At 51.2% G+C, this 69,213-nt stretch overlaps 6 protein-coding genes across 9 annotated transcripts; 3 read left to right on the top strand and 3 right to left on the bottom strand.

Annotated features, from left to right (window-relative positions):
* Positions 1-3,099: 3,099 nt before the first annotated feature.
* Positions 3,100-6,391, top strand: LOC131209103 (nuclear hormone receptor FTZ-F1 beta). The gene is made up of 9 exons (XM_058202090.1): positions 3,100-3,722; positions 3,819-3,876; positions 3,943-4,671; positions 4,743-4,954; positions 5,022-5,356; positions 5,421-5,657; positions 5,741-5,890; positions 5,966-6,223; positions 6,302-6,391. Exons 1-9 carry the CDS (start codon positions 3,113-3,115, stop codon positions 6,389-6,391), a joined length of 2,679 nt encoding a protein of 892 aa, XP_058058073.1. The 5' UTR covers positions 3,100-3,112.
* Positions 6,392-10,388: 3,997 nt separating this feature from the next.
* On the top strand, positions 10,389-12,125 carry LOC131208129 (zinc finger protein 59-like). The gene has a single exon (XM_058200778.1). The coding sequence runs from the start codon at positions 10,389-10,391 to the stop codon at positions 12,123-12,125; it is 1,737 nt and encodes a 578-aa protein (XP_058056761.1).
* A 914-nt stretch (positions 12,126-13,039) lies between these two features.
* On the top strand, positions 13,040-27,298 carry LOC131212502 (uncharacterized). 4 transcript variants are annotated; one of them, XM_058206395.1, is made up of 4 exons: positions 13,040-13,444; positions 24,578-25,432; positions 25,510-25,810; positions 25,887-27,298. In XM_058206395.1, exons 2-4 carry the CDS (start codon positions 24,624-24,626, stop codon positions 26,001-26,003), a joined length of 1,227 nt encoding a protein of 408 aa, XP_058062378.1. In that variant the 5' UTR covers positions 13,040-13,444; positions 24,578-24,623; the 3' UTR covers positions 26,004-27,298. The 4 variants fall into 4 exon arrangements, with proteins under 4 accessions (XP_058062378.1, XP_058062379.1, XP_058062377.1 ...); XM_058206396.1 differs by lacking the exon at positions 13,040-13,444 and adding an exon at positions 14,454-14,918; XM_058206394.1 differs by lacking the exon at positions 13,040-13,444 and adding an exon at positions 14,455-14,927.
* On the bottom strand, positions 26,752-28,932 carry LOC131212503 (trans-1,2-dihydrobenzene-1,2-diol dehydrogenase-like). The gene is made up of 3 exons (XM_058206398.1): positions 28,561-28,932; positions 27,844-28,382; positions 26,752-27,774 (listed from the first exon to the last, which is right to left on the bottom strand). Exons 1-3 carry the CDS (start codon positions 28,763-28,765, stop codon positions 27,505-27,507), a joined length of 1,014 nt encoding a protein of 337 aa, XP_058062381.1. The 5' UTR covers positions 28,766-28,932; the 3' UTR covers positions 26,752-27,504.
* Positions 28,933-29,625: 693 nt separating this feature from the next.
* On the bottom strand, positions 29,626-33,951 carry LOC131208128 (uncharacterized). Its single transcript, XM_058200777.1, has 3 exons — positions 33,884-33,951; positions 32,698-33,798; positions 29,626-32,604 (listed from the first exon to the last, which is right to left on the bottom strand). The coding sequence occupies exons 1-3, from the start codon at positions 33,949-33,951 to the stop codon at positions 30,432-30,434; spliced, it is 3,342 nt and encodes a 1,113-aa protein (XP_058056760.1). The 3' UTR covers positions 29,626-30,431.
* Positions 33,952-44,132: 10,181 nt separating this feature from the next.
* On the bottom strand, positions 44,133-45,669 carry LOC131210140 (class E basic helix-loop-helix protein 23). The gene is made up of 4 exons (XM_058203344.1): positions 45,385-45,669; positions 44,893-45,120; positions 44,565-44,828; positions 44,133-44,494 (listed from the first exon to the last, which is right to left on the bottom strand). The coding sequence occupies exons 2-4, from the start codon at positions 45,108-45,110 to the stop codon at positions 44,287-44,289; spliced, it is 690 nt and encodes a 229-aa protein (XP_058059327.1). The 5' UTR covers positions 45,111-45,120; positions 45,385-45,669; the 3' UTR covers positions 44,133-44,286.
* Between the last annotated feature and the right edge of the window lie 23,544 nt (positions 45,670-69,213).

The following is a 69,213-nucleotide window of genomic DNA, read 5'->3' as shown; positions in this document are numbered from 1 at the left end:
GTGGAAATAAATACAGAAAAAAAGGACGTAAAAAAATGGCTGCAAAACGCGGAAGACATTCTGTGAGAGAGTTGACTGGCTTTGCGCTACATCGCGCATCGCATCGGCGGCCTACTCTTCAGTTTTTTTTATCATCACACACCCCACACACAAACACGCACACATGAGGGACTCAACTCGAACGAGATTATTGGGGGCTGCGGAACACGACGCGATCGTAAGGAAGTAGCAAATTTTATAATCGTTGGTCAACACGGTCGTCGGAGGTGGCCTTGCTCTTGCTATGGTTACTCGATGCACGACGAAAAAAGAGTTTTATTTTTTCGTTTTTTTTTCGAAAGGAAATGAGATTTTCAATTGAAATGAAATGTTTTTATCAGCCCATTTGATAACGGGCGATGATAATCCGTTGAATGTGGGAATATTAGAAAAGGAGATTTAACACATCGTTCAATACGTCCCGGGACTAACTATGAAAACAACATTTTATCGCCAAAAATCCTTTATTATTCTTCAACATAATCTCCTTCAAGGGCAATACAATCATTCCAGCATTCTCTAACTTTTCAATGCCATGTTCAATGCTCAGTAGCAGCGATCACCTCCTTATTCGAGCCAAATCTTTTTCCCTGGAGCATCTTTTTGAGATCCGCAAAAAGGCCAGTAGTCTCCGGGGGCCAGATCCGGCGAGTACGTTGGATGAGAAGGCAGTTGGAAGCCCAATTCATTGAATTTGGTCGTCGTTTTGATTTGTGATCGATGGCATTATTAGCGCCATCTCTACGCTAGTCTCGGGACTTATTGAACGATGTGTTAAAATTGTTGAAAACTCAAACTAATCCACCAGCTGCAGTGACACGACGCGACAATCCGAAGCATGTTCCTCACCGTGGTTAAGGCTCTCGAAATGTGTCGCCCATTTGCACCAGAAAGTCAAACAGAAAGATGAACGGACGAAAAAACGTTGTGCTTGCCCCGCTGGTGTTGCTACTGCGACTTCCGGATGGATCTCCCGGGGTGCCATCGTGAGAACAAAAGAAGGGCCCAAGGCTGTAGCAGACACAAAGTTGTGAATTTTTTATCACCCCAAGCAGCCTGCCGTGGGGAAGTGGCCACCAGCACACCACCGCTTGTCGTGGGCTTTCTTGCTTCAATTTGCATTTCTTTTTGCTTTGAAAGTATGCCCTCGGAACCATCCGGGCGCTCAAAACCAAAATGAGCCATCCGGTGGCCCTCATCGTCTTTTATTACCCTACATCAATGCGTGTAACGTCACGGTTTTAATAAAAATCCTCATTTAAAGGATTTTCGCAAACTCTCCGTTGGTCTCTCACTGGCCCAAGAGGCGCGGTGATGATTCGACGGCTCGTGTGACAGTTAAAAAGGACCGACAAAAAACCGCTTCAGTCTCTTAACCTTCACCACAGAGTACCGTTCAAGGGAGAGAGCGAGACAGAGAGAGGTCGAGAAATTAACCGTTTCGAAGGAAGCGCCCCAGGCCCCCCACGTTCGCTCGTATGTACGGGCTCCACGATTGCACAGACACAGAGAGAGACTCCCTTTCAACCTTTTTTTCCCCATTGCGGTTGAGAGAGTTGGGAAAACGGGTGGCATCATAAAAAGAAAATCGAGAAAAGGCGACGCGCGGCGGCACTCACCGTTAAGCGGCGCTGACCGTGTGAAATGTGTATATTTCGCGTGATGCTCCAATGGGAGGGGTATCTAGGGGTGGGGGGGTATCAAGGGTTGGGGAGGGGCACCTTGTGCTCCCCACAGCTGCCGGTGGGAAGGGAACGCAACACGTACACATACACGCTGGGCTGGTGTTGGTGTTGGTGTAACGGGTGGCCGCCGTATGTTGGGGCTTTAACGACGACGACGACGCGATGTCTCCCTCCCGGCGATGATGGGGTCTTCGTCACCCAACCCCTTTCCACTGTGTGTCGCGCGCGCCTTTGTTTTCGGGGAGGGTTTTTTTTTAAAAAGCTGAATTTTATTTGAAAGGCAGCGCTGTAAGACACCATGCGCCTCCTTCGATCCTCTGGCTCCTGGGCGTTCACAAAAGGGACTCTTCTCCTGCCGGTTTTGCCAATTTCACAGTCAGCACATACGCGCGTGACGACTCATTATTCTTTGTTTTTTTCTTTAGTGGATCTATCGCGCGAACTTTTGGTCGCGTTCCTGCACACGTGCATGTGTATGTGCTGGCCTCTTTTTCGGTGTGTGCGAGAAGATTCACGCAAGCACGGGAGATAACACCACCACCACCAGCGCGCAGTGTAGCGCCGATGACGCACACGCAAGGTCGTTGCGTACGAATCCAACATATCTGAAGGTCGCGCCGTCGTCGTCGTGTCGTGTCGTGCTCGCTCGCGATACGGCGGCGCTCTGGTGTGCGTGCATCACTCATCTTGCTTCCTATGCCTGTGTTGGAGCATATACTCCCTCTCTCTCTCTCTCGCTGGCGGTACCCCTTTTGATACTTTGCTCCACGAAGTCGATTCAGCGTGATTCAGCAGCGAGCGAATCGTTGGGGGCCATCGTTGTGTGCGTGCCTTGACGGGGAAGGGATCGAGAGGAAGCGCCATTAATCATTCGCGGCAACGGTGGCGACTTGTTTGTTTGGGGCCGCGAGCCCCGAGTTGTGGGGCGCGCGTGGCGGGGTCTGTTGCTTCGCAAATTGCGGTGGCGAAATGTAAATAAATAAAGGACTGTACCGACCGAGTAGGCGGCGGCAATGGTGGTGTGAGTTAGGCGCCCGCTACTGCGATGGTGTTGTAGTGCGTTGTTAGGTGAGCAACAAAGCGCGGGCGACCGAATCCGCTTCTTCCGGTTGTCGAATGTTTCCGGCCAAACGACCCCAAATGTGTCGCGCAATAGCAGGTTCCTGATTGCGAGTGGACCTTTACTCTCCCCATCATCTTTCGTTACTAATCTTCTCTCTGTCTCGTGCGTGTTTCTTTGCAGCTATGGTCAATTTTCTTGTGGTGCCGCGCCCAGTGTAGTAGCAGCCGCAAAAGTAGTGATCCTAGTGCCGGAAGTGACAGGGGGACCGATCTCTAGGACAAAGAGGACGGGGGAGAGAGAGTGAAAGAAAACACGGAGACAATCAATGAAAATAATGACGTCAACGGAAGTCACCGGATCGCCGACGAGTCGCGGCGGTAACGTGTCCGTCACGGCGATCAACTGCAGCGACGATGGCGGAGGAGGACCGGGTGGAACCGGGGGCGGTGGAGGCGGAACACCGGCGTCTCTAGACGCCAAGCTGGCCGCTGTTTCCTCTGCATCGGGCACCGCGACGCTCCTCAGCCACAACAACAACAACCACATCGCAAGCAACAACAACAGTGTGGTTGCGTGTAGCAACAACAACAACAACAGCGTAGTCGGTGGCCAGGGAACAGGGATTTTTGGGTCCGTGGGGAGCGCCAGCATCCGGATCACTGTGCCGAAGATGGAGGAATCGGATGAGTCCGATACGGAGCTGTCGAACATTGAGAAGTCGGTGACCGCGAACGGGGCGACCACCGGAGGAGGGGTGGTGGTCAGCATGCGGGAGCACGAGCGTAGCGCCAGCAAGAGCCTTCCGCGCCCAATGTCCTGGGAGGGGGAGCTCTCCGAACCGGAAGCGATGATGGTGGACAACGAGAGTAGCAGTAGTAGCAGTAGTGGCGGCAGTAGCACCAGCAGTAGCCACAGTACCGACAAGATTGCCGTAGGTTTGATGGCCCCGATCGAACCGGTCGCGTTGAAGCAGGAACGATCGGAAGACGAGCAGCAACAGCAACACCAGCAGCAGCAGGAGTCCCAAGGAGTGCAAACTCCTGGACCGGGCATTACGGAACCCCTGGCACTGACGGCCAGCGCTACACAGCATGGGAGTGTGGTGGCGGCGGCGGCGGCGGCGGCGGCGGCGGCGGCCCCCGGCTTGCGGTCCAGTGTGGCCAGTAACTCACCGCTTCCCAGTCGACTGTTGATCAAACCCGAAGCCGGACTCCCCTTGATCACGCCCGGTTTGGCGTACAACGCGTCCAACATTCCACCCACTAGTGGCGGCGGTGGCCTACCGTCCGCCAAGAAGCTCCCGGATGTGATCAACCTCAAGTACGAACTGCCATCGACGACACCGGGCGGTTCGGAGCAAACCGGGAGTGCAGCGACAACGATCCACTCGCCGCTGCTCGTTCGCTCCAAAACCACGCTCCTTCCGGCCAACCCGAGTCCCGATTCGGCCATCCACTCGGTGTACACGCATAGCTCACCGAGCCAGTCTCCGCTCACGTCCCGCCACGCACCCTACACGCCGTCGCTCAGCCGAAACAACAGTGACGCATCGCACAGCAGCTGCTACTCGTACTCGTCCGAGTTCAGTCCGACCCATTCGCCGATCCAGGGACGTCACAGCATATTCGGCGGCGGCGCTGGTGCCGGTGCTGGGAGCGGTGTTAATGGGACCGCGAGCGCATCCTTCAACGGGTCGCCCCTGCACCACTCAGTATTATTCAAACCGATGCTGGACGCGGGCGATCAGCAGCAGCACCATCAGCAGGCTGCCCTCAAGCAGCTGGCTGCGGCGGCGGCGGCCGCTGCCGCCCAGCAGGACGATGCGCTCTACGATGGAGAGCATCTGCCATCGCCCGGTATCTCCCGGCAGCAGCTAATCAACAGGTTGGTTCAGCGGCAGCAGGCGCATCCGTCCTTCCGCGGACAGTAACTAATCTCTTGTGTCCTTCTTGCAGTCCCTGCCCGATTTGTGGCGATAAAATTTCCGGCTTCCACTACGGCATCTTCTCGTGCGAGTCGTGCAAGGGGTTCTTCAAGCGGACGGTGCAGAACCGCAAGAACTACGTGTGCCTTAGGGGGGCGGCCTGTCCTGTGACGATAGCGACGCGGAAAAAGTGTCCCGCCTGCCGGTTCGAGAAGTGCCTTCAAAAGGGAATGAAGCTGGAAGGTAAGCCGATCGGGATAGCCGCGGGACTCTAACTCTATCGCTCACCTTCCCGCGTTCGTGTTTGTAGCCATTCGAGAAGATCGAACACGTGGTGGCCGATCAACGTACCAGTGTTCTTACACCCTGCCGGGCCCGCTGGTGAGCGCCGTTGGAGGGATGCAGCCAGGCAGTGACTCTCCGGTGGCCGGTCCGTTTCAGTACGGTGGAAGCGCGGTACGATCACCGTACGTTGGTGGCCCAGGCTCCGGTGGTCAGCAGATGAAAATGGAACCGGGTGACGGTGGTGGACCGATGATGGGTGGCGGTGGGCTGAATGGGACGATGATCGGTGGATCGAACGGTGACGGTGGTGGTTCCGGTGTCGGTAACCACCTACAACCAGGCATTCCAGTGCTGCTGCAGGTAACGCCACTTTGCTTTCAGCGAGCTGAAGCGCTTTTACTGAGCAACTTCCGGTCTGTTGCAGGAAATCATGGACGTTGAGCCACTGTGGCAGTACAACGCGGCCGAGCTGGCCCGGCTCAATCAGCCACCGCCGGCGGTAAGCAGTGCGGCCATCGCCAGCAACCCTCTACTCTCCAGTGCCGGCATCTCGTCCGAAAGCAGCCCGGATCTGATCGCCAACCTGTGCAACATCGCCGACCACCGGCTGTACAAGATCGTCAAGTGGTGCAAGAGTTTGCCACTGTTCAAGAACATTTCGGTACGGAATCGCGATCCCCCCCCCGGCCGCTGTGTGGCACCGAACCTAATTTTTCTGCCCTATGTTCTGCACGTTTTTGACAGATCGATGACCAGATCTGCCTGCTGATCAACTCGTGGTGCGAGTTGTTACTATTTTCCTGCTGCTACCGTTCGATCGCGACTCCGGGCGAGATCAAGATCTCGCTCGGGAAGTCGATCACGCTCGAACAGGTGAAGAACAGTGGATTGCAGGTGAATCATTCGGCCACCGCCCCCAACGGGTTCATTGTTGCACGCGTGCCCTAATCTCGCTCTGCCCCTTCTCAGACCTGCATCGAACGGATGCTTCACCTGACGGATCATCTGCGGCGGCTGCGAGTCGATCGGTACGAGTACGTCGCCATGAAGGTGATCGTTCTGCTGTCGTCCGACACCTCCGAGCTGAAGGAATCGGAAAAGGTACGCGCAAGCCAGGAGAAGGCCCTGCAAGCACTACAGGCCTACACGCTCGCCTACTACCCGAAAAGTCCGGCCAAGTTTGGCGAGTTGCTGCTCCGGATTCCAGAACTTCAGCGCACCTGTCAGGTAAGCGAAACACACTCGCGGCGGGCGCTCGTTATCCGTTGACTTAACCCCTCGTTTCCCCCCCTTTGCCCGGTACAGGTTGGCAAGGAGATGCTGACGATCAAATCGAAGGACGGCGAGGAACCATCATTTAACCTTCTCATGGAGCTGCTCCGCGGCGAACATTGAGACCGCCAGGGTGGAGGCAGGGGAGAACAAGAACATCACGGCGAAAGTGCACCGTGGCGAACGGGGAGGGCGCTGGAACGTCCCCTGTTAGCTGTGGAGCTTTGCGCACCGTTTACCCTGCACTGATCGGGGATTAGTCAGGCAATTGGAAGGTGTCTGCGGCCGGACGGAGACTCATTAGCTAGCGTTCGACGACTGGTAAACCGGAAGGGCGCGCTCTTTCCTCAGAGCTTCCTCTGGAAGCGAGATTCACACCGCGCGACGGCGTGGCTGTCGACTTCCTTGTTTTTAGTAGTACTTCGTTTTTAAAACTCCAATCTCCCCGAGGGGAGATTTTGCGCGCAGAGTGGCAACCGTAAAACAATGGGAACCGGGAGCGAACAAGACAACACTCTCTATACAAGGAGAACGGTTTATTTTATTCAATACGCTTAGTGTATGTGCATTTTAATCGGTAAGCAGTTAAAAACCTATTCTTAATTCCTTCAGAAGGGAACATGAACGAGCACGCTTCGCGTTTTTTTTGACTCAGTTTAATACACATTCTGCCACATTGCTGCTTCACAACCATGCCTGCCGTACTAACAACAAAATGTTGGGAATATGAAGTGCGTTTGAAGTGTGCCTACCTTCCGGATACCGGATAGAACGGGGCGGCTCCAGGTAGTTAATGACTACGGCGGAGTGTCTCGCTGTTAGACAAACAGTTGTTTTTGATTTCTTGTTTTGTTTAATTTTTGTTTAATTGCTACTACTACTACTACGGAATACCCGCTTCTACTGCGCGCTGTTACGTTTGCGAAGGTTGCGATGGTGGTTACGATGTCCAATATCTTCATTCGGAAGCTAGGGAAACTGTATCGCCATCGCTGGACTTTTAAACCCTAGACATATTGTGAACTGTTTGCTTCTTGTTTCCCTCCGGTGGCCCATTTCCGGACCGCAATCCTGAAAGGATTGCCGGTAGAAAGTGGAAAAATTAAACACACTAAATAATTATAAACACCGACGGTTTCCATACACACCCAGACACACAGCGAGTAGACGTGTAATAGAATAGCAAAATGTAGAAAGCGTAAAATGAAAAGCGATTAAACAGCAACACACACCCGAACCGAACCCAGCTCGGGATTGACAGTATCGGCGGGGATAAGAAAATAAGAAAAACATTCTAAATCTTTCTCACCGAAACGCAAAAGCCTTCGCCTCGCCTTGTGTGACCTTGTGACGCTGACCAACGTTGACCACCACCACCACGTGCCCCGGCAGACTGCCTCGCCGGAAACGAAATCCACGGCAGAGGAAGGCAGCCAGGAACAAGATACGCCCAAAAACCGTAGCTGAAAGTGTGTGCCTTTTTTGTGCGTAACAAAAGCCGGAAGCCTGGTCCGTGGGTTTTACACAACCACAGAGGATCGCGCAATCGTCGCAGCGATTTGCGTCGTCCTTTGATACGGTGATCGTTCGTTCGTTCGTTTGAGAAGCGAGGATTGGCAGAAACATGCAACGAGGCGCACGAAGCAAGCGAAAAAGTTAAACAAGCGTAAAATGACTGAAATTTTTAGCAAATGGAGCAATTAATCTTATATTATTAATTAAACATCTAGCGAGTAAGCTGTAAGAACAGAGAAAAGAGGGCTGAACCACGACGGGGGCGGCCCAGTAATGGGTGTGGACCTTTAGCTCGAATGCGGTTTCTTTTTTGTTTTTCCCCCCTTCACAGTGCGCTGTACATATAAACTTCTGAACGGGGGAAAAAGAAACTCCCGAAAAGAGAACGAAGTGATCGATCGAATAGGATAGATAAACGATTTCGAGCTGCGCCCTGCCCCGGTGTGGCAGTCGGGCCGGGTTCCCCGGCTTTGCACCGCAATTGTTTCCTTAAGTGAATTAACATTAAATCGTGCGTACTGTTAGATGCAACATTATTAGAGCGTGTCTTTAAGTTATCTCTTGTATAAGCCTTTGCTACGCGAGCTGTTACTGAAACTCTCCCGCCGCCGGACAGTGATTTTAGTTTTCAACGTTGTGTGTCCGCACACTTTCCAAGGCAGCATCATCGGAACGGCAACAGAGAAACCTTCGTCGGTAAAAACAAACACGAATCCGCCGCAGAGGAGGGTTTGTTCTATTCAGCACTATCGCTCCCATATTTCCAATCCAGTTGCTTCCTACCGTGCAATAGATTCGGTGGAGAAGGTTCCGCGTTTTTATTCCCTCAAAGCGTTTCCGCCACCTCTCCTCGAGAGCCTTTCCTTTTCGTCCTTATAAAGGACCGCAACGCTCGGCCACACAGCGCGCCCGCGGGAGCGAGGGGTTTAGTGCGGTGGCCGGAACGAGCTTTTGTTTTTAAATTACGTGTTATGTGAAGATCGATCGTGTCGAGCTACACAGCTATCAGCAGACTCCGTTTGGTGTTGTGTGATGCTGGCCAGGAGTAGGCAAAAGGGGCGAGCAGACGAATTACCTTATTATGTCCGAGAATGTTCCGCTCGGATTGTTGCCTCGACAAAATTTAAAACAAAACCGAAATGTGATCGAATTATAGAAAGGAACAGTAAATTTAACACACTGCAGCGGCAGAATGTTAGTGGCCTCGAAACAGAAAGCAAGAGTTTGTCCCCGGTTTATTCTTTGCCCGGCCCCGTCTTTTCGAGAAGTTTTCTCCTCAATTCCCCTGGCTGCTGCTTCTCGGTCGAACTCGGGGCAGTAGGAAGGTGAAGAGTTGAGTTTATGTTAAACATTGTTTTTTTAAATTTCGTTTCCGTAAAAAGTGGAAGAAGGAACACAATAGAAACCCCATTCGTCGCAGGAACGATACGGTTCCGTTCGACCCAACGGGCGGTGCGAACGAACCGGCAAAATTATATAGCAAAATATACAGCTACTTATATACTTATATATTGATAGGTGACAATTTATCTGTAAAATCGCAGAATATGCACATGCCGAGATGAAGAGAGAGAGAGACCGATAGTATGCGGAATACGAAAAAACAATTCTTTTCCGTTATCTTTCGGAACGGTGTAGTTAAACGTGTAGAATTTGTGTTTTGTGGCGGCGGTAAACAGTGCGGAAAAGTGCAGTATTTTGTGAAAAAGTTACTCATGCAGATCGCCCCGTAACGAAGGCCATAAAAATGTGTACGTCCCCGCGTGCGTGGCATTATTTGTCCGCTTGATCGACAGCTTGCTCGATCGATGGTTTCGATTGGATGCCAAACAGCAGCGGCAGGTTTCAATCAAATCCCAACAACACATCACTCTTGAGCATTACCGACGTGGATTGCATTCTTTGTTTTCTGTAATACAGTTTTTCAAAGGTCTCTGCGAAGAACGGAAACGCGAATTAGGAAGCGATACAAAGTGGAGTGCGGACGAAGGACGCGATAGCAGATGGATATGGATATTGTACTTAAACGAGTAGTTCTCTTTGTATGATGTTTTAATTGTTCTACTTTTTTATATTATGCTGCCTTAAAAGCATGTCTCTCTCGGTCTCGAAAACAGAAGAATGGTACCGATCGAATAGAAGCTATTTGTTTTTTCTCTATAGGCCAGCCACACAACAGCCGTTGTGTGGCGCGATTGGCCATATTTTGCAAGAGCAAGGTTGGCCACCGTTTAATGAAAAGCCGTACCTTTTGTACCCGAGCAGCGTATGTTGAAGAAGCATAAAAAAGGGCTGATTATATGGAACAAACAATGAGGAAGACAATTTTTGGAATAAAAATATACTTTGTATTGTAAAACTTGGTTTTTGTCAAAGTTTATCTATTTTTCCTTCTCAGCAACGAGATTCGCGATCAGCGCGTAACGAACGTTTCGAACGCCTCAGCGCCCTCTACAGGACGCTGGACGAATCTGGGTCGTTTCCAAAGGGTGCTTTGTTGTGACAGTTCTCTCGCGCAGAACCAAAATAAACCATCGGTTTGTTTACCAATAATTCAACTCGGAGAGGGACTAAAAAGATTCGCCAAATGGTAAGTTAATGGAGTATGCAAAATTGGAATTGTTTTGTTGAGTGTATACACTTTTGGCAGGCGGAAGAGATCGGGCCGTGCCATCGTTCACCGTTGACCTCAGATCCGTTCAGACGAGCGGTGCTGGCCAACTTCGCGCAGTACTGCGACAAGTACTATTTGCTCATCTCGAAAATCGTGTCCATCCTGGATTCGTTCGTACCCAAAGAGATTGCCGGTGCCGGAGGGTGCAATCTTGCCGTGACCCACGATGCGGAATCTCGCAGTGTACACATCATTTACGGCGATGTCATCGAATTCGAAGTGGAATCCGTTCCAGAGTGCGACGAAGACGAGCACTGTGACGAAGTGGCCCAAATGGACGATGTGATGGAAGAAATGTTGGTAGAAACGATAGCGGAAGATTCACCACCCCTCGGTTGTTCTGATGAGGTTCTGATCCAGATCAAGGCGGAAGAGGTATTGAGCACAGCGCGGAACGCAGACGTGGAAATTAAGCCACTCGGCGAAGCCGCCGATCCGAAGTACCAATGTCAGTTTGTCAACTGCCCGAAAACGTTTCGGCTTGCCAAAGAATACGCGGCACACCAAGATAGCACCCATCCGTGGCAGATTGATGGCGAAGTCAAGGTTCGCTGCAAATTCCTTTCCTGCGATGCCCGATTCAGCAGCATTCCGCAACTTCAGGCACACCACGTGGGGCATCGTTTGAGGAAAAGGGAACCGAAAAAACGTAGCTCCCGCAAAGGCCCGGAAATTAGCATCCGGGGCCGGTGTTGCGAGCACTGCCACGTCGTCCTGAAACCGCACGTCAACGTGTACAGTCAACACTGTCTGGAGGAGCACGATTGCACACCATACACGTGCCCGCTGTGTAACGAACCATTCCACCTGCAGTCTCACCTCGGTGACCACCTGAAATCGGTCCACTCGTCTGAAGAGCTGGATCACTTGCTGACGCACAATCTGTGGCGTGAGTTCACGATCGTTGAGCAACGGTTGGCCGAATGCCGATTCTGTTATCGCGTTTTCACCGTTCACTCACTATCCGCTCACGTCCATCACCATCGAAGGGAACTGCAGCAATGCTGTCCACGGTGTGGCGGAGCTCACTTTGCATCGTTCTGCAACCTTCCGAAGCCGCAACGCGCGAAAAGTTGGGAGAAGCTCCGCTGCAGCGAGTGCGGTTGTTGGTTTTCGAAGAAAAACTTTAAAGAGCACATGGCCACGCACACGCACGAGCGGAACTTTCCGTGCACGGTTTGTAAGAAAACGTTCAAAGTACGGCGAACCGCGACCCGGCACATCCAGAGTCATGTGAATGCCGCAAACAGGAAACGATTGTGCTACGATTGTGATACGGTGCTCGAGAATGAAGTGCAAATTGTTGACCATTACCAGGCCGAGCATCCGACACTGCAACCGTACCGGTGTCCGATCTGTTGCGAAGGGTTTTTCAAGAAGTCGCTTCTGGTTGATCACTGCCACGCTCATACGGATGGCGAGCGGCGCGCGGTTTCGGTGAAGGAACCTATGGCCGCCTATACGATCGGTAAGGCACAGGTGTTTGAGTGCACCTTGTGCCGGCGAAGCTTCTCAACGAAACGGTGCACGATTGCCCACTTGATCGTACACACCGATCGGCCACACGTTTGCCGGGTGTGCAATATTTCCTTCCGGCTGCAAACGAACCTTGACGATCACATGAAGGATATGCACCTACGAAAATGTGAAACCGCCACAAGCGAGTAGAAGGATCATCATTTTTCCCTCCAGGTTCTCTGTTGATTAGGTTACTCCTTAATTACGATTCAGTGATGACCGAATCGTAGGAGCCCCGCTGATAGAGTAGTCGGTAACGCTCTTCGCTGTCAGCGCAGCTGACCAGGGTTCGAATCTCGGGATCGGTGGTCACTCAACCGGCCATGGTTTCGATTCCCGATACCGGCGCTGACAGAGGGGGTTGGCGCGGGACCAACAAACCCCGCCCGTAAAAACGAACTGTTACAGATAGCACCAGGGATAATTGACATTAACAATTGTCTCTGGTGCAGGCCAAGACCGCACAGCGGTTGTAGTGCCAAAGAAGAAGAAGAAGAAAAGAAGATGACCGAATCGTAATAAATACGGTTACATGTGTCGTAATACCAAGCGAGCATTTTGACGCTTTTTAATTCTGACACAATAATATAATTACATCTTGTCCATTTATTAATCCTGTATTACTAAATTCGGAAAGTAAAACCAACCACCAAAAAGAAAGCCTCGACTGGACCGGTGCAAAATCAATACTTTTGCATTGGCATAACGTGTACCGGTGGCCCGCTCGCCGGTAGGCGCAACATTGTTAGCAAAACAAAACGCCATCCATCGACGTCACGTACCGTGGTCCAGTCTTTCGAGGGCGGAGTGGGATTCCCGGGAGCGGCAACGTGCACGGGCAAAGAAAAAGGCAAACAATCACGACGCGACCGCGTGTTCACCGCCACCGCTAAGGACTTTCAAAGGATATCCGAAGCAGGTTCGGCGCAAACGCAACACTACCACCCCCAAACCCCGAATAGCGAACACAATTTGACTTGACAACAACTTGGTGTGTCGGGAAATTCCCTACGGTTGTTTCAGTGTAGTATCGGTCGAGATAACGTGAGGACCTCATCGCCAGGGGAACAGGAAAAGCGCGAGAGAGAGAGACGGACGACGAAGCCACATTCGACACAGCGCCTGTTGGTGTCTTTACGCGGCCTGTGACCTCTTCGTGTCCCTCTGTGTCCGGGAAACCTGTCCAGGTTCGAGAGTTACCTATTTCCGGCGCAACCCTTCCGGGATCCGTGGTATAAGAGGCAGCATTTAAGCGAAGCTCTCGATCGGTGCAAAGTGTAACGTGTTGCCGGACAGAACCACACGGTCCCGCTGTCCAGTGGAGTGTTGTAGCGTGAAGTTGGGTCCTTCGGAAAAATCCTACCTACCTTCGCCCGGTGACCTTCAAACGTTCCCGACTCGCTTCCCGCCGGCGTTCCACCGTTCCAGCCGGGAGTCAAAATTGCCGGACAACTCGGCAGCCACACGGCGTAAGTATCTAGAGTAGCGTGTAGGCACGACCGGGAAGGGACAGGGAAGTTTGACTTTCTCGGTGACCTTGGCGAAGCCGGAACCAACACCGTGCCATTCGGTTGCATGTGTTGCTGTTTAGTGGAAAGTCCTGGATTGGCGTGTAGGCATCAAAAAGGTGGACAAAATTGAACGCCGGTGCCAAGTGGAAACGAATATAATATTCTGCGAACACTACCCGGCGGACAGTTGAATTCCTGGAGGAATGACAGGACAGGGACCGGTTACGCAACTGCGGACTGTGGAGTGATGCAATTTGTGTACAATATTGATGAAACATGATGCAGCTCGGTCAATCCCAATGACCTAGGAGGATTCCCGGCAATTTCTTTGGGAGGTCGCTACGATCATGTCGTCTCGTTGGAGTATAATTTTGGTCTGCCTTAAATTTTCCCATTATTTTCTTGAGTCTACTTATTTGCCATCCAATTTCTTTGGGGAACTAGTTAGTAACGAGTTCGAATCAACGCCGAGGCGCGGGCCAATATTATGTCATCAAACTCTGACATTGGCCATCGACCCAACAAGGGGCCGAGTATCGAAAAGGAACGTGCGTGAGGCGCACAAAAAGTCCTCCCGCCCGTTGCAATGTCAGGGCCGCGCTTGCCGCATACGCAAACCACCGCCGATTCGCGCTCGGCTTACGAGGCTCCGATGCTGATGGTAACCGAGGCCGGTTGGTGTGGCTGGGCGGATCGTTCACTATTCTCTCAGACCCCCCCCAAACATACACATAGACAAATGGACAGATAAATGGCCGCTACACACTGGAGCACGTGTGCGAGATTGGGTGGCGTGGCGAATCCGCGTCATCGAACCGAAACGTGCGGTCACTTCTTTTTCGGGCTCTCCTTCTTTTTCTTGCTCCTTCATCGCGGGCCACGGCGATCGAACCAGTGACGATCTGCAAGCCGCGAACTACGCGGCCACTAAGTAGTCAGCAGTCGACGTGCGAAGCGTGTGCGAGTCGTTTGTAGTTTTGGGGAAAGCAGAATCGATCTATAAGCTTGTCACTCGGTCCCAATTCCGGATTCACAGCCTGTCAAGTGATCAGAGTGAGGTGGGAGCACAGCGATCGCGCCGCGGTCTATTCTCGGAGTCCGCTACCGCTGCCAACGGGGATCCGTTGTGCGGTGCATCGGGCCAGGCAGCAGCAGTGCAGCAGTCGTCAAGCGTTGCCCGTCCACGAAACAGTTCGACCGGCCGTACAGGGTGCGGGATGCGTTACGTCCGGGTTCTTGGTTTGACGTTCTGTGTTTGAGCCGATCCGAAAACGTGAAGTGTTACAGGCGCAAGAGCCATTTTCCTTTGCAAAAGCTTCCATCACGCGATCGCCACCCCAAGCGAGAGCCAACGGCCGCAGGGTCCTGCGTCATCCAGTCTACTTTGCACGTTGCGTAAGATCTAAAGGAAGGCGCGGAAACAAAGACCGAGGTTCGTGAGGTAAGCAACGGCCAGGGATTGCAGCATTCCTTTACCGATGTCGATTCAGAATGAGCTTGCTGGTAGGATAAATTATTCTTCCGGGCAAATGTCAACCCCGGGGTCGACTCGGTGCGACGAAGAGGGCCCGTTGAAGGTGAAATAGAAGTGAAATGTGTGACAATAGTCCAACGGACGAGTTTTCTGACCCCAATTCCTTGGGGGGCTCACGGGTGGATGCCGAAAGGTTGGAGTGGAAAATGGGTCACGCGTACGACGACTGTTTCGGTGGGACGACGCTCGCTTATCTTTGGCTTCGGGGCAGCTACTGGATAGGTGATAAGGGTTCTCCGTTCTTACGACTTCCTTGAGGCCACTCCCCAGAAACCTGTTTCAGTTGGTTTCGAATGGTACTGAAAAGTCAAGGAACACGTTGCACATTTGCGCAACGTTCGTGGCTGCACCTCGGCGAAAAAGCAATCTAATTCACCCATTCAGTTCTGGCCACGGTTCTGCATCGAACCAACTTTGAAGAGTCACTCACGGGCGGGCGGATGACTGCCCGTTCTATTTACGGATCCATTTCGATCACGACCGAATCAGCTGTTTCAATACAGCTACGATGGTGCCACGATTCTCGTCGCCTCGGTTGTGGTGGTGGTGGTTCCTTTCATAATGGGGGGCCAGCATATCTGGTTGCCTTGCACCCTGTTCGGAAAACATGCGCTCCCGGAGTGATCGCTTGCGACCGCAGACGCGGTGTCTCGTAAGTTCCCCTCAGTGTCACCCCGAAACGTGATTCTGGTCCTCGTTTGCAATATTTACACTGTGCACCTTTCCACGATGAGTGGAGGAACTTGGGTGGCGCAATCAGCGAATGGCGAAACTCCAAGGATCGCCTGATAATCAGTGAATTGCAAGGGTTGCGTATTGGTCGCCCGCAGCAAGAGGGGGTTTACAACCTTGGACCATAAATGGGATCCCGCTAGACAAGCACCCACCAGACCGGTGATAAGCCTCCCGGGCGGAAAGGCCTTCGGAAGCCTTAACCAGCCGATAAGAAGGCGGTGGTTGCTGTGACGTGCTGTGCCGGTCAAATGAGGCATCTCGTGGGATGAAGATTCAATCGGAATCGGTCACGCTTTATAGGGGCCCCCCTCGGATGGATTAGCATCACGCGCCACGGTGAGACACGAAGGCGGCATTGGCCACTGCCTGGCCAACGAGAATGACATCACGGGCGATAACGGGTGGGGAGGGCTATAAATAAAACCATATGCCATCTCATCGGCCCCCACTTGTGGTGGTGAACTAGTTTTTGGGGGCCAACGCCAAGCACTTTTCTACGTTTCAATTAATGCGTCGTGTAGCGTAGAGTAGTGCGGAATTTTTAAACCAACCCCTATAATTGTTCTCACTACAGTTACTGTAAACAGTACTTCAAGAACGGATGTGAAGGGCCAGAATGCATCTCTATTCGTGCCCGAAACATGTTTATGGATTCAGTAAACAGAACCAAAGCAAAAAAAGGGGGAATGTTGATAAAAACCGCAGACACAGCCGGCGGCTCAGTTACTTCCGTCGCCATTACTCACCGGTAAACAACGGTGACCAACCCGGCTTCGGGGCCATGCGCTCGTCCCATGCTGCGACACCGTTGTGTCACCTTCGCGTGGTGGTCGTGCGTTGGCCGCGGATCACGCAACGATCACGCGTCCGCTCACCTCGAGGGCGAGACGGCTTTTTCCGGCTATTTCCGTCCGCCATCGAACGAACCGGTCGTCGCTTTCGGTGTGTTGAATGATGCATTTACCGATGACCGGGTGCACTTGCCGGAAGCAGCACCACCACCGACGGACCGACCGTTACATGTGGCGTTCTGTCTGGGAGTCTTTGGATCTAACAAAGAGTCCGTGTCCGTGAGTTGATTGCGTCGCTTGCTGGTACGGTTCTGGAGCAATGGCTGTATGGTCTGTAGTCCTTTTGTCCTCACAGTCGTCAGAATGCCGGACAACTCTATCCCCAAGATTACTGCTGGGTTTTGTGAGATTCAAGGACCCGCCAGGATGCTTCAGAAGCGTGTCGGAAAATGCCCATCAGTCACGCTAATGGTAACGAACCCACCGAAGGGTCCACCGTTCGTCAACAAACCTTGGACTTGTTTACCACCTTGTTGCAGCACGATTAACCGATGCAACCGCCGGTCTCGAGAGAGGGTTTTCAATTTTTCAGGGATTTCCCAGAGAAGGAATGAAATGTTTTTAAGGTCAGCCTATTTTGAGGTCACAGCGATGGCGCCGTTCTTCGAGTTTTGTTTTTGGCCGATCACGTTGACGCATCAGAAAAGATGCGTTGGGCCGATGATAAAAATGAATACCACTGTGGCCAACGTGTGTTGGTCACCCATGAGAGAGAGAGGGAAAGAAACAGGGACCATTGTTTCGGGCGGTTTGTTTACGTTCGCACTTACCACGATAAGCCTCTGTTGTTGATAAGCCTCTGTTTGTGGTCGCCGAACAACACAATGAGCGGCCTGTGTGGCCACCATTAGAAGGCCACAGTGCCACGAGGAAATTCCTATCAGTAAGCAAATAATTTCAACAAAAAAAAGAGGATTGATCGATAAAGTGATGCAGCAAAGTGCGCAATTCATATCGGGGCAATGTGTCCATCAAGCGGCGTGATCACTCAACAAACCACTTTCGTCGAAGGAGATTCTCAAAATATGGACCTTCAATGGTGCGTAACTCGAATGAATCCGGTAATTAGTTCCTATTTATAGGAGTTTGTTTACTTTACCTTTCCCGTTCAAAAGATGCTGCTTTCGAGTGGCATGATCACCGGCGGGGTGTTTATCAAAATTGGAACCAAACCCGAGGAGGTGCCTGAGATATGACCCAATTACACCACACCACAACCTATCGTGGGCCATAAGTGGAAGCGTAATTACGTCGTAAATCTCAGCGACGAGTACTGGCGACAAGCAATCCATTCGTTCAACTTCAAAGAGCTGAGCTCTTCACCAAACTCTCATCGGTTACTAATTAATCGCGAGGATCGGATCGAAAACTCATTGCCCGGTTCGGAGCCAGAGCACCGCAAATTTGATATTAATAAACGACGGAGCCCAGGTCCACCCGCGGCGGTGACGTTGGTCACAGATTGGCTCTAATTGGATAGCATTCCCGCGGGACACGCTCGCCAAAGGCAGACACTTTGGTTCGTTCAGGACGAGCATCGAATCTCGGCAAAAGACTGAGTGGACGGGACAGGGGCGACAGACGTCAACAAACGTGATTCTCCCGGCGGGTTTGTTGGAACAATCTCGGAACAAAGGTGGAAAAATTTCCTAGCGAAGTCGTGCAAATGGGCACCACACGAATGACCTTAGTGCCCTTTACGCAAGGACACACTTCATGATTAGAACAGAGTTTTTTTTTCACCCAACCCACTGCAGGGAAAGTGTCAATTTTCTTAAATTCATTAGAATCTCCACATCTTCAATTAGCCAGGCACCAGCCAGGAATTCCGTTTCGCTTGGGATCAGCTGTCGGAGTTTGAAGAAAGTGCTCGAAGTGGCCACACGAGAAGGAACAAACAACAACGATATAAGGCGGCCGGCAAATCCGAGGCCGCAAGACTTTGACCTCCGCTGGCCCGTCGTAACGGTGGCGGCGCACTATGGGAAAAAGGCGGTCATAAATCAATTTCGAAAATTTAGGTTTCAGTCATATTAGCCTAAAATAGATAAGTTATCTATGGCAAATCCGATTTTTTAGCCTTCCATGTTGTGTAGATTCCGAGAATTCATCTGTCAAAGTCGAAAGAGTGATAAAAATGGGTCTCTAGAACCAACTTTTATCAGCTACTTTAACGCGATCGTTAGCACAGTTTTGGAAAAGTAATATACCTATATTCGAAAGGTAATGAGTCCTTCTTTCATATAAAATAATTAAATGTTTACGTTTTGCATTGCTAGTTCACTTTTTTTGGGAATTAGTATAAAAAAGTAGGAAAAAATACAGTTTTTCAACTTATTCAACTTATTAAACAAAAGCGTTGAAAAAAGTCCATAGGTTCTTCGTAAAAATAAATATGTCCACCTTTCCCATACAAATTCCCCACTGTGCGGCGGCGACGGGGAACCGCGAGGAGGAAGAAAAGGAACCAAACAGTGCGACACATACACGTACAAGGTGGTACAGATTTTTTTTGTCTCCTTCGGAATGGTGTCGCTCCACTCCCCCCGCTCTGCCACGCCAAACAACTCCTCCGGGGCGCGGGAACACTCGCCGATCACTCGGTCACCGCGTGATCAGCGTGTTTGAACGGGTTGGGGAGCCGTTCCGTCTGTGTTGGTGTCAAAACAAAGAGTGCGCGGCTGTGTATCGGCTATCGGACGCACACCGGCACAACAGCAGGCTATGCTTTTATGCTCCAATCATGCTGCGTGCGAATGCGCACAACGGACCTAAAGAAGGGGAGAGAGAGAGAGCACGCCGGAGAGAAAGAGAGAGCGAGTTATGAAAGGGGTGTGCAGAGCGCAAGCGTGCCCAACACCAGCAAGCGCTCGGTGTTTGTGAGGTGAAAAATAAAAACTTCATTACTCCGCACGAAAACACCCCAAGTATCGGTGGGAAACACCGATGAAAACACCCCATTCGTTCGACATCAAGCAACGCGCACGGATCGGTCGCGCCAAAGGTTGGCCTCTGCAGGGCTACTCTGTTAAGAAAAAGCATCCGCACACACAGCTCGATTCCTCGGATTGCCGGAGGAAAAGGTTCTGCTAAGGCGTGTCTCGCGTTGTCACTGAAAATCGCGAAAAACGCATCGGTGCTGTGCGCCCTGTGAAGTGAGAAGCCCCCGGAATCAGCCTTTCTTTCAGCGTTTTCCGCGAGTGACAGACAGGACTGGAAGGCGGTGTCTATACAAAAAAGTGCTCCATCGTCGATTACGTGTATGTGTGCGTCCTGTAGGCAAACAAAACATACAACGCAACAAATTAAACAAACGCAGCTGGCGTTGAGCTCTGGTGGTTGCGTAGGAAAAGTTCGATAAGCCCAGCCACTCCGAAGTGAAACCGAAAGTGGTGCGCGCGACGGTCAACAGTGGCGCAGTTAGTGGCGAGTGCGTTCGAAAGAAAGGTCGGAAAATTCGCCCTCGTCCTGCTCGGCAAGTTGGCGCCCACCGTGAACAACAGTGACTATTTTTTTTTCTTATATTGAAAGTGTGCCAAACAAACATTAATCAGTAGTGAGGCGGAACCTGAGAGCATAGATCCCAACAACAAAAACAGAAGATGGCTGTCCAAGTGGATAATTTGTTGCTATCGGATATAGGGTAAATATGCTGTGCTGTGCCGAATTTTACGAGTTCTTCGAGAAACGAACGGAGTGATCTGTTTTTGGTGCCTCTGTCGGGTGACATAACACGCCGTCGACCGGTAATGAGGTGATCCCTGGGTCGATCGCACCCAAGCCGAAAGGACATCGAAAAGGGCTTATAAATACGGTGCACAACCGTGTGCTGATGGTCCGATCGAGATGTGAACTGCGTTGGTTAGGTTTATGTTTATTTTTTGCCTTTCCATTCCTGATTCGGTTCACCGAAGTCAAAAAATTTGTTTCATATTTCCCAAATGTTTGAAACATTTTCTCCGTGAAGAAAACAGTCTCCAGGTTTTAGTCCGGTCCGTAGTTGGTCGAGGCTCGCTGCGAGGCTCCCATCTCACGCTCACGTTACTTCCGCACGCAAATTACGGAAGAACGGAACAGCGTTGCGCTTTCTTTGTGCGATTGAACTCGCTAGCATTGAGACGGATCCGAAGGGCCAAACAAACACTCACTGTCACCAGTGGCCATCGGGTGAAGCGTGCGTCCGTGCGTGCAAACAAAGCCAACACAAAAGAGGGTCGCCTGCGCCTGATCAATGCGGCCGGAACGACAAACGGTTTTCCAAGACGAGGCACAACAAGGCAACGGCCCGGCGATTTCGGCCGCGTGCCTGGAAGTTCTTAAAACGCAAATAGCGCACCGTTATTCAAAACAACTCCCCGCGGACGGCAGTGTCCTTGAAGAAGGAGTGAGGAACTGTTCGAGTTCTGCATTTGAATACCGTGACGTTGACGGCTCCGTGAGGGGTCAAATAAATTACGTGTTCATCGTATTTAATTCGCCGTCGGCTTAATCAACCCTTAATCGACAGTGGAAGCCATGTTGGCCATGTATTATGCCAGCGCCACGCCAATTGGGACCCCACGGGCCACCGATTGTACACTTTCAGCAACTTCGCAATTTTGGCCAAAATAAAATATAAACCTCACGTTAATCCGTCATGTTGTTCGGGCCACCTAGCGACCGTTATCTCGGACACTCTCTCTCTCCGGCCTCTCTCTTGGATACACAACTCGAAGCCACTTGAAGTAATCACAGAACGGGGGGCCTCCCTGGCGCGCTCTCCTTGGCGAAGGTCACGAAACGAACCGATGGCGCCCGGCGCCGATGTGAGGACCTGAGAGTTAGAAGTTTCCACGCCCCCCGGCAACGTGGCAACGACCTGGTGTGTGCGTGCGAGCTTTTTTTGGCGGACGTTTATTTTTGCCACCCCGCCGAAAAGATGTGGTGGCCGTAAAAACCGAACCGAACTCATAAATTGTTCACGCGGACCGTGCGTGCAACATGGTGGGTCCGAAAATCAGGACTAAACGGCGCAATTTGTTGCTTTACTTCTAATATTGTCGGTAAATCGCGCAAACACAAAAGTTCTAAATCGGAAGACAAACAATTTGTTTGATCGAAATGGAACTGCAAACAATAGGCTTAACGCCTTTATTACGTGTGGTAACCATTTTGGGCCTTTGCCAATGATCAGATATGCTGTAGCTTCTGAGCCTGAAACGTGCTAAGAAATGTGTTGATTTGCGTTGAAAGTAAAATATTGAACCGGCGCCTCTCCTAGGAGAAAGCCTACCTCTTGCAAAACAGATGAGGATCACCCCCGACGGCGATCGTTGTATCTCTCGGACCGCAGGTCACCCATACACCCGGTCTCCGATTCGGGCCAATTTGGTGAGTAAATACACAGAACGATGCACACACAAAGGGGGGTAGAGTGTTTGAAGCCGATTTCTAAAATTAACCATCACGGTTACTCTCTGTGCGTTACTGTGAGGAAATATTGACCCCGATCGATGGTGACGTGTTGTTTGGATGTTGCAAAAGGACAGCAGCACGTGATCTAACGCTGGAGGAAATCGATGGTCGAACCGCTGCAGGATCGGTTCCTGATTGCAACAAAGAATCACCCCGCAGAGAGAATCCCGTCTGCGTCAAACTCGTCATTCCCCACTGATAGCGTTGTTGGTTCTATAAATGTCGACCCAGGCGATTAACGTAATCAGTACGCGGTGTCCGTTGGTTTAATCACCGTCCGTCCCCCCATGGGGCATGGGGAAGTCATCGAGGCTGTTGATGACGTCCAAAGCGGGGCTGCATAGCTGCATCACTTATTTGATTTTTATTACACCTTTTTCTGCTCCGTTAGCCATTCGCGATTTTACTTCCCTGTCCTCGGCATCAGATGAGCTCACGAAACCAACCCCCGGACGTCCCTGTTACTGGTTAAAATATTTGCATTTGTGTAGCGCCATTAAACTTGCCTGGCTGAGACACGTGGCGCCAGCAGTATAATGAGACGAGCTCTCGGTTTTGTTGTCTGACACAAATGAAACATTCATCGACACATCGAGGGATCTTTCCGGTGCAACTGCATTGCGATGTTGACTGCAAATTGGTTCCGCAATCACCGGCAACCGATAATTGATTCGTCCTTCGACTGATAAAACACAAATATGTAATCTCCCCGGCAATTTCCTCGCAGCTTGACGCGGCGCAGAGATTAGCGCTGGCGAAGCTTCCCATCAGTAGTTGCGGAGGAAGCTCGTGCGTTCAATCACAGCGCCTTATCTAATCGAAGCGTTACGCCAGGCTCTGACGTTATTGTCAGCCTCCTCCTGTAAAGGGCAATGGCCTTTATGGTCGGTTCGTTAGCCGGCGTACGTCCGCCGAAGCAAAGCTTGGCTGCACTGATTGCATTTGACAAGCTCATCCGGCGACACCCGATAGGGGGCCGAGCTGTGGAGTGAAATGAATAATGATACTGGTGATGGAAGAGTTATAAAAGCTCTAGGGGCCCTGTCAGGAAGATTGCGCATTTGAGCGATCCAATATTTCAAACATATATCATATCGTTTCTACCAAAGGAGACGCATAGTGGCCGACAGAGGTATAAAGGACAAAGAAGCACAAAAGTTGTGACAAAGCAGATGAATAACAATAAATGGTGTTTTCATTTTTACCTCGTTTTTCGTGTTTGCTAACTTTTTAAGCCACTCAAGAAACTAAAATCGGATCTGAAGCGTTAGAGGAAATAATCATTTATCATTTCTGTGTTGCAATAAAATGTTTTGAAACCAAATTATGAACCAGGAGAGCATAACTACTGGAGGAATAGTACGGATGCCACTCCATAGCGGGCGCTGCAATCGTTTAGGACGTGTGCAATATTTCGTATGAATTTTTCATTAAGGTGAAATATTTCAGCCTTTGTAACATTAAAAAAAATCGCTTTGTTTGCTGGCGAAACATATGATCGCCTATTGTTCTCTTTGCATCACAACGGTAGGGCGTTAAGCGCATGGTTTTTGGTGCTTCAAACTTATCTTCAAATGCTTGGGTACGGAACTCTGCATTATTTCCTGGTTGTTTTAATGAATTTATCAAAACATTAGGGGAATAGAATTGGAACGGCATTTTGAGTATTTGAAATATTTTGTTATTTAACATACAAAGGTTTTCATATTAGATTTAAAGCACGAGTCGCTTCAATAAAAAAGGAGACATGGAGGCGCCTGGTGACTGATGGCCACGGAGGACCCGGTTTCATGGTATTAAAAGACAACTCCACAATCTGGCACCACTTAAGAGCCTGTGTACACTTTGACACCGATAAAGGACGACGGGTTTGGTCAACATTGTACCGAGCCATCGGATCCAAAGACCGCAGCAAACCGAAAGCGTCCCAAGTCCGATGGCGGTTGGGTAACCAGCATTGTGGTCGCTGGTTACATTTTCGCGGGGACTGAACCTGTACCTATGTAAATCTTGTTACCAATACGACGACGGAAGATCGGTTTACAAGCGCGGTGCTGCGGCATGCTTCACACCACCGGCACTAGTTTGTAGTCCGCCTTCGTGCTAGCCGTTTCGGCTAATAATAAACCCGCTCGCTGTGAGAAACGAGCTCTGCAGACACGGTGCAGGTGAATGAGAAGTTTCTCACGATTCTCTTTCACATTGGGGCTGGAAAAAACCCGATCGTGTGGCACCGTCATCAAACTTGCATTCAGCTTCCATTTCCCACCGATGACAAAATTCGTTCTTGTTTGAACACGCCCCGAATCTGAATCCATTTCCAACGCGAACCAATCAGGCGGGCATTCTTTCGCGAATCACCCTTCGGCAAGGTTGCTGAAGGTCAGGACGGAAACCCCGATCGTTTTGTTACTTAATCGCGCACCGCGGAAACGAAGCGGGCTTGCGGATTGACGTGAACGACGTGTTTTGCTCACACAATGTTTGGTGTTCTTTTTCGTCCCCATCGGCCCGCAGTCGTTCGATATCGTTGGACACCGCTACACGTCTCCGGAACGCCGCCATGAGCAAACTGATCCGCCAGGTGTCGATCGAGACGCCGGCGCCAAAGCTGAAGGACTGCGTGCTGAACCTGGTGGTGCCGGTCCCGGACACACCGCCGAAGGGGGCCCGCATCCTGGTGGTGTACGCCGGCGCCTGCTACCGCAAGAACCAGTCCACATCGATCTCGTCGATCAGCAGCCAGCTGTCGGACACGGGCGACATCACCACGTCGCTTCACCTGCTTGCCAAGCAGATGCAGAGTGGCAGCTTCACGAGCATCAGCGAAGAGGGACCGGACAGTGCCCCGGTCCAGCACCACCAGCAGTCGGTGGCCATCCAGCACAACCCACAGGCCCACCAGGGCGTCCGCGATGGGGCTCTGTTCCCCGGCTTCGAGGTGGCTGGTGTCATTGAGTCGCTCGGCACGGAGCTTCCGGCCGACTGCGGATTCAAGGTGGGCCAGCGTGTTATCCTCTACCCGTACGAGGGCGTACCGCACGGATACTCCGAGCTGATGATGGTCCCGGATCTGCGCTACTTGATCCCGATTCCGGACGCGCTGTCGCTGAGCGTGGCGGCCACACTCCCGACCGGTGCACTGCTGGCCCAGAGTGCCATTATCGCCGCACACAAGATCGTGGATGATCTGCTCAAGAGTCGACCGGGCGAAAAGGTGAAGATCCTGATCGTGGGCACGGGCGGGCTGGCCCTGTGGGCGGTCCGTATCGCGGCACAGCACTTCTACACGCCGGCCACCAAGGACAAGATACAGATCACCGTCGCCAGTCTGCGGGACGAGGGGTTCCTTGTGGCGAAGAAGTGTGAACGGTAAGCAGCGCGAATGAGAGAAGATGAGATCATCGCGCCTTGGGGACTAACCGCTGTCGCTCTTCCCCAAATCACAGGGTAAACATTGTCCAGTGGAACGAGGATCTGTACGAGAAGCAGCTGATCGAGCGTACACACGACGCGTGCGACGGACTGGTGGACATTGTGATCGACTTCGGCACGACATCGCGCAGTCTGCACCGATCGATGCAGTGCCTCACGACGGGCGGCCACATCTTCATCAGCGACGAGGTGGCGGAGAAGCTGCTGCCCAAGTTTGGCAAGCGCGCCGAGGAACGGGGCCAGACGATCGAGGCCGTCCCGACTGGCACGATCGAACAGTTGCATCAGCTCGTCAAGCTAGTTTCTTCCAACGAGGTACGTACCCTTACACAGGGGGCCGCAGGACCGGAAATCTGACCGGACGTTTTTTTTCTTCTCCACTTTCGCGCAGATTGAACCACCGCCACACTCAGTATTTCCCTCGGACCAGGCTGCCGAAGTCGTGCGCAAGCTGGCCAGCTCGGAGATTCCTGGACGTGCCATCCTCAAATTCCATGATATTGAGTAAGCCATCTTCCTTTCTGTCCCCGCAACAACCTTCTTCAACCGGAAGTCGGAAGCTCTCCCTCTGTATGTGCGTGCGTGTGTTTTGCTGCGAGTCAAGCCGCTGTGTGTCCCCGGCGGTCGCCTCTCTGCAATCGCTTCATTTGGCCCCCGTTGGCTTAACGTTTGCCCCTCTTCGTTTCGGGTAGCGCAGAGAGTTGTCGAAAGCTTATGAGGGAAAACTGAGAACGAAACAAAAGCAGTCAATCGCAGTAGGTCAATGAACGTATAAATAAGAGTCGTAAAAATGGGGCGAAACAGAAGCAAGCAATCATACGTAACAGTGTGTCGAAGGATGCATAAAGTGAAATCGGTTATGTCACAACAGAAAAACGGCTACTGAAACGCTAAAGGAATACGAGAAAGGCCTGCAACGAATGAAAAAATCATATACCCCTTCATTAGCAAGTGAACTGCGAGTTGAAGCAGAGCGAAGTGGGTAAATACATCACACAAGCAAGATAACACAAACCAAAAGGATCCGAGCAACCCGAGTGCTGTGGGCAGCAGGTCTCTCATCACGCCGAATTGGACACACGCGCTGCTCGCAAACAAAAAATATGAAACTATTCGCTAATCTAATCCCCCTTTTTAGTGTATAAAATCGCGCTCCCTCTGCGGTTAAGTGTCTTAGTTGTTTATTATGTGATTTCGCACCGATTTTCCCCTTTTTATCCCCCTTTTTTTCCAGTGGCAATAGTTCGAATAGTGACAGGAAAAAGGAAACAGGTTAAAAACACAAGCGTGTGCGTAGGAAAGTTAGTTGAACGGTTAATGAAATATTTGCGAGAAACTAATCCAAAACGGGGGAGGGATATCAAACACAAAATACAAATAGAAGCAACCATCTCAATTCTACTCAAATTCTACGATCCCCCCGATTATCGATGAACGATGCAAGTCAAAAGTGACGAAGTAGCAAGGTAAAAGTTTGTTGTTTTCCCTGAACAGAGTAAGATAGTGTACGGCGCGGCGATAGAGTGTAGCGAAAGCGAGGAAGACGAGGCCCGCCAGGATGGTTCGGTCCGGGTTTTCTTTCACCGTCACCTGGCCCTTGGTTGAAAGAATTTAGTTGATAATTTTCTAGCTTGTAAAGAACGCGCGGCCCGACGGTGGCACCCGCGGCGCTGAACCCGGCCCGGGGAGTGCAAAGTGTATTATTACTAACGATATGAAGTAAAAAATCAAAACAGCGCGGAAGAGCAGAAGAAAACAAACTAAATCAGAATAAAGAACTGTATAGGAGTTACAAGACAACGTGTAGAACGTGCCCGTGTGTTTGTTGGTGGGGGTCGGATTTTAGCAGCTTCGGATTACACGGCGGGGTTTGAAAAAGAAAGAAAATGTATAAAGCACCCGCCTGCCTTTGGTCCGCGCTTCTGCGTGCTCTTTTCCATCGTTTCTTATATTTAACCGAAGAGAAAATCCAAACAAACTAACAACCGTTCCGTAGCCGCAAAAGCTTTTCAATCCTTGAAGATGTAGTCTTCCGGCATTTCGGCTCCGATCTGCTTCCGGATCGCATCCTGCACCCCGGCCAGGGCTAGACTGTCCTGGTGCGACATGGTGGGTGACTCGAATTCACCCGCCAGGATGCGTTTGCGCGTTTCCTCCGCTTCGTAGCGCAGACCGACGCTGTTCGGTAGGATGCACTCCACCTTCGACGGTGGCAGTGGATACGATCGGATCGTACCGTCGATATCGGTCAGCTCGATCGGGCACCAGAAATCGTGGAGCTACGGAACACGGAATTCGGGTCAGTAAAAGCACCGGTTGCGGCAGGGTAAAAAACCCTCGGTACTTACCGTAATCGTTCCCTTCGTGCCCGTCACAACGGCCTTGTTCGAGAGCCTGTCGATCGCGCTCGTCCTTAACCGGGCGGTACCACCGTTCGGGAAGTGCAGTGTGGCCGTGATGCCCACATCGACGCCTTCGTCGTTCAGCTGGCCGGCCGCCTCGACGCGTAGCGGTTCCGCCTGGAAAGCCCACATTGCCACCTGTATCGCGTTCACACCAAGATCGAGAACCGCCCCACCGCCGAGACTTTTCATGCGGACACGCTCGACGGGCGTCACGGGAAATCCGAACTGCACCTCCACGTGCTCCACGCGGCCCAGATCACCGCGGACGGTGCGTTCGCGCAGATGGGCGTAGCTCGGGAAAAACCGTGACCAGATCGCCTCCATGCAGAACCGCTGCTGGGTGCGGGCAAAGTCTACTAGGGCCCGCACTTGACCGCGATTCACGCACAAAGGTTTCTCACAAAGGACGTGCTTGCCGGCTTCCAACATCATCCGGCTGACCTCGTAATGGGCACTGCTCAGCGTTCCGATATACACCGCATCTACGCGGGAAGAGAGAAAGGCATTAATCCATCAATTCGCTGGTCCGTGATCTAGTCGGGCAACAAACGAGGGCCAACAGATTTTCATCGCTTTTTGAATGTCCAAACGAACGAGCGTTCTTGCGTGGCTCGAAGGAACGGAGCTACTTTCTCCGCGAAAATCTCCACTTTCACTCACCGACCTCCGCATCCTTCGCGATCGCTTCGTAATCACCGTAGAAGCGCGGTATACCGTGCAGTTCGGCAAACTTGCGAGCGTTCTCCAATCCACGGGCACCGACGGCCACAATCCGATGGTCCGCTTCCGGCAGTGTCGAGATGGCGCAAGCAAAATCGTGTGATGTCGTGCCCGCGCTTACGATCGCCCATCGAAGGGGTGCCATATTGCTACGGTGAGTATTAGCTGTGGCGCTAGATAGATGATCGGAGTCCGTTTTCCGGCTTTGCCACTTTCACTCTCGCCTATCAGGAGGTTTCGCCCGACGACGGGCAACGTCTTCGCAGTTCGCGTTCACTCGCCTAGTGTCTTACAGTTTGGTTTCGCGCTCGAATGCGGTCGGAAAACTATCGCGCAATTACCAGGGCGGCCTCTTGCTGCGGATTCGTGAAAGGATTGGGAAGGGTGCCCTCTACTTTGTTCGCTCTTTTCCTCTCGCCCGCGGGGCCTTTGTTGTGTCCGTTCCACAGCGGAAACGGTGTGCCACGAACATTATCACGCGCGTGTGATTCTTGTGCTTTTTTATAGCACCACCCGATCCACAGACAGTCTCGGGTCGCATTCGGGTGCACCAACAGAAAAGGCCTGCATGCGCCGTGTGGTAAATGATCCGCAGAATCTGCTGGCGCTTCGTCGTTATCGATGACGCTGCCAGTGATTGCAATCACTTGAAACAACGACGACAGACCCGCAAACGCCCTTCCGAGCGGTTAAATGCGAAGATATCTTATCGTAGGGCAAGCGTGGGCCCCTTTTTGTTCCGACCAAACCATACGCACGAAACGAAGAAACACTCGTCAATTTGTATTACACGATTCAGTTACTGATAAGACACGTTGAAGATTTGATAACGGTTTTTTTTCTTGGAAACTTATTAGACAATACCGTGATCGAACATCGAGCAGTGTCAAGCAGGAATGATGAAGGAAAAGTTTAGGTGGAAATCTGCTTGGGTCGTGATATGGAACAGCGCGAACCAATCAAACCACACAACCACCGCATTGCTACTGAAAGATTTGCTTGCTAATTTTGCTTTTATTGATAATTTATATAGATGTTTTATGTTACTGACACTAGCTAGCGTGTGCTGCCCTGGCCCTCCTGGCCTCCGTGTTTCGTACGCAACAAACTCGCACAAGCAGGGTTTAGGTACATCTTGTCGCTACGGATTTCCCGCTTGTGCAGTTGGGGTGGTGTGCTGGTACGATGGATGTGGCACGACATTCGCAGGAGGATTGCTGCCCTTCACTTCAGGATAGATTTTGTGTGCTTCAATTGTGTGTTGCTCCTGCATCCACAGTTCCAGCAACCACAATCACGGCGTTGGTATGTACAATTGAGGCAACCTTAGTAGTAGGTTTCCTGTCGACTTGTTCTTTATAGGTCGTTTGCGACCTAATACAGCCCCGGTGCACACGTTCATTGAACGCGCGGTCCACCGTTGCTTCGTCCCTGTTTCTCCTGTTTGGTCTTCTGTACTAGGTCCCGCGGTCGGATGGCGCACTGACATACCAAACGGAAAACGGCTTACAGTGTGCGTACTCTGCTGTACAACGAATGTTGCCACAATATGTAACGTGCCAAATAAAAGTAAATTGTAAAACGTTTGGTCGAGTCGAGGCCAAGCGTTTACAGTAAAAACCTACACGAAACCTACTGAACAAATGACCTGTTTTTTTCAAAAGTCTTGTGGATCACACACAGACATCAATCAAAATCGTAACGTAAACGGCAAAAAGGGCAAGCGACAGAGATCGGCGTCGCCTATTAAAATCCCAAACTGTCGAGGGCACACTCGGGGTGTGACAGGGACATAACAGAAACAGGGCACATCAGTGCGTTACAGCCGTCTCCACGATACTGTTCTTAATAATCTCGCTTAGATTTTCGCTCGGCTCATCGGCTACTGCCACACAATCACCGCCATCGTTTTCTCGCGGTGACGTTCGGGAACAACCCGTCACCGGTTCGGCTGCCATGTCCGCTTGTTCAATGGTAAGTAGATTCGGCTGGTGCTTACTGGAAAGTGGGGCCGGCGGTTTCGTTTCTATAACGTCGGGTGACGAAACACATTTCCCACTGCTTAAGCTTTCCGTGGCGGTACCATTACTGTGCGTTCCGCTGTCTACTTCCGAGTTTAGGCCACTTCCGTTAAGGTACACAGTGTCTCCGTTGCCGTCCTGTCGAGCGCCACTCTGGCACAGGACAACATCATCATCATCGGCATCAGAATCGAGGAGATGGGAAGAAGTATCACTGGGAAGGTGATGATGGTCCCGTCGTTTGGATGATTGCTCACCCGCCAATTGACGCAGCGTTCGGTCCGGTTCTGTCGGTGCAACGGTGCGAAAAGGTTCCGGGGAGTGACAGAAGTCACGCAACTCACTGTCCTCCTCTGCCACAATCGAGGTCGCCGCCGCACATCGCGCTAGGTTGATCGAGTGCCGCCGGCTGCACTCTAGCATATCGTTGATTGCTTCTAGACGCTCCGTATTGCCGGCACTCGGTGTCGTTAGGTCGAAGAATATCGTATCGGCGGGTAGTGAGGAGCCCACATTCGACGCTTCGGCTGGTGTGGAGTCTTTGGGTTGTACATCGGGGGTGGACGGTTCCGGTTGGCTGACGACCAGTCCACTATCATCCTGGACCAGACTATCATCCAACGTGGTGGTGGACGTGTCCGCACTGTCAATAACGATCGTTTCTAGGGGAACATCAGCCAGACTGGTGCAATCCTCCGATGGTTCGCACATCGGGAACGGTATACCAGTCGAGGGGATCGCATCGGTGCCGGGCGAACTCGAATCAACTGCCATTGGCGGAGGGACCGGACCAGCAGAGCTGTCACCGTAGGCTGTATGCCGATCATGGCTGGTCGTCATCATGTTCATGTTCTGCACAGCATGATGATGATGAACGGACTCACTAACGCTCGCCGGATGATGTTGTTGCGGCACGATCATCATCGATGGTGACGTGTGATGGTGCGTGTGATGGGTGTGATACGGTGCCATACTGTTCTGCCCGGATCCTGCGTAGTGACCGTAAAAGTGCTCCGGACGGGTGCTTGTTCCCGGCACTCCCAACGCTGTTCCGCCGTAGAAATCTCGGAACGCAAAATACTCGCCACCAGCTCCACCGTGGGCTCCATGATATGGCCCCGTGTGTAGGTGTGGCGACAGGTGATGCTGATGGTATGTGGTGAGTGGGTGCTGTAGCGGAAGTGGGTGATGCTGACCGGAAGCAGCAGCCATATGGTAGGGCCCGTGAGATGCTACAGCATGGTGATGTAGCTGCTGTTGCTGATGATGGTAGTGATCGTTCATCATTGACCCTTCACCCATTGCCGGAGTTAATCGAACTGGGCCACTGGACCAACTGTTGACAGCAGTGGCCGCGGCCACTGACCTGCCTGCAACTCCACCATCGTTTGCACAGCCACCGTTTGTCACCATTGGTCCACCGACGGATCCAACGGCACTACTACCAGCACCATCAGCCACCATCGTTCGGCGCACCTCGTTCGCCTTGTCCTCGAGGCTCAGCCTCATGATCGTGTGGATGAAGTGGGTGCGTACACGGCCCGGGTTAAACTCTACCCGCCCGGCCGTATTGTTGCATCCCTCGTGCGTACAACCGCACGGGAAGCTGGGACGATCCACTTGACACTTGATGCCGGCCAAGCTGCAGGCGCAGATGTTCGGGTCGCAGAAGCCGCGACACGTGCAACCGCAAACTTCGCGCGACGTTCGTATCTCGCGGCATTCGTCCTTCTCGTCCGGATCGATTCTCCGTACGCCGGCCGCTTTTAGGAGGGACCGCCGTTGCCGAGCCGTAACTGGTTGCAGGAATCCGTACGATTCGCTATCGGCCTCCGAGCCACTCTCGCTCGGTTCCTCCTCGCTACTAGTGTCCTCGCTCGACGAGCTGCGTGGATTCAGTTCCTGCAGCTGCTGCCGGTGTACCTTACGCTGCTCTGCCAAGTGCTCCGCCAGGGACAGTCGTCTGTAAGAGCACAAACAGAAAACAGTATAAAAACGGAATCGAAAGGAACTAATGAGAAGAAGCTTCTATTGCCATATTGGATCCTCCCCTTACCTCGAGTGAACATGCTGAGATTCCATGCCCAACGTGCAACCACCCTGTGATGGGACACAACCGAATCCTTGGATTCGTGGAAAGTAGTACACCGTTACGCCATCGAACGTGATGCCCTTCTTCACCCGCTTGTGGCTGCTCACTCCTTCATCCTTGTCCGGCAGCGAAGCCGACGCACCTTCGGCATCCGCATTCGATGGCTGAGAGCGCCGTTTAAGGCTACTCTTCATCGGTGGAAGTATTTCAACATCCAGAGCCACGGTTGTGGAGGTCGGTTCCAATCCCAGGCCCGAGTCGGACCCATCGCTAGCTTCCTCTTCTTCCTCCACACTGACCGCTGGCAATATCTGTTCACCCACGGTGGTCATCGGTTCCCCGTCTGACACTCTGCAGGCAGCTTCGGGCTCATCTAACTCCACCACACTGACGTCATCCATGATAGCATCCTGATCGTGCACGGCTTCGACGTGATGGCCATTCATCGATACCGAACTTGCGACGCTCTGCGAGCCCGATGGTTCCTCTCCGCCCTGCTTGTTGGCCTTCTCAACCGAAGCCTCCACATCCGAAACATCCACCGTAAAGGCATCATTGTCGGAGGCTGTTGATGAGTCTAACACCAACACCGTGTCGCTATCCGAGAGAACTTCTTGCTCCGGTTCGCCTCTTGGGACCGGTATCACACTGCCGGTAACGCGGTGGTCGCTCTTTTCTTTGCTTCCTTGCTCTTTCTCATCGTCGATTGCACCGTTGGTCGGCGTAATTCCACTGGCAGCGGGCAAGACAGAGGACAATATCTCATTTTCTTCCTCGTTGGCGTCTTCGTCAGTGTCCGAGTCGTTGATCCCGATTCTCGTCTTCAGTGTGGATAAATCGACCAATATTATCTTGCCGGTGGACGTATCACCCTCTAGCTGGTCGCTATCATTCAGCTCCTGCGTCTCGTGCTGTACCGCAGCCACCGGACAGTCGTCCAGGGCCAGCGGGTCGTACAGCGGGTCCGCGTTGTCGGACAGCAGGTCATCGTTCGCAATCACAATCGTTTCCTCCAACCGAGGCTGCTCGGGTCGACCCATTTCCGTTGTTGCTGGTGTTGTTAACCTAGGCCCAGGGAGAACGTGAAAGAAACGTGGTTGATGTTAACATCCGGATTCTCGCTGCATGACGATTTGCGGCGCACGCTTACCCGAAAATGTTCGTACTATTGGCATTTCTTTGCAAATAGGTCAAAAAGTTCTTTATCGGCTTCAGCATACTTCGGTGCGCCTTGTGTCGGTCGCTCGGTTTAGCGAATTACCGATGCTGATAACGAACGTGATTAAGTTTGCACCGTGCTGGCCGGCAGTGCTACGGGGCTGCAACGATCTGTAGTAACAATATCCTGCTTTGCATCGACGAGCGTAACATGTGGGAAAGCAAAATATCGGCGAGCGTTCCTTCGCGTACGCAGGCATGTTTAAGCCATACTATGCACGGTCGCACTGGGTATCACCATATAATTGGTGCTTGGAGGGTTCAATCCGTTTGTTGAGTTACGGTTTTCTAGCTTTTACACAATCGATATCACTGAACGGGTGCGTCCGATGTTCACGAACTTCCTTGTGTACATGAAAAGCTCACTGCACACAGTTGGTGACACGATCGGCAGTACCTGTAAATGAGCAAAAGAGACGCAAATGTTAGACGTTAATTTCCGAATAAACAATACTTTCTTTCTAAATCGCCGCTGAGCTTTGCGGTGCCGAGAGCATGGAAAGGAGAAACAAACAACTGAAAAGGGTGATCTTCAAATCGAAGCCCAAGGGTCCTAGCGATTCGATGCCGAAAATCGGATACGAACGATCAAAGCCCAGGTGTTGCGGTAACCGAAGCAGCATAAATATTATTTGGGTACTGTTTTGTTGTTTGCCAACTTTCGCCGCAGCAATCAATAGAGACCGCCGGCCAGAGTTTGGCATGTTTCGTGACCAGTCGTCCCCACATAGCGGTGTGTTATCATCTTTTGCAACCGTAAACAGGCTACACACCACACAGCACCATGCATCGGAGGATAGTGCCCACATATTCCCATCGGATTAGTGGTGTGCCGCCTTGGGTTGGCAATGAAACACTTAACGGAATCCCCGTGTACCAGAGGAGGCCGATTGGGTAACCGCCATTTGGCAAGGGTGGAGAGACTTAAGAAAAGCATCCTGGCGATTAGGTAGCCGGCCTCTCCCCAACTTAGCTGCCGACCACTGGCGGAACTACGGCCGGTGGCCACACAATCCCACACCAATCTCGCTTATCAATCGTGCCCGTGGAAAGTAATCTTCTTGCCAATTGCCGGCGCCCAGTCTGGAAACGTGTCAAGGATGAAACGGGAGCTGTGCTCCTTTGCCCGTTCGGCAGCGGCTTGGAATCGATCGTCGAAACGGTTCAGCTTCCACTCCGTTGATGGGCCGGAAGAAACCCCCGCGGGCACCACACACCGCGGGGGGTCTGACGGAAGAGTAAAAAAAATCGATCACCGATGAAAATAACTACGAAGGACCGAGAGAGCACATCGCAACGGCGCCCAATCGTTGTCGCTCGACGACGACGATAAATCGCGATCGCGGCGCGGTTTCTAGTGTTTCGATTTCCGAACTACAATGCTTGGCAACGCTCCCACCCAGCGAGGCCGTGTCTCGCGCGCCGAAATGGTGGTGGTCGTGGTGGAGTGTTAAAATGTTCGTACCTTTGCTCGCCCGCGGATTGCGCTAGTGTCCCGTGGGTCGGTCGTCGCCTCAACTCTGCTGCGGTACAACTACTACTGAACTGAGCACCACTACCGCGGCCACGCTAAGATCGTGTGCCGGGTTGACGGAGTACTCGCGCTCGCGCTCGCGCTCGCACTTCGCTATGCTATTCACAATGCTCCCACACACGGCCGCCGACGCGAATTTAACTCTTGGAGCCCCGTGTGAGAGAGAGAGCGAGAGACCGAACATGTCGAAGCTGCTGGATAGAAGGGGAGCCGGTCGTCGCCAGCAACCCTCTCGTGAACGTTGGCTCTCTACGACACCAAAGGGGGGCCGTACTACGCGGCCTTTTCCATTGGACCATACAGCTCTCTCGCTCACTCACGCCCTGCATGGCAGGTTGGGTTTCTATCGTATCGATTTGCACTTTTCCTTTTTCCTTTCTCGCTCACGGTACGATCGTGCTCGACCACACGGTCGCTACAGAGCGAGTGGGAAGCTTTGGCGGGTCCTTTTCTCTCTCGATCGATCTGGTTCTCTCTCTCGCTCCCGCTTGGCATTGATGAATGCAACAAGACATCCTTCGGCAGCCAAGAATCAGCCAGCGGGAATCTAGCGAACACCTCGGCAACGGAGGGCCCTCATTACGGTTGCCACGGACGGCAAGAGTCCTTTTGCATTACGCAAGCCCACACGCTCTGATCAATCACCGTGTCTCTGGAGGACACAGGAAGCTGGGGGTTGATAGAGCGCAGGGAAGCAGCAGGGAAACCGCAACGCGTACACGGAGAAGCATTAATGGCTAACAGATTGCCCTCGGTCGCATAGAGACTGGGTCCCCGCTGCTCAATCGTCAATCGAGGAGTTTTAGTTGCGGGTTGGAAGTGTTTTCCTTTCCCTCTGACTTAGTCAACATTAGCCCTTACTTTGGGAGGTAGAAGGTCCTTAATAATTAAAATTTATTATCAACCCAACTGTTATCAGTGTAATCATTTTGCAGCATACCAACCGACACAAGAGCATGGATGGACCCAAAGGACGGTTAAAACATCACTATTTCGACACTCCATTGCTCATCCGTTGGCAAAACATGCCACCAACAGTGTATGTCTCTCCCATCCCAACACGCTGGCCGAGGGGTCTCCAAACGGCGGGGACACCATGCGAGCCAAAGAGCCCCCCGCTTTCGACGCCCCCCAGGGAGAAGACAATACCGAGAGCTGCTGCGGAGAGAGAGAGAGTGAGAGAGAAAAGGTTGATTATTCTCTTAAAACAATGTTCGCCACATCGCAACTTCCGCTCTTGCCGTGTTGGAAGAGCGCCAACGTCTTTCTCTCTCGCTCTTTGTCGTTCGTTCGGTATGGCACTGTCCCTCTCTTTCCCGAGCTACCTTCTAATCTCTTTTCTAATTCGATCGAAGAGCTCCGGGGAGCAGGCTGCAACCGAAAGAAAAGTGTTGATGATGTTTCATGACGAGCACCGAACGTACTACACTTTTCCTATGGCCAAACTAAACTTCTCTTTCTTTCTGCTCGCGCTCCCTTTTCTTTCCGTCCGTTATTTAGATGTTTTCCATTATGTTGGTTACTCCGTTTTGAGTACTCTACACTCTGATGGCGGTCGGTAGAGGAGTCAGGGGTGCAAATATTAGACAAACAGTAAACTCGCCAGCTACTCACGAGGATTGCCACGCCACGAAACACTCTCAATCAAACTATTCAACTGATCGATGACTGAGCGTAATCTGATGTTAATGTTCAATTTCAAGCTTGAGTTTCCAAAAGTTCAAATTTCTTTAATACGTTTTGGCGAATTTCTTTAATACAGGGTTTCATCGGATGGAACACTTGAAGTTTCGTTAGTTTCAACTCCGCTCGAATGGCTGAACCACTTATGATGAAGTCTAAGAGTACTTGATCGATATCAAAGAAACTTTACGTTCGTTTGGCAGGAAGCTACCGACGCTATCTGCGTTAGTACAGGATCGCAATGGACATGAATTAATTTCAATTCTAACCAGAACAAACCCATCGGAGCACATACAAGAATTTACTTGGGCGTATGTAATGGTTCACAGGTTCACTCTCGGAGAAGTATGGTAACACGAAACCCATCACTCAAGTTCCATTAAACGAAGTGATGTACCAACACTTAGCGATTTGCTGCGCGCTTAATGTGAACCGGATTTAATTCCACCGTCCCAAATCACCGTCCGTTCGCTTGCCAGCTTCGGAGGAAGTCGAGAAAAATTGTTTAAAATAAAGCTTTTAAGTTTCCTACGGTAATGCCAAAACAATTTAACAGGAAAAAGCTTCGCTGGCGAGCCCAGCTTTCGAGAGCTTTTCGTAAATGAAAAATTGCCGACGATGGTGCTTAGTTTGCGCTACAGTGACATTGTTGCCGCAACGGTCCCCTAGTTCCGGATTTTGGCCGAGTTATTTTCATAACAACTTTACAGGCATTCACTTTAGAGAGCACAACTTTTTCCAGTTGTTTGAAGAATGCACAAACAATACAACAATTCGCCGCTTAATATCACATGATTACATTATAATTGATATTTGTCAATAACAAAATTGTTAAGCAATATACCTTGAGAGGGAACATTAAGCAAAAAATATAAAATGATTAAGCTGGCGAGTATTGTATACCAAATTTGGTGCAGTTTTCTCCCTCGAATGCAGCTGAACAGTATTAAGAAAGTTTTGGTGTCCTTCTTCCCTCCGTCAAGCTACAATTTTATTAGGTCAACTGGTAACTGCATAACTGTAATCAAGCTACGGCCAATAACAAACTTCTCGTCTCCCAACATGTCGGTCGACCCAATGTCGACGCTACGAAGCAAGGAGCATTTGACGTGTCATTCTATTTTAATCCTTATGTCCTGTTGCCTTCCTGCTGATTTCTGCGAACGGTGAGTGACCGGCGTCGTACGAAAGGAGCAGCAACAGCGCAACGGCACATGCACCACGGACGAAGTGCCGCGCTGGCGGTGTAAAGCAACGAGAGCAACAGAAAAACCACCCCATGGCGAAAGACACATCCCTTTTCGCAGTAGTTTCTTCGATCAACACTCAGTCCAGGCCCGGGCGATGGAGTCGCACGGTCAATCGTGGGGGGCTCGAGAATGCCCTTCTTTGCTGTGGCTAGTAGCAGCGGAACTATAGCCAACATCATGAGTGGGTCCCCGAAGAGACTCACACCAAATTCCGGTGTTACCGTTGCCGTTGTTGCTTGTGCGTCTACAATGGTGTGTGCGGCGCATCGAACGTGCGTGACGGAAAACGACCCCGAGAAACGCTCCGGCTAATTCCGTGGCCCACCATCAGCATGATGCTGATGATGAAGTCACCGTTATTTACTCGCACTGGTGCCATCATCATCAACAGTGCTGCGGCCCCACCAGCTGGAGAAACTGAGTGCCCAAACGAGCGATCAAAGCGGAGAGATTGGTGCCTTCCCGCCGCCCAGCGCGAGATGATGAAAAACGGTTTCTCACGCACAACTAGTATTACACGGCGGGCCGCGGATTCAAGCGGGAGGATTTATGTTGAAGGCTAGTCGAGCTGCTTCAGCGTCAGAGAGGCGAAGTTGCCGCGAGACGCACACGCCGAGAAACGATTTTAGTACCAACGGGAATACGCGATCGAGCGCAAATGGTACGCGCGAGACACTGCACTAACACGCACTCAATCCTTGGCGCGGGTTGTGAGCCGCGCTCTGATGGAAGGGTAGCGCTTCCGAACGAGCGAACCGTTGGCACTTTCATACGATCTCGCCCATACGCGGGTGGCGTACGACGATGGGCAGGAATTCGAGGAGCTTCTCTTGAGCTTGGGATGTGTCATTCAATAGACGGACAGGCGGCCGGAGCTGCTTCTTCCATCTATCGTCGCATCCCTCAGCAAACGGTTGCAACAGATAGCCGACGTAGGGTGGGAATGTCCCAACATCCCTTCTTCGCGTATGCCCTTTTGGTGATGGTTGCTTCTCCACGAAGAGCAGCTATTCGCCCCTCGGTGCAACCGCACGAGCGACCTTCGGTTCGGGATTGAAACTCCGAACGCTGGTGATTGAGAGAAATCCTTGGCGCGAATTGGGAACGATGATTCTACTTTAAAATTTTTGTCGAAAACGACGATCATATATGGTCCCCTGCAATTGCATCTACGCATTAAAACTGACCGTGTGAATGATACCTTTAAGCAGTCTTAGTGGTTTAAAGCATAAAACTACATGCGTTTGCGACGGAAAGGAGAGGCTTTGTCTGGTATGATGAATCATTACGTCCGTTGAGTCTGACTCTGACTACGTGTCGGGTTTTAAGCGGTAAACACGCTTTCTCGTGACAGCGAAAGGCTAACATCTTAGATTGCAACCTTACAAAAATATGTTACACCGATGGGAAAAAATTTCTTTGTACTCTAGTGTTATAAAAAATGAAACCAGCAGAAAAACCGTAAACCATAGAATTAAAGGGATGTTTCTCATTGGTCCAAACGAAATTAAATTCGACAGGCTTAGGCAGCAAAACATAATTTGTCAAAACCGGTCGGTTCAAAACACTGCAAAAGTTTCCAAAGTAATTCTCCTATATGGCACGTTGCAACGTTGCAGCAGGATCTTGGAAAGCGGCCAAAGCTATAAAATGCGGACGAGTGGCTTACAAGCGAATTTATGGAAAGCATCAAAAAACTTGTTTTTATTCTACGCTGGCGTGATAAAGGTTGTTGTGAAGAAGCAACGTGGGGGTTATCATTGACTTTTGTTCTATATTTAAAAACAATTTTTCCTACACTCAAGTTAATTATTATCAAAAGGTACTACGAACCCTTTGCAGTGTAGTTTGCGGCATGGCAAGTAAGAAAACTGTTGAAAAGAAAGAAAACACCGGAAATAATGAGCTAATTTATTTTTTTTTAAACCTTTTTTCTGTTAGATCTTGGCCGTGCACGTTATGGTTTCCTTCTTCTAGTGTTATTCTTCACCGTCACGAATACTACTACATCATGCATGTCTGTTATTGTTCAATGCGTGGAACTACCGTAATGTATGAATAAGTATATGAAAACACAACATAAAGTAGTATGTTTTGTGTAAACTTGTCAATGGCCTGTTCTGGTGATGCGAGTTTCTTACGCCTTTGTAAAACCCTGTTAGCCAAACAGAACGATAAATGAAAACATACTTAGCTCGTAAGTTCATTTGGATCTTATCCTCGCAAACAAAGTTGTGACACAAAAAGAGCTTCCGCGATGTTACTAAAATGCGAGATTCGGGAGAAGTCAAATCCTTCCGCTGGCTGTCGCTGGGCTGGCAAATAATGGTAAACGATCAGCGCTGCTGATCTCCTACATTTAAGCCGCTTTGAAGCTTGCGTGCCCTTTCCAGGCAACAATGAGTTTGCCGGAAAGTGGCAAACAAAAAATTAAATTACACCTTTAGCATGTCATCACAGCATGTTTCTGGCAAGGCTGTGGCAAGCGTCCTTATCTGTGTGGAGGATTGCCAAGACCAAACCATGTTCGACATCAACTTTTCCCATTCGTACGTTTTTTCCCATGCACTGCTTGCGAAACGTGTAACTTTCTCGGCGTCAACTGAGAATGAGGATTATTGCAATGGCCACACCAAATGGACCGCCCAGTGGAAGAATGAAATGTTTGTTTAACCAGGGATAAGCCTTGCTACGTCGCCATTAAACGTCATGTGCTTGCGGTTGGGTAAAAATTGCACACCCAACACTTAAACAACGGCCGGGACTGCGGAAGACGTTAAATGGGGTTTGAAATTTCCATCATCCAGGGTGCTAGTTGTTGCCACGCAATCGTTTTAAACAAAGTAAAAGCGGCACAATAATCAGTTCATGAAACCTAATCGAGCAAGATGAGATAGTTGAATGGGTCATGAACTATCAGAAACAATAAATAATATCGTTTAAAAGATTGTTCATTCTGAAATTCCTTGTACAGCATATTGCAACCACGCTCACTTTTCAACGTCAAGGAATTGTCACAGAACGACATGTTGAAAGGGAAGAGTAAATTTGAATTCTACGCAGAGACTATTGAAGATCCAAGCACTCGTGTCTGAAGCCATTTTAAGCGGTGTACGTTCGCTTTCGTTTCCCAGCAAACAAACTTTATCTGTATGAAAAAATATAAACCAGAAAATCCGTCTGCATAACTTACGTGACCAGTTTGAAATCCGGACAAAGTTCCTCGATGAAATTTAGCTGATGACGATGCTGAAAAGTAATAAAACAAGTATGTTAGACGACATTTTAATTCGACTTGTCACATTGCTAAGGGCTGCACACTTACTTTGCAGGTTTTTTGAGTATTCTCCGCGCGGAAGGCACCATCAGAGAGAAGGCCGTGCGTTTGATCAATTACGGGGCACCAATTACTTACAATCGGGGTACGTTGATGAGTGCTTGAGTTTTCGAACGCGATGGTAACAAGAGACCGAGTTTGCTAATCCGCTACACCACTCTCTGCCGCAACGGTACCACTTACTAGTCTCGATCTACTAACAATTTTCTATACGTTGTTCGGTGGTAGGGTGAAATTTCTTCAATTTTCTTGCAATTTTCATGCCACCATTCCACGGTACAGCAGCGAAGCTAGAGTTGGCGTTTCTCGATCGACACTTATAATCCGAGCCTATGACGCGCGTGTGTATGTGTTCGTGTGGGTCAGATCGACAAATCCTTCGAAAGATCCTTTTACGGTTGCCGTTGGGTGATAAATCTACCGACACTGCGGCAATTCCAGCACTCCAATTTACACGCAATTATTGTGACGCACTTTCTTTACTGTACAGGACTCAGCGATGACTTGCTGAGCCACGTTCAGAAACGTTTTTCACCATTTTTGCTGCCACTAGAGTACGTGGGGGAGAATTTCACTTGGAGCCAGCATTCGACGGGATTTCCGCCCGTGTCGTTCGCTTTGTGCCATGTGAAACGACTCCCGGGCGATCTTTCTGCCTACAATCTTGATACCGAAACCAGCGGACAAGGGCCACCACCATACGCGGATCTCTTCTGGAGCACTCGGGACCCAAATCGCTATGGACACACGGAACGATTTATCACGATCTGGCCTCGGCCGAACCTGGCTCAACCCACAGTCGTCGCCTACGACCCCGCAGATTTTTGCTCTTGCTTCTTGGGCCAGCGCATTTCCTCAGTTTCTTGTTTCTTTTTTCGGAGCGGAGCGCACGAAACTTCACTTTTCCTCCGCTCGCATCTCGGCTGTTTGGATGCACCGAATATTACACGGGCAGCTTTTCTCGTCTTCTTATCGTTTAGCGGCACAACGAGAATCACCTGAGAATGCTTAAACCACGAACGATTAGCCACGACCGAAAAGGTGGACATCCGCCCCGTGAGTTTCTCTCCCCACGGGAAGGTTATCGGGATCAACGCTGAAGGTGCTCGCATATGGTTTCTTACCTGGAGAGTACGATTTAGCCGATAAAACGCTACAGGAACCGTCCAAAAGCACCGTCGACAGACGATCGTACTTGTCACAGTGTTTCACACACGAATTTTTCAAAAAATTCACGCCAAAACACACGGGTTTTCACGGCAAACGCACCAAATCTACCTTCGCGGTGAAACACGAGCAATTGAAAGAACAATTCAACAAACAACAAATCGGATCGGAACCGTGTTCATCCGCATCTGTCAGTGGTGAACGCAAACAAAAGCGATGAATGAATGCAAGTTTAGTTCTACCAGCGACCGATGGATGGCGCCAGAGAAGAGAAATTAAAAAGATCAGTTAAAGAACTGATTTCGAACGAAAACAAAAAATTACTTTATTCAATCAAAAATCAACCCACAACACAATTGTTAAAACCTAGCCTCTAAGCAATGTGTACGTGCTACGTGATGGACAAATGCCGGAAGTGCCGGAACTTTATTTGACAGATGTCGTATAATCTTAAATTTTAAAAATTAAACATATACATCGTTTTTTTTTAACAATCTGCAAACGATTTAGGCAGAGGATGAAAAGATGTCTGTCCGGGCATCCAAACTATACAAAGCTTACAAATTATATCCTCCAACTTCTATTCTGTTTTTTCCTGCAGTTTCTTTTTGTTAGTTTGTTAGTTTCCAATAGGTTTCTTGAAAGGATTCCTGGTAAGCGTTTGTTGTTTTGCCAGGGGTCGCTCGTAAACAACAAACGGTTTCATTGTAGCTGAAACAAATTCAACTACAATTCCACGGCTTAAAGTGCCCATAAACCATCCATCTGTATCATTAGACAGATTGTTTATATACAAATTCTTTCTAATGTGCACTCCTCTTTTCGGTAGTGACGGCGGCCAGTTGGCGGCTTGAGATCGACAGTTTAAAAGTTGAATGAGCCGTTAACACTATTTTTTTGTTACCTTCTACTGCTTTGTGTTTATGTTTTTTTAGATGTTATGTTCTTCTTTCTTAGTTTGTACAGAGTATCCATCATAGACAATTTGGCGGAACAAAAGTTGCTCTTTAGTTAAGATTGGAGCGTTTGCTTTCAACGAGACTCCGTGCCCTACTACGTCGGCACTATTTCGGATTCGACAGTATCACTCGCTGTATGTTAAACGTTCTACTGTATTTCACTTTTAAAAATCCATAATTCAATGTTTGGCACGCGTTTTAATATCACTCCTAAAACCTACTAGGTACGTACGATAAACATGATAGACAGACAGACAGAGGTGGCAAAGAACACAAATCTGAGGTTTAAAACGATAATGACTAGAGCGTTCGAGTAATGGCAGGTAATCCTACGAATTCGTGGGCCAGTCTTGCCGGTTGCAAACGTTGCCATACGACTAGAAAGTGCAAAGGGAGGTGGCAGCTTTAAGAACTTTGACTAGGCGCCGGCGGTGGTGGAGGTGGCGGAGGTTGCCCGGCTGCAGTTGCCACTGTCGACGGTGTCGGACCGGATGCCGTCAGGTCCTGATGGGGAGCTTGCAGCAGCTGTTGCAGCTTAAGGGCCGAAGGCATTGTTCGCAGATCCACCGTCGGGATGCTGGCCCCGGCGGCGCTCTGGATGTACGCTAGCAGTCTGCACCGGACAGGAAAAACAGGGAGACATTAGACCGCTTAGGACCGCTTAATCGTTGCCTCGTACCAACCTTCTCAGTTCGTCCAAGGCATTCGCCTGCATCAGGATGTAGTTCTTGGCCAGCAGCAAAGTGGCGATCTTCGACAGTTTACGCACCGACGGGGAATGTGCGTAAGGGATCACGCTGCGCAGCTCGTCCAGGGCGTCGTTCAGATCGTGCATTCGTCGCCGTTCGCGGGCATTGATGTTCAGTCGTACCGTTTTACCCTGACGGTTCTTCTGCTTGCCACCGACCCCGGACGATCCGGACGGATGGTGCAGATGGGGCGGTGGACTAAAAAAACTTTGGTATCATTAGCCGCGAGTGACCGCAGGCGAGAGGTGGCGCACTGGCATACCTTTCTGCGCTGCCAGAAGGACGATTTTCGTCAGTGTGCGTCGAAGAAGAGGCGTGCGGCTGGGCGTAGAATCCTCCGAGACCGACCGTGCCTAGCGGAGTCCTACGGCCGGGTACACTTTGCGGCGGGCTGGGTGTCTGCTCGGGATGATGGCCGTGCACGGAGTGGGCAGCCGAGGGTCCGAGGTGAAAGTTGAACGGATTGTGTGGAGGATCCATAATGTTGGCGCTAAAACGATACAAAAGACCATTTTCTTTAGGTTAGAAAGCTACACAGTTCGGTGCCATGCAACACGTGTTCCGGATGGGAAACTTTAAAGTTTTCAACCGCCGCAAAGCTTCCGGACATCCTGTCGCAGTTTCACCTTCGCCCCGATAGATGGCGCGGCTTGCGTGAGCTTTTCATTAAAAGGACTCCCTTATTCTCGGTACAAATCCACAAACAACCAACCATATCTGGATCGGGACATCATCTTTGGGTCTGCTGACTTACCTTTGTACGCCCCAGAGGACGATATCCGATGAATCTCTCGTGCTGCTGCCGAAAGATAAGGTATCCGCAAATCTCACTAATCAAATCGTCGGCCTTCTGGCGGAAGACCATTCGCAGACTGCTGCTGGTTCCTGCAAGCCGAGCTCAGCGAGAACGATTTCTCATTCGATTAACCACCGACCACTAGCTCTCCATTAAGTGCTGCTGCCGTTCCTGCTCACTGTTCACCGTTTTCTAGTGTTTGTGGCCAAACAGTGACGTCGGCCGTCGGCGTCGGCCACGGCACAAAACACCAAACACCACCGTTCACGGCGAACCGATGTTGATGACGATGATGATGCTGCGGTTTTGCGCTTTCCAATGTTGCTATCCTGAGCGTGGCTGGTTCCAGCTGGCCACCGCCGGTGGCGCTGCCTTGCGCCGCGGCGTTGGGTATTTAAAAACGGACCTTCCGTGCAGACTCCGTCTCACTAATACACGCTCAGACGACGTTAGTCATATTTCGCACACACCGGCAGCCGAAGGACGAAAACAAAATCAGAGACCGCACGGGGACACGCAGACAAACACGAGCGCGCGCGCACGTGGAAGGGAGATCTATGCGGCCGCCGCTGCCGCCGCTATGTTTTATTGACGCCAGAGAGGAGTGTCCTTGGGCTCCGTTTGCCTTGGCAAGGAATGAAGACACGATCCACAAATCAATTAAATGACTGTTTGTTGTTATCAATTAATCCTTTGGGCAAACGGATGCTCCCACTGAGCCCTGAGGTTGCGTTGAGGACCTCCCTCCCGAGTTCTCAGAAGCCTCGCAAAAGCCTGGCCGGGATGTAATATGCACCGGTGCCACTTACGCCACCAACACTGGCCATAAACTGCAGCCTGGCCAACGGGACTGCTGGTGTTCCTGAGGCTGTACTTGGGAGCCGTTGCTCAGCGACACCGTCTTCTCGTTTGCGGTTTCTGGCCGATCTGTGAACGGAGCCTAAAGGGCACACCGGGCACCCCGGACACCAATCGGTTGCCGGTATCACCATTGGGTGATATTAAATGATCCAATGATTTTTTCTCTCTCCTATTCGTCTCGTGTCGGAACTGACTTGACAGGACATTTGTTTCGTCAGTGTGCGTCCTGTTTTGGTCCTCCCCGTTACGGCCCTCCTAACGCAAGTCGTGCAGGTAGGGGAAACAATTGTTAGGGAAACTGGGAAAGCCATCAATCCCTCCATCAATCCTCCGTTTTTTTCTGTTCTCCCCGGAAGTGGTTCTGATCTCGGCGACTAGGTAGTTCATAAATGGTGCAGGATAATCGGGCCAGATGGCTGTTAGCATGAGATGTGGCACAAAGTACGTGCACCGAGTGTGTACGCCGTGCCCGTGATGGGTCTCTCCGCCCGTATTTGTAGTCCCGGTACGTATCGGGTGGATGTAATCGCAGTCAGAAACATTTGAAGTGGATCGATGGGATGGATTGATAGGATCGTGCTGGAGCGTTTTTATTGGCAAGCATAATTTAAGTCATAACTTAGGGGACGATAACCAACAGTCGTGGGTTGTAGAGTTGCTTTGAAGCTCACAGGATTTCACTCACGATTGGATTTCTTTTACTTCCAGCCTATTGTCCTCAAGTCAGTACAGAGAATACGATCTGAGGTACAAAAAGGAACATTTACTTCAACAATAATAGTTGATAACGAAACCGTTATGGATTGCCACTGTTTTCATTGTAAAACTTAACACGTGGGTTAATAAGTTCGGAATAAGATACAAACAGATTTTTTAGAAAGAGGTAGCCTTCAAGCGACGTTCATTGGGTGGTCTCTACTTTTGCTATTTTCACATAGATTTTAACAAATAAAAATTATAACAAAATTGCATAAATTAAACTTTGAAATACTTCGTGCTTCAGGGAAAGAAAAGATAATGAGCAGAAATTTAGGTGTACCCATTAAAAATTGATTCTATTACTATGTAAACCAAGTTGTCTACATAGAAAAGCGGACAAAGCGCAGAAGTGATTGCCACGCCGTCATGAATGAGTGGAAACGAATTTGCAGTGCTGTTCCCAAAGATCTGTTCCGCTTACTGACCGACGTGCTCATGTCCGGACTCAGAAAACCAATCAAGAATTATAATAATTCCTGCCCTGCACACCTGGTCCGGTGAACTTTTTTCCCATAAAGTTTTAAAAATGATTTTATTTCGTTGTGAACAACGAGCTGCCATTATTTCCAATACTTTTCCACTCGCTGGCGTCACAAACCGAAACCGTTCCGGCGAAACAGTGTGCGAAATCACGAGGGTGGTATTTCTAGAGATCCTTCGCCGGTCAGACCGAGGGGTTGTCAGTGTGTTGTTGCTGGCCGTTGCCAGCACCCCGCGGCCCAGACACCCGGTGCCCCCGGGGGATGCGATAACCGATCGGTTCGGTTGCGAACCGAACGTGCGTTCCCGAATTTTATCCCTCACCGGCGGATCAGGAATCGTGCGTGGCAGACGGCAGCATACAATTAGCAACGGCCATCACAACCACCACCGCCGAGATGAGTCCTCACCGAGAGGGGTGCTACTCCGCTGTTTTCCCCGGCGAAGCGTGCGCCTCAGCCTCCGACATACTGCGCCACGGTGTCCTGCCATCCAGGGGCTAGGGGCGTTGTAAAGGGGACGCAGGAACCGCCAGACTGAATTGATGAGCACGGACGGAGAAAGTTTCTGCAGCAGTTGTTTGGCGCACGGCGCACATACAGAAATTGAATTTTTATTTCACCTCTCGGCGATGTTCGCCTCTTCGCAAGCAAATCTTCGCTTCCACCAGGCAAATGTTTATAAATCGAGGGCGCTTTCTGCTTGACGGCCAGCGAAGCGGTATTAAAGTGAGTGAGGTTTCGCCACCCAGTGAACAATTTTGAGAGCCCGAGGCTGCCCCTCTGCCTGCGACGCGGCGGAGGAAGGCTGAGACGAGTGAGATCGAACGCCCCTCTGCCTGCGACGAGGCCGAGGAAGGGCGATCTCGCAGCGCACGAAGTGAGAATGAGACGCGTTCGTTGGTTGCCGGGGAAAGAACGGAAGGAATCCCCGTGAGTTTGAAATCGCCGTGAGTTTGCTGGTGGAAGACGAACGTTGGAGAGAAAGAAAAAGGAATAGAAATAACAGAGACAGCGAGATCGTGGCAAACTCCCGAAGTACCGAGGGTCCGACAGTCTCTCTTTAAGTTTTGGTGAATCGGGACGAAAACTCTGCCTCTGTTTTTTCTAAGTGCCAAGTGTAAAGTACCAAGTGCTTGTGCTTCTCTGTCGGGTGATCCTGATAGAAATAATCCAGGTAAGTTTATTGGACAGTATTCAGTGACAACCAAATAATGTTGAAATGTTTTCGCTTTGCTCGTTTCAGATGTCCAATCAGATGTCCAGATGGGATGCAAAGGATTCGATGCAATGCATTTTACAACGCGTTTGAAGGCAGCTACGCACCAAATTGTGAACCGCTAGTGCAGAGTGAAGAGTGTATGCCAAAAAAGAGAGAGAAAATATATCGAAATGTACCGCCCAAATACGAACTGTTTCATTTTGGTTAGGGGGAATATGGGAGAAAGAAAACGAAAAAAGCGAGAGAACACACACGTGAGAGACAGGGGGCCGCTCGGTGAGAGAATTTAAACGGCTCCTCACTCCATGGACCTTTCGGCTCCTCACAGCGATTCTTTCATATAACGCTATATGGGGGAAGGTATTCGAGACAGCCGTTCGGAACCGAATGAGGACCGGATAAGGATTGGATTTTTTGGTGAGAAGAGAGAAAATGTTCACTGGGCACTTACCGGACCAGCCCAGCTGAGTCCCACAGGGGTTTCTCTCGGGGCGATGTGAAATCAACACCGGCGAGATGGTTGGCGTCAGCAAATCGACTTGCACCGACGGCGCTCTCAGCATACACAGCGTAATCTCTCCATTTGCAGAAAATGGGGAGCGAAGGGCCTGCCGTAAATCAGAATTACTGTGACTCTATCAATGCTGCATGCTGCACTACTACTACCACCCACGGCACGGGTCGGGATAGTGATCCGGTTTTTCGGGATGCTATTCCCCAGTCAAAGGATGAAACGAAAGAAACATCAAATAACGAAAACAACTTATGCGAGATACAACCCGGACGGGGGTGGGTGGTCATGTTCCGGGCCAACCGGGATTCCGGGCCGTAAGGAACAAGGATCGTACACGATGGCGAACAAACACCAGGGCGCGCCATTTGTTAGGGTAATAATATTTATTTCTTGTTAAACAGTCGCGCACCAGCTGCGTGATAGATCGTCGGACCAAATCCGGTGGGCCGTGCTCCCGGTCGGTGCTGCTCCTGTCGGACAGCTTCCGGTAGCAGGTCGTTGCTGTCGTCGTCGTCGTAACAACTGGCCCAAGAACTTAATTAGCACACGCACCGCCACATTTATGATGGACAATAATCGTAAACAATGTCAAGGCTCGGCTCACGGGGGCGCTCCTCATCCGATAGGGTGGTCCGCTTCCCAGAGCGTCGATAAATTTGCGGCGGGCACAGCGAATAAGAAGCCATTTTAAAGTTTATGTCCTTCCAAATCGCTAACGACGCCGTCGGTTTTTAGTGTGCGCCATTTGCGGAAGCCAATCGGAACATATATTTACTACGTGGCAGTTGAATTTCACTTTCGTTCGTAAATCCCCACCATTTCTGCTGCGGAAAGCCAAGCGTCCTTTTCGATTTGGAGTGTTATTAACCTTAATGTCGCGCTACTCATTACGCTTTATTACGCACGGTTCAGAGTTCGACCGATCAACTTGCGAGCCTTGCGGAACGAATGCGACCGCCGCCATCATCGGCAGGGGATCAGAGCGGCAAACCGTGAGCGTCAAAACTTGCCATCGCCGTCGAGAATAAATTAAATTCATTTCAATTCATCGGAACTGCAGCGCATCAGCGGTTTTCTGCCTGCGCCATCGCCGCGGCTTGATCTCGGCCTGGTGTTTCCGGTTCCGGGCACTTTCTTCAAGACTCCTCGAGACCCACAGACACACAGGCCCGGCACGAACCGAGCTGGGGGAGCACCGTCGCCGTGACGGAAACTCATTTAAATTCAATCGAGAAATTTTTAATTTGCTTATTATTAGCATTTCTTACATTTCACGGCGCGGTTTTTTGCCACTCGATGTTGTCGGTCCCTCCGCCCTTGGGTTCGCGTTTGCCTTCGGGGCGGATTTCCGGTCCAGGCGAACGGCCAAACACAGGGACAGGCGTCCATCGGAGGAGGTTTAGCGTCTCGAAGGAAATTAACCCGTTTACTCTTTCTTGACGCTGTGGACGGCTAAAAACGCGGCCGCCATCCTTGGCAAGGTTCCGCCAGGCTCCCGTTACTCTCCCCGGATCTGCACCCTGGGTGGACGTTTCTTTTTCGCACCGCGTTTCCCTTCGAACGGAATGCTGTTTCCTTCGGTTCCTGCATTCCTTCCAGTACCTCCAACTCGCAACTACCCATCAATCTGGCGTGGGAGAAAGCGTTGCTCTTCCGGGAACCTTGGTGCTAGGCCTGGCCCAGCGAAAGTTCAGGATGCTAACGGCGAAAGAGTGTCCCGAGGACGGGCCCGGGGGTGGTTCATGTCAAATGTCGCCGGAAAATGGAAGAAATTAATTTAGACAAGTTTCGGTGTTGGTTTGCGGTATTTGTGAAGTTCGAAGTAAGCGCACGTCACTTTGAGGTTTCGGGTTGCTTCCGTTACCGTCCGCGGGGCCGCACTAATGGCCTGTTGGGGGTGGTATCGGTTTTGTTGATTTTATGTCGCTCGGAACAAAGTTGATAACCGACGGTTCCGACCGCAGCGCCCGAAAGTTGTTGGGGTGTCGGCATCTTTCGCTCACTGCCGAACACGAACACAATGCTTACAATTTACACTCCATTCAACGGTTCATTTGGAAAATTTATCGGTTCGCCGTTGTGACAGTGATGTACTGAGCTGGGAAAATGAAAATGAAAGCATTACATCACTCCAAAAGAGATAGAATGAGGTACAACGGTACTCGAAGCTCCGGAAATAGTTTTGTTGAACAAATTTTGACTGCATGTTTGTCTTTTTCGCAAATAGAAGAAGTTGGACTAATTGGTGGATTCGCGAACCAAGTTTTTACGCCTCACGCTGGCTGGCGTCATTTATTTCCATTACGCTGAGAGTACATTCCATCGTAAAGCTGAAAGCTCTCAATTACCGCAAGAGTTGTTCGGCAAAACAAGGGCCCACTTTTAGGCCACCGACCGAGATTGGCTCCACGACGTCATTTGGCCTCCTGGCCGCAGCTGGGTAGAGAGAGTGACTGTTCCACATTTACATAGCCGAATATGATGATGGCCGTTCGTTCTCCCGAGATGAGACCAAGGGGCCAAGAAATGCAGGCAGCCGAAGAAAGTTATGATGACTCGCCGTGAATCGGAATCGCGGCACGGATCCTGCCGCGGTACAAGAGTTTTATTATGATTAAGCGACCACCGAGAGATGGGGTCGCCCGGGTGCAGTTGTTGCCCGCTGTCGCCCGGGCGATTTATGCCTAATCCGTATCCCGAACCGCCGCATACCATATGGTGTGCGTTTCGTTGCCGGCCATCCGGACCGGGAGGACCTATTTGTCAGATTGCTGGTGAGGACACGGGATGACCGGGGGCCGCGCACGGGAAGGTTATTTGAAATACACCACCACCAGGCCGGCCAAAAGTGTCCTGCTGTGCGCGTGGCGCATCGAATCCCGCACTCGGCCCGCGGAGGTCCCGCGAGGCGGCTAAAGTGCATTAATGAAGTGCACCAATTTCGGGCAGTCCCCGGAGGGTGGTGCTCCCGTTTACGCACCCGGGCCCAATATGGGCAGGACATTAGGGCAGGCCGTGGTGGCGGTGGTTGCAAACTCGCTCAACCGGAAGTGCCATTTGAGTCATACGTCGTCGAACGACAATAGGGACCATTTTTCTTCATCGGAACACCACGGTGGCAACAATGTGTGGCAACAGACGCATGGCGCATCGTGTGTCACAATGGGACAAATTGCTATTGCCGGCGTTACACTCCCTCGCAGCAGGAAAACAGGGTGGTGGTGTTGTAAGAATGAGTAAGAGAGCCATTACAGGCCGGCGCGGCCGATCCTCTGATGAATACGATTTGATTTGTGTGGAATCGAATTGCGGAGCCCGGTTCTGTGGTCGGCACGCCGAATTTATGCTAGCCGCACGCGCTGAAACATAATTTTGCTGTAGTCCTTTTCTTCTTTTTTGCTTTAGCGCCGAGTTCCAAAAGAACTTTCCTACCGAACGCGCGGTGGGCGTCTGAATCGCGTTAATTGTTGGAGTTTGTGTACCGGCTTGTGCCGGTTCGCCACAATGTTCACAGCGCATTGCAATTTGCACGCCCATTCATTCATTTACATTTCTTGTCGAACTAGCACCGGAAGGTGGTCCTCCGAGACTGGCGGCCGGTAATGAATAGTTGCGGCGAGAAAATGCACAGCGCTCCGATGTGAACCATTCATAATGATTTGGCCCTTCGGGAGGACCTTTAAACTATCTCGATTCAACTCGGCTGTGCACCTTTTGTGTGTTGGCCCTAGCTTCTTCGGTGAATGCTGGGTGAAGTCGTAAGTCAAAATCGTAGGTCATAATTTCCATATTCCATTAATTTTATTAAAAAACTTCAAACATAGTCGATTCCGCAGCATCATACGAATGGAATCCTTAGCATACTTTACAATCGTTGCGTTGGCAGGTTAAGCCACGCACCAAACCCATGGCCGTGGCCCATAGTTCCAGTCGGCGGGCGTCAGTGCAGCCATTTTGTCTCGAACACAAGCAGCACAATCCGAGATGGAAATTGCTTCCATCCATTTGTTCGGCAGTGAAAGGAGCACACAGGCGGGACCCGCTTCGCTTCGCTTCGTCCGTGCCTGAAAAGAAGGACACCAAGCGGGACTCAACAGGAGTGGCAATTTTCTTCGCCCGACTCTGTCTTCGACCTCCGTTGGCAGGTTGGGCGTTTCGAGCGCCAACTTCAGGGCCCCGTTCTAAGATCGACACCAAGCTCCTCCAATCGATCGGAGGAGCCACCAGGACTGCTGAGGACAGGACAACTGTTAACAATGCGCTCGGCAGCTCGGGAGCTCAAATTTACATTCGATGATTGAAGAGTGAGAGAGAGTGTTTGTAGAAATAGCGATGCACTCGGCCCTCGTTTATGCATAAAACATGAAGCCCCCAGTAACCGATGTAACCGACGGGTCGTAAGCCGGTTCTGGCGGTGTTAATTTCCGTCTCACCACACGGCGCCGTCGGATGGAGTAGCGCTCCGGACCAATCAGCCCTCGGGGTCCACATAAATATCCCGCAGGTTCCCTGTTGCTTCACCTGCACCGCATTGCACCAAGGTGGCAATCAACTCGTGGCCGCACTGATGATGCATTTTTAATTCCAGCGTTCCGGCTATCGATACCCCGGAGCCGGTCAGTGTTTCCGGTGTGCGGAAGTGTTTTCCAGCCAGCCCGATGGTCGTCCGTAGATTGGTTTGGCCCCCGACCAAATGCATTGGTTGTGGAGCGCCATAAAATGGCTCTCGGTGGACCGATCGGACCTCGCGAAAGGACTGCCGGGAGCCGATCGCACCGGCTTAAGTGCACCGGCATCGCGTTTCGATACGGGCTAATTATATTTCCTTCCGTAGCAGGGCCTTCCGGGGCCGGACTGCATCTTGCGCTTTCCGGTCCAACGATAAAAGGATTAGCTCTACCGCTCTACCATTGACACAGGGCGTACCGGTTTCGAATCGGATCTTAGTTCCAGAAACGAATGTGACCCGCCACGGGTCGCTTTTTGGATCCTTTCGGGTTTGTTCCATGGTGGTGTAGCCGCTTTTCAGTTCGGCTACCGAAGCGAAACTAATCAGTTCGACACAAAGTTCGACGTGCATTTCAGCTAGCCGGTGAGCCGGACCTTTGAATGTTGGCCAACCGTGAAAAGGGTAACTTAATGACATTAGACACTTCTTTTGTCGACAGAGAGCTTTCGCATGCTGCAGAAGACACCTAAATCAAGTTGGAAAGGAGAAAAAAGTTATGCAGTTTGTCATGTTTTCTAAAGCACTGTGTCAATGTACGATTCCCGAGCCGTACAACGGTGGCGCTCATTAGTAGTTGCCGGTTTCGCCGGTGGGCATCGCAAAAAGTCTGTTACATTCATTATTTTCTTGTGAAGCAACCGGCGCAGAGTCGAGGCCAATGGGCTCCGATGGGAATGAACGAGAATTTGCGCGCTGGAAAGTCCAGGATCAGGATCTGGGTCGCGCTCCAAATGGCGGGCGAAAGCAAAAGAACAGCGCCACCGATCTCACCCAGACCCGGGGGAGAGGACAGACAGAAATTGATGCTGTTGCCGAGTCAAGTGTTAATGGGAAGCACTATGTTCCGCTTCTTGTTCTCCTGCGCCCTCCAGTATGGTGCTTAATCCTCTAACACGGGGCCGTAAGTGGTACCGGTGAGGGCCTTTCGCTGGTTCGATTTTGCGCCGACGGAGGTCGTTGCACCGGGTAATCCTTTACCCCAGTTCACTCATCACAAGTTCACAAGGCTTAATCTGTCCAACTGGAACATAAATCCTCCGCCACGGTTAGCTTGCAGCGTGGCTCGGTTCGTTTGGTTCGTTTTTTGTTCAAGTAGTGCCGACCGCCGAAAGCCGCCTTGGGGGTTTGGCCATGTCGAGATTGTTTTAAGTAGTTCTCCACCCTCTCCCCAGCATAACTAGCACACTTGCATCCGTACGGTACGGTGGTAAACCGCAAACCCGTCCGGGAACGCCAATTTGCTGTTCAACATACGCAACATCGGTCGGTCGGTGGTTTCGGTCGGGCCAGTTACGCCATGTTCCTGGTCCTTTTTGGGCCGCTCCGGCCCAAAAGGTTACACCTCGCGTATGTCAGCGCCAGATCCGCAATCCAGTATCGTGACACGACGACACACGATATCGAATTTATCGTCCCAGACGGATGGTTGTTTAACTGCAAATGCTCTTCCCGATGGCTGAATTCGTCCGGAAAAAGTTGTTTGGATAATGTCTACCTATCTCGTACGGTGAGGGGCGCATCAGTTTCCTATGCACGGTGGTTCCACTCGGTGGTTCCCGGCTAAAAGCCGGTTTTTGTCTATCCGCCGCTGCCGCCGTTGAACACAAACCGCCACAAGCTGGAAATGGAAAGAAAATGTTATTTCTTAAGCTGAAATAATTTCATTCCCGTGCCGTGGTGAATTGTTTCTTTTCGGAGCACGGACCCCGACGAGCGAGACGGATGCGAGAGAGAGAGAGAGGGAGACCCTTCTTAAGTAGCTTTTAAGCGGGATACTTTCCATGTAAAGTCAATACCAGGGCGAAGAAGTTTCGCGGAATGATTATGGCATAACGAGGAGGGCAAAATGGAATAATATAACAGGGAACTTCGCTCTCGTCCGCACAGAGCCGTTCCCGACCGACCGACAGCAGTGGCCGTGGGCGCGTTGGAAAAACTTTGCCCACTAGTTTTCAAATTCGCACACGCGCCCGTTGCTTGTCCGTGCGTGAAACCTGCCCTTCGTACCGTAAATTCAAATTGAAATGGCTTTGATATTGACTGTGAGCGTGGCGAACGGTCGGTGAAGACATTTCCCCGAACTCTATTCATTACCGTGATGAAATATGTACGATATCGGGGCTTTTTTCGCTGCTTCCATAATCTTTACCGGAACGCGGAACCAATTTGTGATGTGAATTTAAAGTGGCACGGCGGCGTCACGGCCCCGGGAATGGCAGTGTGATTACGCGCCGGCGGAACAGCCGAAGCCGGCGGATGCCGAAGATTGTCCCTGGGATCAACACAAAAGGGCCCCACAAATGGACAGAGCAACAGCACCAGTCGTCCCCGGTGCCGGCTCGAATCTTGGTCAAAGGCTTCAAATCTTCAGCGGGTGGAAAATTTCATTTCAAGCACAAAGCGAACACACCACCCGCACTAATGGCAGGCGCGGCGACAGCAGGAACAAAAGGATGCTTTTTGGGGGCCCGGGAGAACTCCACCGCACGCACACCCGAATAGGGGCCCGAAAAACCCCGTTTCCCGAATGACGTCACGTCGAGCGAGCGAGTGGCGTGCGAGCGAGCGAGAAGGCACCAGATCCCCGGATCGTCGCCATGGCAACGGCCGGGGGAGCTTAGCTGCTGCTGCTGCTGTACGCTGTGAAGCTCGCCGAAGTGTTAGTGCGCGTCAAAGGTACTCACACTTCGCCCGGCGCGCTCATGGAGACGCCCGGTGTTCGGTGCGAGCTTTAAATGGCCGAGCAGGAGCATCACGTGCCCTGGGCGCGCGCGCGTGTGTCTGTGTGCGATCGAAGAGCGGTCCCCGATTTGGGAAACAAAGCCACGATAATTCGTTCGGTGCACCTGAACACCGGTTTTCGGACGACGTGCCCCGGGGCGAACCGATGCACCGGAACCGGATCATCCGGGGCGTTTGGGATTTTGGGTTTGGGCCTCCCATTCCGGTTCGGTTTCGGGGAAGCAACAATTTTTCCAATCGCTAATTGAATCCGGCGTCATATCTCTCTCTCTTTCGCTCCCGTTGCTTCCCGGCTTAGCGAGTGTGGCAGGTTTATTGCAGTTTATTGCGGAACTGCACCGGGTGAGAGGATTTTTCGATGTCGAGCAATAAAACGAGCGATAGGCTTTGTGCCGAAAAATTACACTCAATCCGTGTGTGGCCATGATTATTGGCTTTCGATCGGCACCGGGAATGCAGTGGATTAAGTCCGCCGAACAATCCGCGATAAAAGGACATCGTTCAGCCGCCCGAGCGTGATAAATCGTACGTTTTGAAATTGGAATTTCATTCCACTAAACATCTCCATGGCGGCCGACTAGAAACGGAGCCCATTCAAGGCGGCATAATGAAATTACGCGTTGCTTTCTATCAATTAACCAGAAGTCAGAAATTCGGCCCGACGGCCCGTCCAACCCGAAACGGTTCATCGAAAACGATTAAAAATAATAAAAACGTCTCGCTAATTGATTAGTGGTGTTGCGCTAAATTAATTTCGCACCCATCAGGCCCGGCAACATTCGGCCGGGCCGGGCCACCATCACCATCCATCAGGCTGAACCCAACCGTGCCCACGACAGTGATACCGACCGGGAATGGGGCAATCGGAAAGGAGGCCGCGGGACCGGTTTTCGCGCTGAAACGATGAAAACTCGGCAATCATCGGCGGAATAATTGATGCATCGAACGGTGGACCGGAATGGCCCGGAATGGCCGGACTGCTCCGGAACGGTTCCGAAAATCCGGCCAATGGCGGCCACATTTGTCGCACAAACTAATTAGTCTGCTTTGGTCAGCGGGGAAATGGCGGCCCCAGACGCGGGCTTCCGAAAACTCATTATACGCCCGATGGTGGCCGATTATTATTCATTCGGCTTTGATTGATTGATTGATTTATGGAGTGCGCCCCTGGAGGAGGAAGGATACCGAAGAATCGGGAAGATACAGAGCATACATTTACGGTCCGGTTTTTGGAAGGGGGGTGGTATGTAAAACAAGAGCAACAAAGCGGCAACCGGAACGAAACGGTACGCATCGGAGCAACATAAAACTGCCCTGTCCTGCACAACACCGTTGGGCAGGGAACTGTTTTCGATCAGTGATGGAGAGAAAACAACCTCCACCCAATGCACGATGCACGGCAAATATCTAATTTTCACGCATCACCCGGCTCCCGGGGTGATGTCGATGCACCGCTGGACACCCCGGAGCGTCCCTGGGCTGGTTGGGACATGTTTCATGATTGTTTTCCTGCGTAAAACAGGAAAAACATGGTCCTTTTTTTACCAAATAATGGCCGTTCGGGCCTGATGAGAAAGAAACACACTTTTGGAGTCGGAGAACGGAGGGACGTGAAGTGAACGATGTTGCTCTGTGTGCTGATTCGAGGTAATGGGCATCGTTCACAGCGTTCCGAACGGGTTTTATGGACGGGACGCCCGGTTCAGTCCGTCAGTTGGCATGTTCTCAGGTACGTCGCATCCGGACGTGTGATTATCGCCTATCGTAATCATCGTCGGCAGGCAGCATCCATCTTCTCCGGCGGGGCGTTCCGGAAGTCGCTGGCGTGAGAGGAATGTTTAAAACACACACCCAACGCTCGGCGATGCCGCCGGAAGCAAACATGCAACCGGAAGAAGAGCCCAGTTGCGAGCGGGAATCATTTGGCTAATGAAAAGTGCCACACAATTCGGGATGGTTTTATGTTAGGCAGAAACGACGAATGCCGGGTGCATGCTAAACGTCCGTAATCGTCCTGTCGGACGTTCGTCGTCGTTTAAGACAAACTTTTCGCTAAATGAACGAGCATTGTGAGTGCTGAGGACCGGCATTCGGGATCGAGAGCAATCCTTCAAACGGGCACAAAATCATCGATGCAACATGTTCATGTTCAAAAAATGATAAAATATGATAAAATGTGTTCTATATTTAAAAAAGACTTCGGCCATTACGTAGAAAACCCCTGGACGATAAATAGTCAGCCAGCGTGTTCGTTACTAGGTTTAAAGAAAAGCACCCGGCACCCGTTTTAATTTCAACAAACCCGTAACCTACACAATCGGCAACGGCGGATGCGCTACACAAATGCGTCACATTACGGGGAGTGAAAATTAAATTTCATCCAAAAGAAAGGACCCTCGGCGAATGATGAGGGAGCCAAAAGGAAAGAACGGAGGCCCGGTTCGCCGAGAAGCCGACGCTCCTTGGTCGGCTCAGAACGTGGCCGTGGCCGAATGGAAACGGCGCTCGACAAGATGCTTTCCGCTTTTTCGAGAGCCTTCGCTCTCGATGTTGCCTTAAAAAAGACGCACACACGTTTGCTTGCCGGCATAATCATTTAATTAAAAATTTATCTTCCTGTCACTGGCATCGCGCCCGGGCGGGCGCAATTTTTTGCGTCATCCGATGCCTTCGCCCATTCGCCTGATACTCTCTCCGCTCCGCTCTCCGCTGGCGGGTGGCCCCGCACCGCGCCGAATAGTTGCGCATCGCGCGAGTAACGTGGGGATGGAGGCAAAAAGGAACACGCATTCCGGGACCGGAGGCCACCCGGTTTCCCGGCGATGATTGTGCGATGGGTGCGCGTCGACATGTTGCCATTATTGGTGTTGGCCCAGGCCGGGTGTTTTTGTTTCATTCGAGTTTTTAATGGGCGCTGGGCTGGCAAGATGGCAGACGGGGCGGCATCGCACGCCATTAACGGAACATAAACTCGTGAAACAAATGTGTTTTATTCCTCCGCGCGATCCGTGACCGGAGAGTGTGGTGACTATTTCGAGCAGCAGACTAACAATGAGTACCGTGATGATGATGTCAAAGCAGCGCGGTTACACCGAAACATGGTGAATGGGGTGGACCCCGGGACTTCCTTGGAATTTCTAGATTATTCGGCAACAAAGAAAATTCATAAGATTCACCCGTCAATTCCATCACAATCTTGCGTTGGCGGGGACGGAGTTCCGGCAACTGCTCGAACCGCGTGCGTTGCCGGAAAAGGAGCGGCCCACACTCTCAGAAGTCGTCTGCAGTCGCCCGAAGGCCACATGATTGATTATAAGATTAGTGCTAATTTGCCTTTGTTCTGGAATCGGGTAATCGGACTGTTCCGGGAAGCAGTGTGCTCGCCCTCTGGCCACCTGGCCAACAATGGCTGCCGGCTCCGATGCTTGACAAAACATCAAACATGCCGCACGCCACACGACTGCTACCTGCGGGCACGGCCATTGATAAGGTCAAAAGTTTGAACGCTCGACTAAGCTTCCCGAGGCTCACCGTCAAGCTAGACGTCCCCGGGGGCGATACCGAAAATCACCTGGTCCTGAATTACAAGAAACGAGCTCCGGAGGTTGTGCTGGAGGCAGGCGCCGTGTGATGTCTGTAAACCGGTCTTGGCAGTGCCTGGCAACGTTGCGGCCACCCGTATCACGGCGTCATCGTGCAGGGATTACCTTTTCCGGCGGAGTGAAGCCTTTGAAACCTGCCACACGGGCACGGGATTCCCGGGACCGTGTACACCGTTGTTCCCTAATTAAAACTGCAGCTGGAAGGTTTCCACGGAGGCAGCGATCCTTGCCCACTGCACCGCCGTGGCGGCCGCGGCGGCATTGAGAAGAAATTTAATTAAAATGAAATACAAACATTGGAACGCGTTTCGCGGGCGCTACCTTTGGAATTCCGGTGTTGGCGTCGGCCACCAATAGGTTGTGACAACGCGTCACGTCAGGATGCGTGAAGGATGCGGAGGGGCTTTCAGCTGATTAGAGGTCTCACGCAAAACAGACAGAGCCTTTGTTGTGTCTTCACGAACCTACCTCACAGAGCAGAGGAGTCGCACGTGCACGGTGGTCGCTGATTGTCCCTGAACATCCGGACGGCACCCTGTGCCGTGCCTTGCTCACAAATTATTCATCACCCTGTAGCGTCGAAATTGCGCTGCGCTCAGACCCCGGGCGGCTCTCGGCTGATGAACCCATCAACCATTACATTTTGATCAATTATTCAGCACCGGGTTATTAAATTGTTATATTTGCGTTAAAATTGTAAATACCTTCCCGTGCCCTAGGCCCTCGCGTACCCAACCAAGGCATCCCGGCGTTGATCCCTGCTGGGGAGGGGAATTATTTAAAAATTCTCTTTTACGATCCCTAATGAAGCTTCAGCTACAGACCAGCGCGCCGTTGCGATGGCTGGGCGTGTGTCGAGGGCGTAATTAGGCCCTTGGTCCTTGGTTTGGGGAAATTTAAACAGATAAAGCGTTGCCAAACGAGAGCATAAACGGAAAGTAATGTGAAGTGGAGAGAGAGAGAGAGAGAGAGTGAACCGTGCCGTGGTCGTAATATTAAATCAATTTCGAACACAAACGGCCGCGCTTGAAAGTGCTCGAAAGTGCTCGAAAGAAAATGTTTTCCACCATTGCCGGCTGGCGGCTGTGCCGGTTCCAAGGAATGAGCGAGATAAAAAACGGTTAGCAAATAATTACTTCCCATTTCCCGAGCCCGCGCCGGCACCCCTCCAGCACCCCCCCGGTGGAGCAGAAATTAATTTGATTTTAGACTTTCGCATTCACCAATTATTCTCGGTACGCACACACTCTCGAGGTGTACACTCTTCGGGGCGGCTCCGGGAACCGGTTCGATCTGGCCCCCGGCGGGGTGCGTGGGTAGCGGAACCCGGTGGGGCGGTGTGCCCATCAGCCGAAACATGGTTGAAATGGGCTGGGATGTTTCAACAAACGAGGCTGGTAACAATGTTACTTTCGGTGCGGGCGCCCCCGAACCCAGCCGTATGCCGTAACATCCTTGGAAAATACTAAGAGGGTGTATGTGGGTACACGTGTGTCTACTTGGGGAAGTCAGGCAAGATGGGAACCGTATCAACCCACGACCTGCCCGGGGTTCCTGCTCCGTCGGTGGAGGTTGATCGGCAAATGGAAAGTTGCGGGCGATGTTTTTGGATGTCGGTAGGCATTCGTTTCGTCACCTACAACCGTCAGACCACCCATGCCCCCCCCGTGGACTGGAGCGTGGAGTGGAGAGAATTCTTTATTCTCAAGTGTTCCGCTTACGAGGTACGGGAGCCTCCAGTCAGACGAACCATGCAGCTTCTAGCAACAGCAAGTGCGGCTTCTGGTTTGTGTTTTGCGCGAGAGGTTTGTTGTTGTCTTCGGTCGGTTTCGTGTTACTGTTTTGTTGTACAGCACTGTGAACCGTCCATTATCAGGTTTTTCTTGGTGCAAGATCCCAAGCCCAGCCGCAAGGCAAGTTCATACAGCCTCGGGTGTTTTTCGTCATTCTAATAATGGAAGTTATTTGTTTGTGTAAGTTTCTGGATATATATTTGCCAAAGCTCTGCAACAGATAAGGAAGAATTCGTGGTTGGAAAGGGATCAACCAGCATACCATCCTTGCCGACAATTTACATCTTTTATCTGTGTATTTCACCAATGGTCGTTGCTCAAATTAGTTACTGGCACACAGTTTTAATAAAACAGGACGATAATTCAACATATAAAGAAAGGAAGTGAATAAAAAATAGGACAACCTAATTGAGGCCGGTACACGGAAACAGCTAGCCCGAAAAGAGGATTACATTGCTTTCCATTGGAACTGACTGAACTTACAGCGAGCCGATCAATGAAACAAAATGGGGTTGTGTGTGACTTGGCAAAACATTTCGTGCGAAACCTGGCCCTCTACTTCTACCAGCCTACCCCAAAATTGGTGGAATTGCTTTTCCACACTCATTAGAGACCGTTTTCGGCCGGCTGTTTGTCGTGTTCCCTTAAGGGGCTGCACGAGCGCGGCTGATACACCGACGTGGTTCGACGGGGACACTTCAAAGGACGGTCCTCCCCATTACTCGGGGAAGCCCCAGATCAGATCCATCACATCAGCTCGCCACTCCGAAAGGGTCCCTTTGCTGTCGCTACGCTGGATGCCGCCGGTTGCAGGTCGCTGCCTTTGGCATCACTTTGGTTTTAAATTGAAAACTTTACACCTTCCGGTCGCCCGGTGTCACCTCGTCGCCCTGCTCGACGGGGCTAGTGTTTGGGGGAAAATTTGAGCCATCAGCCGACCCGGCCCGGCTCCGTGTGTGATGTTTGCGTTAAAGGGCCGTGCCGGTCCTTGCCGACGCTCGGCGATGATGATCACTCCGCTGGGGCCACCCGACGTCACCGAAAACAGGTCCACACACCGGTGAACGGAGTGGAATTTTCGGGAAAATTGAATCACCTGCACGGCTCCGTGGGGCACGGCAAGATTTTACGCCGCCCGGGTCGTCAACTCCCATGACGTCAGGACGTCAGCGCAATCGGGAGGGCCCCCCCCGGTCTCGACTCCAATCAACCGGCCGGGAGCCTTACCGCTCCTGGCCCTTTGGGCCACGGTTCCGGCGGGCCAAATTATGAAAATATCTGATTATGGTGCCGCGGGCTGGGCACGGTGTGTCGCCAGTGTGAGATATTACTCTCCCGGTCCCGGGCTGCCGTGGGCTGCTTCAAGAAGCCCCCCCGTGGACGGGGACGGATGAAAAATAAAACAAAGCGTAAATGAGATCGGAAATTTTTGTGCGAAAAATTGGCGTTCGTGTCATGTGCCGGAAAATTGTGTCATCAACGAGCGGCGAGGCGAGCGAACGAGCGAATGATGGCAAACTGATAGCAGGCTTTCGGAACGGCCGCTGAAGCGGAAAATTACCTTTGATTTAATTAAACTTGAACACAATTTTTGTGCCGTCGCCCCCGGAGCCGGCTTTCCGCGGGCCTTGGGCCGTGTCAGGTCGGGGCAGTAGAAATTGATTGGCCCAATCGTACCTTCGGCCTTTGATTCGTATCCGGTCCCTACGTACCGACGGTTATTGATCACTCCGAGGATCCGAGAAGAAAGGCTGCTGCCGGCAGTTGGGACTTGAGAAACATAAGGCTCCACATCTGTATTCCAGCTTGCCAGTGGCGCAAAACGTGCAATCAATTCGGTTGCGATTCTCGATGCCAGTTATAAGTTGGTTTTTGGCAGAAAACTATCGCCCTTAAGAAATTGGACAGTGGGCAATCGGGAACAGTGGAAGGCCTTTTGTACTTTTGAAATAGTTTTATTGGCCTAACATTATTTGACTCTGTTGAACCACTCTTCATATGAACGTATATGAAGTTTCATTTATATCTGCTACTTCATTCTTTGTTTCAAACCGCTTTACAATGGGAACCATCAAGTATCGTGCAGCGATTGAATTTTTATTTTTGGAAGGTTTAAAAGCAAAGGAAATTTATGAACGTATGTTGAAAGTCTATAAGGACTCTTCACCTTTAATTAGTACTAAAGTGGGATTAGTGGGTTACTGAATTTGATCGTGACCTTACGAGCCTTGAAACCAATACACGTCAAGGGCGTCAAAAAACGATAACTACACCATAAATCGTAGAAAAAATGTAGGATATCGTATTGGAATGTCGTCGAGTGATTGAATAAGATTTAGTGGAAGTCCTAGGCATCTCACGAGTATGGAAGTGGAAGCATATTTTGCAGCCCTCCATTTATTTCAAACAAAAAAATTCCAATTTTCTTATCGAACCGCAAAACATATTGAACAGCTTGTCCAACACAAGTGCTGACAAAGTTTTGAAGGTCACACCGCAACAGATGCTCAATTCTAAGAATTATTGTGCTCCTTTCCCTAGAGTCGACAATCAATTTGCTATCATTTAACTTTTTCTATTGCTTTTTAAGGACGCGTCTGTGTAAAGCTAACCGATAAGCCGCCGTTTGGTTACAAAATTTTGACTCATCATTTTCGCATTGTCCTTTGTACGGGGCGGGGGGCACGACCAAGGACAAGACAGTCGGTTGGAGTGGCGCGTTCCCAGTAATAGACTTGTGCCCCAGCTGCTGAACTCATTTCTTATGCTCGAACGAAACTTTATCCATGGACGGGCGGCACGTCCTGGCGTCCAGGCTTCAAGCATTCCGGCGGCGGGAGGTTCCCGTTCGTGCCACATGTGGCCGAAACCGGAACTGTCCGAAACTGTGTTTCGCTCCGGAAACAACGTTTCCCGGTGCCCGGGTGGAAAGTGTCGAGGCAGAAACCACCCAGTCATGTTCCGCCCATTTGGGCCCGTCCGGTTACGGGCCTACGGTTCGGGATGTTTTTTTTCCCGAGGTCTCGTGCAGGCCCGTGCTTTCGTGCCGAGCAGATCCTGCAATTGGGTGCACTTTTTGTTGCCTCGCATTTACTTCTCAGCGCAAAACGGAAACGGAGTTGAACCATTGCCAACGGGGAAAGGAATTGGCTGGAATCGCTTGTTGCCGGGAGCCGGGGGATGAATATCTATTGAAAAAATCATTTCTCTTCTTTGACGCAACTCGAAATTGATCGCCAGATGGCGCAATGCTGGTCGGCTCTGCATTCGGTTTCATACCGTTAGGCCCAGTTCCTAGTCGGAGCTTTCAAGGCCGGTGGAACGCCGCCAAAGCAATAATTTCTTTCCGCTTTTTAAAGACTCACGAAAGAAAATTTGCTCCGGTTCGGTTTTTAACAGAGAATAGCTTCAAGCAGCATCGCTTGAGTTAATGAAAAACGCATCAAACGTAGTTTTAGTGAAGCTCACCATTTTTATGCTCCATATAATAGGGTCTCGTCTCGATAAGAACTTTCGAGCAAAATGATGCCAAAGAATGTGCAAAGGAGCACACTAATGGATGCGCACACCTTTCCTGTCGATTTGAACCTTCGAAACTTCGAAACACCACACCATCCCAAAGGAGGTCGTCCACTCCCACGGGGCTTTGCTGCAACGGCATTGCTCCGTCGTGAGGTCTAATGACAGCACAGATCTCTTACTAAATAACAAAAAACAATAGACACAACTTTGGCTGCCCTAACCTTTGCCCATTGCCCTACGAGGAGGCTCCGGGCGCTCGTTAAGGAGGAGCCACCGCCGCACTTCGCCCTTGCGGAAGCGTACCTTCCGGAGGCTGATTGTTGGTTCAAAATTTGGTCGAATTACAAAACCCCCTTTCTGGCCGGGCCCGCCGGAAGCGGGTCGGTGTTGGGGTGCGGGACAAACTACATCAACGTCGTTTTTATTTGGCTTCCGGATGACTTTTTGATGCGAGATTAAGAACAAGCGGCGCTCCGTTGCCCGCTCCGTCCTCTCTCAGGTGCTTAGCCTCCGGATGGACAACCCCCCGTGTACCAGCTTCTTGCGAAACTCGCTCCGGATTCCCGGTGTCCCGGTGACGACGACCACGACAAACTGTGTCCTGTGCGGCCAAGCCAAGTTTTCCAGAACCCTAGAGAAAGGGGCACGAAAAGGAGTTCCTGTTGCGGCCTTTTGTTGGTGGGGACACCTGAACCCGGTGGCGGAGGGAACGGGGGAGCAATCGGAAGTAGGTGTGTCTCGGGGGTTTGTGGTTGCACTCCGGCTGGTCCGGTTCCACGGTAGAGCGGTTTCCTTCTTCGTAGGACACAAAAACTTTTGCCGTACCGGAAAGAAAAGGATCCAGGAGGCATCCTTGAAGGGGCTTGGGTGGCCTAAAAACGCACCAGAAGGCGCTCGGGTGGAGGAGTGTGTACGACTAAACCACATCGGCGTACGAATGGCTCAGGAGCACCCTGCGGGAACTTGGCAAAGGGTGAAGGTCCTACCTGCGCTTGGGTAACGAGCGCCCGCTCGTACGTCCGGATGTCCTCGAGGAGCAAACACAGGATCCTGTAGTTGTTTTTGCTTGGCGTCCAGGACCAAGGAGAACCCCCGCCTAATGTAATGTGCCCGGCACCGACGTTCGGCAATTACATTCAGCGCTGGCCCAAGGTGGGCCCAAACTGCCGCACCAGAGAAGCAATCCAACCCCCTAACGATGTATGCTGCAAACGGGCGTGTAATGCCCGGCTCGGTACGGCGAAGGTAATTAGTGCGAGATGTCGTTGTAAAAGTCTAAACTAGGCCCCGTCACGAGCATGGTGGCAGCAGCCCGTTTTCTTAGTCCCGGCACTGCCGAGACAGAAATGGCGTTATAATTTGGGACCCCCGCTCCAACGTTCCCAGCCGACTCCGCTAGCCCCAAGGAATCGGAACCGTCGATATCGGGGACCCGAGACCACTGAATGGTGGTGATTACTGTGAATGGGACGCTTAACGATCTTCGGTGGCAAACTCCGGGGACGATAAAAACGCAGCTCAACCTGGAGCGGTTCCATGCTGCGAAGGACGGCCTCAGGCCTCAAGGTGCTGCATCAGATGCGGTGACACGACGAAGGAAAACCGAGAAAAACCGACTTCCAACGGAACCCTGGCGTCGGAGTTTTCTTCTCTTTTTCTCCCACTCGCTCTCTCTCTCTCTCTCTCCTTGTTTGACAACAAGCTCAGCTGGTGATCGTCCGCAAGGTCCGGGCGGAATAGGATCCGGCCCCTCCGGGTGGGTGTGTGGGAAATTGTTTTTGCTTCAAACTTCAAACATAAATTGATTAGCCTGATGTGGTTTAACCGTCATGCGGGCCAACCGTCGGGCCGTCGGGTCCGGGTCGGGTGGAGGGCACGCCAAGAACTTCCTTCGGCCACCCAGCCAACCGTCCGGTGGTTGCCATCCAAGGTTTCGTCGTAAAAGAACTCTCCGGGCATCCGGGCTCGAAAGATGCCGACGACGACAGTAGCGGGGAGGGGGAAGAATCCGCCCCCATCGGTGGCGCGGGTGGGATGTAGTGTATGAATTTAATTAAATTTTCCACCACCACCGGCAGCAGCAGCAGTGCGGGCAAAAGTTTCGCAATATTTAGCAAAACCGGAACGCCGGGACCGAAGGGAGCAGCAGCCGGAGCGGAAGCAAGGACACCGCTTTTTTCGGCACACAGCTCGCTTCTTGCTCGCCCCCGGGAACAGATTGACTTGTGGAATGTTGAATCACCCAGCCATGCCGGGGCTCTGGGCAGGGCTCTGGGTTGGGTCTTCGGTTGGGTTTATTCAATTTGAAGTAGCCCATTGATTGGGTTCGCTTCGGCCGGCTCACGATCTTACGGTCTCGGATCACGACGCGACGACACGTTTGTCCCTTTGGGTTTGGGTTTCTTGGGAAAGTTCCACCGACTCCCCACCGACCGGTGCCCCGGCGGTCATTGTTTTTACGATCGAAGGATGTCGAAAAGTTGTTGATAAAATTAAGCTGATTGACGATGGGCGGATCGGTGGCCAGCAATCGGACCGGCGAACTGGGATGAGCGCGAGACTTAGGATAACGATCGCTCCTTTAAGGGATGCAGTTCCTGCGGGAGCGCAGTTCTTAAGATGGAGTTGAATGAAAGATGGCCGTTGGTAATTATGCTAAAAATGCACAGAAAGGGTTTCTCGTTTTTGTCGTCGATTGTGCGATCACTTTTGACTTCTTCCGAAATGTCAACCATAAAAACATGAACAAAGAATGCTCCAAGTTATGATTCTGAAATTTTGCCGCCAGCCCCGTTGGACAACGAATACAGCCATCCGGCGGGCTGCAATCGAGCGTGGTACCCAAAATATCCAATTCCACCACCGATTCGACTTTCGTTTCCAATAATCATCAACCCGAACGGGCCGGAGCGACTTCGTTCGGCTTTGGTCGGGAAACTTTGAACTTTTTTCGTCCCGAAACCCACCACCAACTCTTTCAAGCCCCCCGGGAACCGGGCATGGGGTCCTTTAATTTGCCGGAAAAGTGCACCCATTTTGCTGGCTGGTGGGGCGCGCCGAACCGAACCGAACGGCAGGAAACAATGATCATTATCCAGTTATGTTACCTCTTATCGTCGACGGATGCGAATTAATGGTGACCGGGGGCGCCCGCGCACGGCCCTTCATGTTGCCGAGCGGCAGCAACATAAAAGTCGGTGCGCAGCCCGGCGGCACATGTAGCAGACAAAATGGCGCACCGGCTTTTATCTTTGGCCGATTTCGTTTACGCGAGAAACCAACCAAAGAGGAAGTTCACATTCGAAACGTTAATGATCATTGAACAATGGAGTGGCGCGCGGTGAAATGAAGCGAGAAGCGAGTGAAACACCCTTGGCCGGTTCCCCGAGAGAGAGAGAGAAGGAGAGAGAGAGAGAGAGAGAGAGAGAGAGAGAGAGAGAGAGAGAAAGAGAGAGTGAGAGAGAACTTATCGAGAAGCCGAACCGAAAGGTGAACGATGATGAGGCTCGTGGGCAATAAACTGGTTGCGAGTTGGGACCGAAAAAGGACGAAATCGTTTCCCCT

This window comes from Anopheles bellator, chromosome 2 (genome assembly GCF_943735745.2).
Source record: "Anopheles bellator chromosome 2, idAnoBellAS_SP24_06.2, whole genome shotgun sequence".
In the NCBI taxonomy this organism is placed as follows: domain Eukaryota; kingdom Metazoa; phylum Arthropoda; class Insecta; order Diptera; family Culicidae; genus Anopheles; species Anopheles bellator.
Note: the sequence above shows the minus strand (reverse complement) of the source record. Positions and strands in the feature narration are given on the sequence as shown.

Bases quoted from the DNA above. Each gene is read 5' to 3' on its own strand.
- LOC131210140 (XM_058203344.1), bottom strand. From the start codon at position 45,110: ATGGATCCTCCACACAATCCGTTCAACTTTCACCTCGGACCCTCGGCT. The intron at 44,829-44,892 runs GTATGCCAGTGC...AAGTTTTTTTAG, and splicing joins CCTTCTGGCAGCGCAGAAAG to TCCACCGCCCCATCTGCACC. The intron at 44,495-44,564 runs GTTGGTACGAGG...TGTCCGGTGCAG, and splicing joins GCCTTGGACGAACTGAGAAG to ACTGCTAGCGTACATCCAGA.
- LOC131209103 (XM_058202090.1), top strand. From the start codon at position 3,113: ATGAAAATAATGACGTCAACGGAAGTCACCGGATCGCCGACGAGTCGC. The intron at 4,672-4,742 runs GTTGGTTCAGCG...TCCTTCTTGCAG, and splicing joins CGGCAGCAGCTAATCAACAG to TCCCTGCCCGATTTGTGGCG. The intron at 6,224-6,301 runs GTAAGCGAAACA...TGCCCGGTACAG, and splicing joins AACTTCAGCGCACCTGTCAG to GTTGGCAAGGAGATGCTGAC.
- LOC131212503 (XM_058206398.1), bottom strand. From the start codon at position 28,765: ATGGCACCCCTTCGATGGGCGATCGTAAGCGCGGGCACGACATCACAC. The intron at 28,383-28,560 runs GTGAGTGAAAGT...CTTCCCGCGTAG, and splicing joins CGCGAAGGATGCGGAGGTCG to ATGCGGTGTATATCGGAACG. The intron at 27,775-27,843 runs GTAAGTACCGAG...CGTGTTCCGTAG, and splicing joins GCACGAAGGGAACGATTACG to CTCCACGATTTCTGGTGCCC.
- LOC131208128 (XM_058200777.1), bottom strand. From the start codon at position 33,951: ATGCTGAAGCCGATAAAGAACTTTTTGACCTATTTGCAAAGAAATGCC. The intron at 33,799-33,883 runs GTAAGCGTGCGC...CCCTGGGCCTAG, and splicing joins AATAGTACGAACATTTTCGG to GTTAACAACACCAGCAACAA. The intron at 32,605-32,697 runs GTAAGGGGAGGA...GTGCTCTTACAG, and splicing joins TCTCAGCATGTTCACTCGAG to ACGACTGTCCCTGGCGGAGC.
- LOC131212502 (XM_058206393.1), top strand. From the start codon at position 20,209: ATGGCTGTCCAAGTGGATAATTTGTTGCTATCGGATATAGG. The intron at 20,250-24,577 runs GTAAATATGCTG...ATCGGCCCGCAG, and splicing joins TTGTTGCTATCGGATATAGG to TCGTTCGATATCGTTGGACA. The intron at 25,811-25,886 runs GTACGTACCCTT...ACTTTCGCGCAG, and splicing joins AGCTAGTTTCTTCCAACGAG to ATTGAACCACCGCCACACTC.
- LOC131208129 (XM_058200778.1), top strand. From the start codon at position 10,389: ATGCAAAATTGGAATTGTTTTGTTGAGTGTATACACTTTTGGCAGGCG.